At 40.8% G+C, this 72,089-nt stretch overlaps 2 protein-coding genes across 3 annotated transcripts; one reads left to right on the forward strand and one right to left on the reverse strand.

The window, feature by feature from the left end:
- Positions 1 to 15,385: 15,385 nt before the first annotated feature.
- Positions 15,386 to 16,908, forward strand: lbx2 (ladybird homeobox 2; the record flags this gene model as incomplete). Its single annotated transcript, XM_083980632.1, has 2 exons — positions 15,386 to 15,725; positions 16,436 to 16,908. The coding sequence occupies 2 exons, from the start codon at positions 15,386 to 15,388 to the stop codon at positions 16,906 to 16,908; spliced, it is 813 nt and encodes a 270-aa protein (XP_083836758.1).
- Positions 16,909 to 22,873: 5,965 nt separating this feature from the next.
- pcgf1 (polycomb group ring finger 1) lies at positions 22,874 to 32,056 on the reverse strand. Of its 2 annotated transcripts, none has more exons than XM_083980474.1 (9): positions 31,967 to 32,056; positions 30,165 to 30,270; positions 29,885 to 30,037; positions 29,716 to 29,787; positions 29,160 to 29,265; positions 28,994 to 29,036; positions 24,889 to 24,975; positions 23,263 to 23,343; positions 22,874 to 23,000 (listed from the first exon to the last, which is right to left on the reverse strand). In XM_083980474.1, exons 1-9 carry the CDS (start codon positions 32,051 to 32,053, stop codon positions 22,950 to 22,952), a joined length of 786 nt encoding a protein of 261 aa, XP_083836600.1. In that variant the 5' UTR covers positions 32,054 to 32,056; the 3' UTR covers positions 22,874 to 22,949. The 2 variants fall into 2 exon arrangements, with proteins under 2 accessions (XP_083836600.1, XP_083836599.1); XM_083980473.1 differs by lacking the exon at positions 31,967 to 32,056 and adding an exon at positions 31,603 to 31,773.
- Positions 32,057 to 72,089: the final 40,033 nt, after the last annotated feature.

Raw genomic sequence — 72,089 nt, forward strand, 5'->3', positions numbered from 1 at the left:
ACTGCACAGGCTCAGACTGCAGAGGAGACGTCTTCGGCGGACAGGGCATTAATGGTGATGAGACATGTAAACATCAACAATAAGTAGCAATGAACCAGTTAATATTGAATTTGTTAATTCGTTACTATGATTTCCCTGATCTTGGATCAGCTCAGCAGGCGAAATAATGAACTCATCTGGACGACTAAAATAGGTTGCATATGTGCACAGATATAGAAAATGAGATCATGACTCCTTTTAGTGCATGTCGCCCTAATTTAGCAGTAATTTCTACATATACAAGCATAGCAACAGAAAGGACTCACTCCTTCTAGCTAGCATATAATCATTGAGTCTCATGTTTAATGCATATCCACAAATTGAATTGAAGACATTGAATGAAACAGTGTCGTTCTCTAAAAAAAAAAGTTAATTGTCTACACAATTGCCAGCAGCTACGCAACATCACATTTCATCATATGGACTTATCACAATATTATAAACCAACAGTGAAAATGATCTTAAAATAAAAAATGAAAACACTTCTGGAAGAACTAAAGCTCATTATGTCCTATGGTTATGAAGTCACTTTCCTCCTCATGACACGTTAGCATCTATTTGACATAGGCTACTTCACTCAACATTCACTCAAAAGTTTGTGTCGCATTTCAGATATCCCTTCACGAAAAAGTATTATATAATGTTCCCTCTGTCCATTCATGTACAAATATCTTCTGAAAATACATAGGCTACTTATATACAAATACACACAATTGAAAATGTGTTAAACTCTTTAGAACATTTATAATATCACTCACGTATTAAAGCAGAAGTAAGCGGAATGTTTGTGTTAATATAAGTCTTAAATAGTTGTATCTTCCGACAGCAATCACTTATATAGAGTGTTTGGTCCGAAACACGGGTCTGTCAGTCACTCTGCTCTGCTGTAAGCCGAGGAGAAAACTTTCCTTGTATCCTACAACTTTTATCCAATGAGGAGAGAGAACGGCATAAAGGGGCGGTCCTCTCTGTGTGTGCAGCCAAGGGATGTGCGTGAATGTGGTGACGTAGGGACGAGGGCGGGGACTGCTAACTCCATCGGCTGACAGGAAGTTAGCCAAAACGACCGGATCACTTACTTCTGCTTTAAGTGATGTAATTTCTGAGGAGCCAAACCTGCCCTGAAAATTACAATAAGAAGAGTTAATTTGCAAAAGCAGATAACTCCGTTTTTAAAAAATTCTAGAATCTTCATTTTTTATTTACATAAGGTTATATCAGTCAAACCAAAGTTGAGTGACTTTGAGATGTAACAAAACAGACATATTTCAAAAAAATTAAGTTTTATTGAAAGCAACACTATTCAAAGAATAATTACAAAGCCTCAGCTCATTTTTTTCAAAATGGCACTTATCTGCTTTTGCAAATGAACTCTTCATATATATATATTGTATGTATAGTCTATGAAGAATCAGTTGATGGCTAATCTGGATGCTTAGGATTTCCTGTTGTATTTTTTAGTCAAAATGCAACACAAGCGTCCCTTCAGATTTAAGCCCGGGCCACACTGTGGTGACATTCAGGATAAAATACAATCAGAATCAAAAGCCTGTGCACACCACTGAAAATAAAAGGTCAACTTGACAAACTGTGCAGCTTAGAGACTCCATAATTGGCTTCATAGTTCTTTGGCTCGAGGTTCGACACTGTGACCTCCAGCTGTGACCCCCACCCATTAAGATCTAGCTCAGGTGATATCATTAGTTCCTTTCCTGCTCCGATAATCGTCTCTGATGTGAAATAACAGATTCAACCGCCCCACGGGACCTGATGCTGCCTTCAGAGCAACAAAGCCCATCCCGTCTCCGAGATGAAACGATTCCCAGGTTTATTAGCTTCTGGAAATTGGCTTCATTGGAAGGCAGGAGAGGGGGGAAAAAAAACAAATCATTTGAATACATACCCGGGGTGTCCTAATGTTCATTTCAATGCTGTCACTTAGAAGAGGGGGAGGGAGGAGGGACGGATCGAGCGCATTGTGCCGCTGACAGGATTGGCTTTGTGTGTGATGAATGGGGCTGTCACAGACGGTGACAGGTTTGTGTTCAATACATGTGGATGTACAATACGCTCTGCATCCCGTGACAAGCTGGGAGGCTTTTTGTCCTGATAATCTCCATATCGTTTCATCTCTGGCTGCTTATGGCGGATGTGGTCACTGAGGGGGTGTGCCACGGCCGACGCACACCGACTGTCGATCCAGTGGAGGCACACACACACACACACACACACCCAAAAGAAAAAATGGACACAAAGTTAACTGATTTGTTCAAGTGTTGCAGTTTTTTTTCTTGTTGTTTCCAAAGTCACAGCGAGTCTGAGGAAAATGCAAATTGAAGTTTCCTGTTCACACTTGACACTAAAAATGTACCTGAGGTGACCGGGATCACCCGGGTTTGAATGCACCTGGAGCACTAAATCTACCTTTTAAGGCTGCATACAGTGGAATACAATGGATAATAAATCTTTAAATACACATTAAATAGCTCAAATATAAATCTGCACTCAGTCACCTCACATAACAGTAAAGAAAAGAAAAAAATGCATCCTGAAAAGTAGCTGCAAGAGTGTTTACCAGCAAATATCCAGGGCCCTTTATATTTCCATTGTGTTGTATTTATTTTGTATTCAGAGGGTTGTTGTTAATGTGGACTCTGTGTCAGGGGGAAAATCTTTCGTAACCTCGTCTGCCAGCCATCCCTAAATTTTCTGCAGTTGCGTGTTTGTAACGCACATTAAAGTGTTCACTTGAGACACATGTGTCCACATCTGGATTAACATGTTGGTATAAGACGTAAAAGTGCACAGCAGGTAGAAATGGCTTCATCATTGTAAACTGTGTTGTTGTTGGTCTTGTTGAACACTAAATTAACACATAAAAGCTAACCTGGCAACAGACAGAGGAATAAATAACAGACATAAAGCATTAATTAATTAATTGTATTTATTTAGTGTGAGAAGGTGAACAACAAACTCCAGTCAGATTTAAATATGACAATAAAGACTCTTAATCTCTTAATATTACTGGAGCTGAAATATTATTTTGTGGTGTTTTGAGCCCCAATGCTTTTTAATAATTGGGAAAAACTTCAGCTTTATTTTAGTTGAAGTTTGTTGAGTTTGTATTTATTTGTTTGGTTAGCTTCATATTATCACTTATGAAAGAGAGAAATAACAGTCAATTCAAATTCAAACTTTATTTATAAAGCACATTTCATGCACAAGGCAGACTCAATGTGCTTCACAACAGATAATTATAATACAATTATAACAAACACTACAGATGATAGTAAATGTACAAATATCATGTCAATCACATATACTAAATAGCTAATAAGAACAAGTTGTTTAAAAATAACCTTCTTTTTTTTAATTATTTGAAACATTTCACAATAAAACAACCACAAAGTTAAAACTTTAGGCAGGAGTCCAGGTGCCAATGGCATCAATAGGGAAAATATGGTACAAATATAATAACATAAGTAAAGTGAAACAGGGGAAATTGGGAAATTTATTAAAGTGCTTTTGCTGCAGGAAATAAACTCATGGAGGAAGTGACTGGGAGGGTGAATACATGTGTGTCTGTCTCCCTGCAGTTTGTATTTATGCAGCAGTGGCAGCGTTTAAAAGGGAGCAGGGAGGAGCGGGAAAACGTTAGTGGAAAAAAAGTTAAAAGTGCATCAGTTGATCATAAATCCATTTCAAAATGCTTATATCATTTGGAAATTGACAGCTGACTGTTAAAAGTCAGATACGGATCAGTGTAACTGTGCAGGAGAAAGATAAACAGACTGGATGAAGTTTCCTTCTTCAGCTGCTAAATGCAAAGGAAAACAGTTTGTCTGTTGGTGGTTGGAGTCAAACGCTGGTTTGGAAAAGGAAAATAAATAAAACACAAAAAGGCACAAAAAGCTTTGACAGTCAAAAAAAGGACGCAGGAGTTTTTCTCCACGGATTCATTGCTCACAGTTTGCGATGGAGTGTGAGCCTATTCTTAATATTTATGAACTACAGTGACAGACTAAGTTATGGACACAGATCAGGGCCAAGACCTTGCTTAGTGTTTTCACTCCCTTAATATTTATGCTTCCTGACATTTTTTTTTCCTATTTCTATTTTTCCTGTTTTCCTCTCCATTAAAATACCTCGAGCTGAGAAATGAAGGAGGACAGGGCAGAAGAACTTCAGCTGAGAGAGGTGCCTTCTGGGAAAAGTTGTAAAAGTTTTAAAGCAAAAAAAAAAAGTGAATGACTCATTAAATATCATTGTTTTTTACTGTGATAAAGTCTGTCACATCTTTTTGCTTTTGGGGGGTTTGCAACAGTATGGCCTGTGACGTCAGTAAGCCTAATGGTTTGAACGTCCTGCACGTTATCATGATTTGAATGCTTCAGGACAAAAAAGAAAAAAGAAAAAGAAAGAAAGAAAAACGAGAGGAACGTCCTCCAAGAGAAGCAACTTCAATTTAAATCTTGTGTGAAAAATAGAAGGCAATAATAATGATTTAACAGCTGGCTGCAAAACATCCACCCAGGCTCCAGTCTAACTGCTGCTGCGCTGCACCTCGGCTGAAACTGCACTCAGCACTTTAACGGCTTATATTTCACCTGTGTTTGAACGCACCTCCATCACTCCACCGGCACAATTAAAGGCCAAACAGCATCATTAACCTGTTTGCCAATATAACTCAGAGTGTTTGTTCTACCCCGCTGAGGTGTGAAGAGGTTTCTGCCTCCATCCAGGCGATTCACACCTTCACATTAGAAGATGTGTCATAAATACATTGACTCTTATTCCCTCAGCCTGGAATGATGAATAAATCTCACCGAGCTGTTTTAACTTTTACCTCAGCCTCTATTTATAGCATCGCACACACACACTGCACTGAATGCTGTGTTCAAAAGCATCAGAAAAGGTGTGTTTTCTAAAGCCCAGATATGTTCAGCAGTGTAAGTGTAACGAAGCAGGAGGCACATGATACTTTATAAGTAATAAACACTTAATAAACTATTAATAACAGACGGTTACAGTGCGGTTGTAAGGAGATATAAAGATATGTAAATGTTTATGTTTGTGTGTATTTGCCAAAAACTGACACATGAGCAACTCCTCCTGTGAGGAATTAATGACTGATTAATCCAATATTCACAAGAATATGAAATATTAAATACTTATTTATCTTATGTTTAAACTTATTTTGTTACATTTTGCAGGAATTAAAGGATAAATATAAATAACCACAATTCACTGGGCAATAAAATGTGGTTGGCGGAAGAAATCTAGTAAGTGAAATTAGATTTTTATTAGCATTAATATTGATATTTAGGATCATTGTACAGCTCACTGCCCCATATACAGAGGCTGTAGTCCTCTCTGCAGTAGCCCCGGTTCGATTCCCCCGGCTACCCTTTGCTGCCTGCATTTCATTCCCCCTTTCCATCTCCCCATTTCCTGTCTCTCTCTCCGACTGTCCTGTCAATTAAAGGTGTAGAAGCCTCCCACAAAATACTTTAAAAACAAACAAAAAATATATAGAGGTATATTAATATTTAGTATTTGAAATTGCAAGTTCAACATGTATTTATTGCGATGCACAACTTCTTTAAAACCGACTGTGTATTGTGTTTTATAAAGACTGTCCGGACTCATTTATGCGTTGAATCATATATTATAACATGCGATTGTCTGAAAATATGAAAATATTACACATTGGTTACGTTACCTTGAGAAAAGCAGGCAGATCATCAGAGGAAATGATTGGTATCAGCTTTATTTACTGTGAAACACTACAATCCTTTAAATACCTTTCAAAAAAGCCTTAAAAACTGCTACAATCCCAACTAAATAAATGGTGTTGATCCATCTTCTGATTCACTCTTCACTGACAAAATGTTAAAGGTCAGTTCACCAGCAACCCAACAAGTCCAGTCTGAGACCGAGAGATAAACTCTCATCATTTAATCTTTTAAATTCTGGACGTTTCCCACCATGGTTCCTCGTCTCCAGGTAAATTATACACCGAGCTTTCACCTTTAGCCTCGACTTTAATAGAGGATAATAGACGACAAACTCAATCAGCTCGTGTCCTCGTGGGGATTAACTCAACTTTCATCACAATCACATCTATAATGTTCCCTGGACATGAGCTCATATCCGGATTAAAAGGCCAAATAAGATCATTGTGCATCTTTATTATTATATTAGCTCATAGGGACACCACATGGAGCATTACTGGGCCCGTACAGGAAGTGATGGGTTTGTGTTCAAAAGCTGCTCTTATCCACAGTTTGATGCTTTTTGATGATTTATTCAGTGTTTTTAAATTGCACAAAGTTAAGATATTCATACTGCATTGATAACGGGGCTTTTTTTCCCCCCAACGAGCTCCTCTGACACGGTGTTGTGGTTGGAGCAGTCGACAAACAGAAACCTCTGCTCCCAATGACATCACATTATTGATGGGACTTTAAGTAAAAGCACTCCTTGTGTTCTTCGTTTGACCCAATTAAGCATCATAAGTCTTCGCTGTGTATGTGTTGTTGCCTCTGCTGTGTATGCGTGTGTGTGTGTGTGTCTGTGTGTGCGTGTTTCACCTTTTTGAGGATTTGCTGAACTTGCCAAAGCGTGACGTTCAGGAACACGAGACCCCGAAGAAGAAAAAAAAACGTACGCCTCTGCAAAGTTCTGCCTCTCAGCCCTGGATATGTACTTATCCTAAATATTGTTTGACCTTCCCAGTGCCCGGCTATTACTCTCCTGTGAGCCCCCGCCCCCCACCCCACCTCTCCCTCTCCTCCCCCTCATGTCACCCCTCCTCCTCCTCCTCCTCCTCCTCCTCCTCCCTCCTCTCCTTCTTTTTCCACAGATGGATTTTTTGTTGCATTAATCCCACAGATCAGGTGGGTTTTGTCAACGTGTTAAACTTTAATACTTTGGGTCATTTATCTTTACGGGCCGAACCCGGGGTCTGTCAGCGACCAGACGAGCTATTTCCTCATTTTGGTTTGGGAGCAAAGTGGCGCAGGAGAGAGCAAAGTAGGAGGAGGAGGAGGAGGAGGGAGGTGGTGGTGGTGGTGGTGATGGAGTGGAGTGAATTGGAGTGGTTGAGGTGGAGAGGAGGAAGGGGAGAGGAGGGGGAGAGGAGGGGAGGGGGTGTTTCTGCTGCTCACCACTTAATGAAATCCTGATGTGAGGAGGGAGAGGAAGACTTGGTGGAGGGAGAGGAGAAGGAGGAGGAGGAGAGGGGGGGGGGGGGGGGGTAGATCCTGGAGGTCAAGGCGCCACACCATCCCCAGGAAAAGGATGGTTCTCCAGAGAGGTGTCTTCACTCACTCACTCGTTTCTTTTCTTTCACTTTTCTTTTTTCTCTCCTCGCTGCTCAGGCTTGGACGCCGCTGTTGCCATCATCATCATCGTCGTGGTCGATGCGTTGCGGCCTCTTCCTCATTAAACCCTCGGACAGTCGGTCTACGCTGCATCGGGGACTCACCGGGCGCCCAAGTGGACAGAGGATAGAATTGCAAGTGATTAATTTGTCCAGAGCTCCACGGGAAACGTGCTGCGCTCACACAGGCATTTGTCTTCATTTGCCAAGATATGTAGAGGCCTGCAGTCAGTGACATGAGAAGATAGGCCCCTAGGAGCCCACAGTGGAGGCCATGTTTTATTTTTATTTTTTCACTCTAATCTTGGAGGACAGTTCAAAAAAAAAGAAAAGAAAAAGAAAATCTGAGTCGCTTGTGTTCACACAACTGTTCTGGGTTCATTTAACAGCATTTAACAGCTGAATCTGTGTCATAATGTGCAGAGGAGAGTGGAAACCCATTGGTCTAATTGCAACATATAGATACAAGTGTAGACAATTAAAATGTTTATTACAGTAATTAAGGTTTAATTTGACCATTAATGTTCTGTATGTGCAGGTATCACCAGGAACAACATGTAGCAGCAGCAGTGAAGCTGGAGAAGAACAAACTAAGATTTATCTGCATGTTGTGAAGAAGTAACATGTGAGTTTAAACACATCATGACACCTTGAATATATTTGTTTTGTAGCAGATTTGAGGCTAAATGAAAATGTCTCTGATATTAACTGGAAACCGTTGATCGACAAATATAGATTCATGTTCAGGATGTGCAAAAATTTCTTTGCTGGATCTTATCTACAACATGAAAACACTATGAAAGTAGATCGATCAATCAGAACTGTTTTTTTTTTTTTTTTTTTACCTTCTTGATTATTATCAGCTGTACTGACTCTTTGCTCTCCGCTCTGTCCCATCGAGTCCTCGTGTTGTGGTCGTTCCTGATCACAGAGCAGCTCAGCAGCAGCCTCCATCATCACATATAAATAGATCTGTGTGTGTGTGTGTGTGTGTGTGTGTGTGTGTGTGTGTGTGTGTGTGTGTGTGTGTGTGTGTGTGTGTGTGTGTGTGTGTGTGTGTGTGTGTGTGTGTGTGTGTGTGTGTGTGTGTGTGTGTGTTTTGACAAAATGCTGAATAGTCAAAAAGGCTGCTCTGTGACTTATTATCTTACTTTGAATTTCAAAACCTCCTAAAAAAAATAGATGGTAAACAACAACAAGAGTCGCCTGTCAGTCTTTGATTATTTAAATTTGTGTATCAACTGACTTAAAATAAAATGATAACAAAAAATGAACCTCTTTACTGATGTTTGCAATGTTGTATAACTCAATCCTTCATTTACCTTTTACACACACACACACACACACACACACACGAAAACAGGATGTTAAAGCAAATCCACAGATTTAATCATTTTTCAGTATTAATGTAATGTTTTGTATCTATTACAGCCAATAATAATATAATTAGTGTTGTGTCATTGGTCATTTTAATTGCTTTTTTTGGAGGGGGCTGGACTTTTTGGCTTTGGGCTACACACACACACACACACACACACACACACACACAGACCAACAGTATAGCTCTACTGTCTGGTATCAGATTCCACTCAATGGACTAATTACATAATAATGAGGCTAATCAAGAGTCAAGCAGCAGAAACATTGAGTCTCTGTGCTGTAATCCGGCTTTAAGCCTCCACCTCTCCTTCTTTATGGACTTAAATAGGCCCCAGTGGGCCATTAGAGAGGATCGAGGACGACCACAGTCCACTCTCAGGAGACGGAGAGAGGAGGGGGTGTGTGTGTGGTGCATGCGGTGTGTATGTGTGTGTGATCTCCGGCCATGGAACAAAAAAAAATGAAGCCGCAGAGGTCTGCAGCCTGCAGGAGCTCTGGAAAAGACTTGGAAAGACTTTCGCCGTTATTTATTTGGGGAGATCTCTGCAGAGACCTGCTGCTGCTGCTGCTGTGAGGCCGTACGGTTCAGTGTGTGTTAAACAGAGGAGACACGTTCAGTGGGTGGTGGTGGTAGATCAACACGCTGCAGAAACTCATCCACTTTCATCCGCTCATCCATACATGAGGGAAACAGTTGTGAAGTTCACGGTGCACAGAGAGAGAGAGGAAGAGGGGAAGAGGGGGAGACTCTGATCTATTTATCAAATGTCGTCTGTGCTGCTGTTGTTTAGACGCCGGTGGAGACGAGAGGTGACAGTTGTAGTAGCAGGACACATGTCAGTCAAACTGTGGGAGGCTGGAGACAACTTTAAAATCTAGATATTACTCCTATTTCTGTCTGAGCTGCTGATGAGCATCTGTTCATTTTGCAGCTGTGAGTGTGGACACTGCTTCTGTTGTGTGTTTCCTGTGCGCCATATAGTTACTATATGTGCAGTGTGAGTCTTCTGTGGCCTATTTACAGCCACAGTCAGAATGAGAGTATATTGGGCGTCCATTACAGCAACAGATTATTATCCACAACCTCTCTTATAGTGGAATAATCGTTTCAGTTCCAAGGTGAATTTGTTACCCGTCTCTTCTCATTAAAGCTTCAGTGAAAATCTTCCTGTTGTAACTGCTTTAAAATTGACACGTTCACTGTTTGCAGATATTTTATTGACTCGCTGAATGATGACTGATTTGCAAGGAAAATAAAGGGAGTAATGAAAATAATAGCTGCAGCTCTGGTGTCAGATTTTTTAAATATACACACACATTTTTTTTTTTAATATAAAAGCAGAAGGAGCCAGAGCTGCTGCAGCTTCAGGATCAGTCTGGTGGATTTAATGTCTCATACTAATCACAGAAAAACACATCTTCATCTCCTCAGGAATCCAGTCCCCGCCAGCTGATGATGATGATGATGGTGGTGCTGGTGGTGGTGATGATGTCATGGGAAGCCTCAGCCAATGAGAGCTCGCTGCGTGGTGGCGGAGGAACCGCGTCACCTCCACGCAGAGTGAAGCGGCTCGGAGGATGAACACCTGTGCGTCTGAGGTCGAAGCAGCGACGGTGCGTTCGAGGACAACTCGGAAAAGAAACAGATCTCCGAGTGACAACACCGACTGCTCCGGTGCTTTGACATCCGGCTGGTAACGCGCTAAGACGGACACACACACACACACACACACACACGCACACATGGTGGGATGAGTGGGATGGAGCACGTTGTGCCAAGGCCTCACCATTACGCACGAAAAAAAGAGACAAATATCAAATATATATTTAATTATTATTTATTTTTCTAAGTGTAACACATATAATTTTATTTTTTATATATTGTTGCTTATAGTAATCTCTCACTAGAAATAATATTTATTATTTTCTCCATTAACATCAGGCCTGCATACTCAGAGAGGAGGCCCATGCAGGTTAAATTGGGATCAGTCGTGCTCGTGCTGTTCATCAACACACACAAACACACGTATATACACACACACGCGCACACACACACCTTGATCAGTGGCAGTGTGTGTGTTTTACAGTGGAAACAGGCCGGTTCAGAGTGGAAACCAACACACCCACAGCGCCCTGCAGCAGCAGCAGCAGCAGCAGCAGCAGCAGCCTCCTCTCCTCCTGTATCATGTTCTACTGAGAGGCGTTTACAGCTGTTTTGTTTCATAATACAGGACGACACGCTGCGCGCGGAGAGCTGCCACTTCACAAAACACAGCACGCACGAGCCCAAATGATATTTAGTAAATCTTTTATTTTGAAGGGACAAAAAAAACACCCCATCGTATTATAACTAAAACATCCGTAAACGAACCAGAGAGGCTCAAAATATCTATATTTAACATCGACCTTGTCTTTATTATTTTGTTATATTTATGTTATTTTTTATATCACAAATAAAATGTTATTTCTGCTGTATACATCCTGCTTATTAATATTCTCCCTCGGTCTTTAGTGACGTAATGGTGACCTTAGAGGAGGTTCTATCATAATTTAATGTTATATATTTATGAAACTGTGGTGGAATATTTGAATTTAAATTATATTTAACCCTCTATGGTACGCACTATGATGCCAGTGGGGGAAAAAATGTTTGGAGTGTTTTTATGTCTCAAAATAGACTAAATAAACATAATCTAAAGACATTTTTAAAAATTATTTATTTTTGGAAGTTTTTGGGGTTTGTTGCTTGTAGGCAACATTGTACCATTACGGTTCGTCATATACTGTATTAGAAACACCAGTCTCTGTAGACTTTCACCTTCACTGGCCTCATCCTCATCCCAATTCTCATTCTCATCTTCCTCATCATCATCATAATAGCCTGATGTTTACTTTACTGCATTCAAAATAAAATTTATTATGAATAAAAAACTAAATTATGATGAATTATATGTTTTTGAACATTATATTTACACCTAAACACACACTACCATAGTCTCATAATGCAATATTGATTCCATAATGGTCCACTGTTGCCTCAAGGCAACACTGCAATTTTCTATAATGGTACGTTGTTGCTTTCGGGAAACAGGTACATTTTAACAAGTTTCCATTATTTAACAAGTAAATAAATTGCATGGAACTATTAAAAATTAAACTTTACTAATCTATTAGTGTAAATATATTTTTTTTCCAGATGAAAAAGGGCCAGGAAGTTATGTTTTCAGACCGTTTTAGTGGAGCAAATGGCAAACCTGTTTCCTTTGAAACAGTCTGCAAAAAAGGGTTTCAGTATGGCTTCTTGAAAGTCATGTGTTAAATTAAAGCATTGTTATTGGTTCTCTAAGGTCTCCTCTCTTTTTTAAAGTATTACAGCATTAAATGGGATGAATTGTGGAGATGTGACAAGCCAAAAAGTGGTATGTTGCCTGAGGGCAACATGGTACCATAGAGGGTTAACGATGCTTTTATTTTATGTTATATTGACGTGGAGCTTTAACTGTTTTTACTCCATAAACCAAACGAAATCGAAAAAAAAAGGTTTAAAACAAGCTTTATGTTTTGTTTTTTTTCTTTAGCAGCAGCAGTAACGCGTTACATCTCTGTAACTAATTACAGCCTCAGGATTAAAATTGCAGTTGTTGCATTATTCGAGGTTTCCTTGTCTGTGACTGAAACTCTGTGATTTTTTTTTTCTCTGTGAATTAATTTGTTGATTAATGACAGAAAGTCTGACCTTTACCAGGTGGGCCGGTTATTTATCTATTTATTTATTTCCATCGATTCCGGCCTCGTTCCTGATTATTGACGGAGAAGCAGTGGGGTTTAAATGTGAGAGAGTGAAGCTGGAGAAAACGCGTCTGATCCTCTAAAAGAAAAATAAAACTATAAAAAAAGAGAGAGGGAGAGAGGGATCTTCTCTTCTGTCATCGTGCAGCTTGGTGGTGACTTTAGGAGCTCAGATCTCGGTGCTGATTGGAGGTAAAAGCGAAGCGAATCCTCCAATTAAATCCCTCAAGAGCTGATGATTGATGATGTCAGCTGCTCTGCTTCTAATTATCGTTTGAATTAAGAAGAAAAGAAAAGGAAAATCAAAACACTCTCGGACCAGCTCCAGTTCAGCCCAGTGGGCCGCTGCTGACCCGCAGGCTTCAACTACACATTGAGGGTTAATAATCTACAGCAGCGCGCGCGCCGCGGTGGTGGTGGAGGAGGAGGAGGTTTGTAGGAGTCAGTGCAGTTGATCAAATCTATAAAATCTATAAAATTCCCAGAGACATTAAAAGCAGCATAAGTATTTCCTCTTTCATAACTATATTTATTCCTGAACTATTACTGTAAAATAACATTTTTATTTTTTTGTTTTTACTTTTTTCCTAAAATAAATATCTGCAAAAATGAGAAGTTAATAATAATAGAAAAATCACAATATGCTCTAGTGTGCACTTGGCTTTTGAATGTAAAAGCCTGGAGCCGTCAGAGTGAATGAGGATCAGTGTGATATTAATAACTCAGCTCAGCTCAGACCGGGTCCTCGGCTACCTGCTCCGTGGTTCTGTCCCAAACCCCCCAAACCCAATCTACTCCCACAAACTCCTGCTCGTTATGGAGAAATATATATTCAAAGCAGCCACAGAGGTTGGACCTCCAAGGCAGCTAATAGAATTTCCTGCTGTTTTATAACTCTGTCCCTAAACCAATGTCACCATATGCTCCTGTTGGCACAAGAAGCGGCTCCGCAGTGGCTTCCTGGGCGGCAGCAGGCAGCAGCACCTCTCCATCCAAATGGCTCAGAATAATCTCATTGTTGTTGTTTAAAAAAAAAAGAAAAGAAAATGCTGTTTTTTTTTTCTTCTCCCACCACTGTTTGTTTTATTCAACCTCTGGCAGCAGCAGCAGCTGGCGCGTGGATTGTAATTCAGATGCTGGAATATCTCAGACAGCACGAGGAGTTTCTTTTTACGCACATAAATGTCTGGTGATATATTTTTAATCCAGACATTTAACACCGTGGTTTTTTCCGTTCAACAAAATATTTCACACCTTCCTTTTTTTTTTTTTAATTTCTAATAGATCCAAACTGCATATTTCGTTCCTGTCTAATCTCTGACTGTGAGGTGTTAAAACGAAATAAAGAGCCCGAGTGGCGACAGCAGCCAAACGTGTTAAATCTCACAAGTCTTAAATTAAAACAAGTTGTTTCCTCTAAACAAAACGTACCTGCTGCTCTGCTCCGCGTCCAGCTCGTCCCCGTGCTCTCTCTCTCTCTTTCTCCCTCCCTCCCTCTCTCTCTCTCTTTCTCTCTCTCAGTAAAATTCACACTCAGTCTCTGAGCCGCAGCTCGGCGTCACCTTTGTTAAGACGCCTGTTTCACGCTCCCGCATTAAATTACACCGTAACTCGTGGGCTTCACCTGCAGGGACAGGGTCACACTGACACACACAGGGGAAGAGGAGAGAAGGACGCACTGGAACAAAACTCAACAAATAAATTCAATTCTGCAAATTTCTGCATTCAAAATCTGGAAAAAAATATATTGCTTTAGTTTCATAAATCAACTTTCCAATCTTTCCTCTACACCTATGATAAAGTTGTATATAATTAGCCTGAATAAACGTGTGTATATGGTCATAAATCACCACCTGTCGTGTGTTTAATTGTAAGAAAATATGTTAAATAATCTTCAGACTCAGCTCCGTAAATGTCTAAATGTGTCTGTTTTTAAGTGTTAAAACACTGTGTCTAATGCGCACAACATTACGCACAACGCTGGATGCGTAATTACGCACCAAAAAATGGGGGGGGGGGGATCACGGCTAGAGAGGAGAGAGACCATTGTTGGCCCTGGTGCTCTGCCTCACAACTTTCCCATAATGCAAAGATGCTGGTGGCAGTATTTTAATGGCCATCAACTCTCCCTTTCTAGAAGCAGAGGAGACCAGCAGAGGGAAACAGATGCATAAACAGTTCAGGAGGCATCTCTCTCTCTCTCTCTCTCTCTCTCTCTCTCTCTCTCTCTCTCTCTCTCTCTTTCTTTTTTTCTCTCTTTCTCCTCGGGCAGCAACAGACTCCTCCTATTCCTCACGTCCAATTAGTTATTATGGTCCGGCCCTTTAAGACGCAGCAGCGGGTCAGCAAGTAGTGTAGTGTTTCTCTAATTGAACTTCGCCCAATCAACAATAACTCGTTAGCAGTCGCTTTCTGTTTCTTGCTGCTTGAGACGGGCTTTTTTCTCCCCTTGCAGGGATTCACCCCCCTCCAGTCTGTTACTTCCTAAAGATCTACATGGAGCTTGGCAGGGGAACTGCGAGTCTCTGAGGGGAATACAGTCCGGCTTGCCTTTTGCAACAACGCCCGAAGCATGGTTATTTTGGAGGAAAGCTCTCAGGCGAACTAAAGTTGCGACATTCGGGCTTTAAAGTGTCCAAATCTAAGAGGAGAGGACTCCGAGACACGCCGAGCACCGGAGGAGACAGCGTGGACCATTTACACGAGCATTTGAATGAAATAATCAACTTTTTTTTCCACCTTTTTTTTTTTTCTTTACTTGTGGGAAGCAGCGATCGATTCTTCGGGACTGCGATGACCTCCAGTAAAGACATGAAGGCAGGTTCTGTGTTGCAGTCCGGCGGCGGCGGCGGCGGCGAGGAGAGGAGACGGGCTCCCCTGGACCAGCTGCCGCCGCCGGCCAACTCCAACAAGCCTTTAACGCCGTTCAGCATTGAGGATATCCTAAACAAACCGTCCGTGAAGAAGACGGTGGCCAGTACTATCTGTCCGCCGAGAGCGCTGGAGAAAGTCACGGGCTCTAACTCGGCGAGGAACGGGATCACCACTCCCTCCTCGCCGCTGTGCGCGCTGGAGGAGTTGGCCAGCAAAACGTTTAAGGGTCTGGAAGTCAGCGTTATCCAGGCAGCGGAAGGTAAACACTGACATTCTGTGTGTTTTGGTTTTTTTAAAGGTTCATCAGACAGAGTGACTTTAAAAACAAGAGTGAGAGTGAGCAGAGCAGAGGCAGCTGGGTTTGTTGTGACTTTTAGGGTGGACATGGAGGGACAGCTCTGTGGGAATGTGGACCAGATACTAAACCAAAATACAAATGTGATATTTACGCATTAAAACGTTCATGCAAATGATCTATAAAGCTCCACATGTGGCTGATAACACCGGCTACTCCAGCAGCCTTACATGCTGTCAAAAGTCAATCAGCCATTATGGCCAAGTAAGTGCCTGCAGTGCCGTGCTCAGTATAAACACACACGTGGAGTCTGATCTGCTGCATAATAATCAACTTAACTATCAAAATATTTGAGTTTAATTCAACTCTGGTTCATAATAATAAGCCTGGGAATGTGTCAGGGGGGTGAATTATTATTATTATTAAGCTCAGCTGGATCCAACAGGAGCTTCTGCTGCTGCTGCTGCTGCTGGTCTTCAAGGTTCCTGTTTAAATCAAGTGAATTAAATAGCTATAATGTTTAGAGAAGTGAGCCGAGGACAGGCCCGCTGTGTTCTGCACTGCCCTCTGTTGCTGCTCTGCTGCTGAGGGGGCAGAGAGAAGAAGTAGAAGTGGCCCCCTTTCCGCCTAAGCCTTTGCCTTGTTTCATGTGTTTTGTTTCCTATTCTTCCAAGGTCGCGAGCATGTAAACGCCTTCGGCCAGAGGCAGACGTCCAAGAAGAGGAGAAAGTCGCGGACGGCCTTCACGAACCACCAGATCTACGAGCTGGAGAAGCGGTTCCTGTACCAGAAGTACCTCTCCCCGGCCGACAGAGACCAGATCGCGCAGCAGCTGGGTCTCTCCAACGCGCAGGTCATCACCTGGTTCCAGAACCGCAGGGCCAAGCTCAAGCGGGACCTGGAGGAGATGAAAGCGGACGTGGAGTCGCTCAAGAAAATCACGCCACAGACCCTGCAGAAGCTCGTCACCATGGAGAACATTGACGAGGGCGCGGGGCCCGAGGCCAGGTCGCCCAGTGTCTCCCCGACCTCGCACGAAGGAGGAGGAGGAGGACACCGGGCCTTCCCACAGTCCCCCTCCTCATCCAGAGACCAAACCACGGATGAGTTCTCGGAGGACGACGAGGAGATCGAGGTGGACGATTGACAGTCAGTCAGGGAGGGGAGGGGGTGTGATTTTCATAAGAATGACACAAGAATATAAAAAAAAAGAAAAAACAAGGGGGCATTTTTTTCTTCCCAAACTTTTTTGCACGGATATTGACAAAAAGGAGAATATACACATATATAAACATTTCAGGAACGTTTTTTTTTCTCCTCATCCTCTTTTTTTTCTCTCTCTTTCATTTTAATTTATTAATCGGACTTGTGAAGCCTTCCAGCTCCGTCACTGCGCTCCTTCCTCTCAGACAGACCCACCTGACTGTTGTGGTACAGGGGAGACTTGAACATCAATGTAAACATTTTTAATATCTCACCTTCTTTTATTTTGGAGGGTGTGTGTGTGGAAAGTTGTGCAATGATTCTTCTTCTTATTATTATTATTATTATTTCTGTTTGCAATTTATTCTCTTTGCCAAATATTTAAATTACCCCCCTCCCTCCTCATCCACCCTTTTGTTTTTTTCTTCCATGCACATGTCCATCCCACCTCAAGATGTAATACTATTTTTTTTTTTTTTTTTTTTGGTCCTGAGCGAGTCGTGTTTGTCTCTGCAGGGCCTGCATACTGTGCGCGGCGCGAGGGACGCCGCGTCCCTTGCAAACTTCTCCACGCGCTGAGTTTCTGTATATAGATCAAACAAACGAACAAACAAACATCCTATGGGATAATTTTATTGTAACATTCTATTTAATCAGCATCTATGTAAATAAAGGTTATATGATATTTCAAGATTTGTGATTTATGTCTATAAATTAGAAATTATAAAAGAAAAAGATGGCGCCTCATGTATAAATATTAGGATTATTTATAATGGAGTATTATAAGAGGTGTATAGGAATGCAGAGCCACATTAGGATTATTATAAGGAGATAATAACTTATAGATTTGTCCTTGGAGATTCAGGAAATACTTAAAATCTTAACTCAACCTGCTCTGCCTGGTTAAGAAGAAAAAAAAAGCTTTTGAATAATTGACCTGCAGCTTTCAGGCGTGAAGTGCCATGACTTCAATTAGCAGCCGTCCACCGCCTTTATTCCCATTCAGCTCTCCGGGCTTTGAATAGCAGAGCTCTAAAACATCTTGTCACAAGAAGGTCCCGGTCTGGCTGCGGTGTTAAGAGAAGCTGCCTCCCGCCCCCTGCGCCCTGCGCCGCCATATGTTTCCCTGCTCCTTTTCTATGCATCGTCTTTTTTAACACAACTAGTCGACATGATTGATTAGGTTAACCCGCCTTTGCCTTAACATAAAACAGCTTCCACTGAGCACCGTGGGCAATAATGGCACGCATCTGCCACTCCTGACTCCTGACTACTCGGGTTTGTTTGGAAAGAGAGAGAGAGAGAGAGAGAAAGAAAGAGAGAGCGAGAGAGATCTGCCATGAATAGCAAATGGGTTCGTGTGAGGAGCCTAATGAATAAACCTCAATGGGAGGCAGTGGAAATGCGACGTGCTGCTGCTGTTGGTTGACCATTTGCAACAGTTTTGTAACGGGATCAAGAGCTTGGTGTGTGTGGTATGTGTGTGTGTCTGTCTGTGTGTGTGTGTGTGTGTGTGTGTGTGTGTGTGTGTGTGTGTGTGTGTGTGTGTGTGTGTGTGTGTGTGTGTGTGTGTGTGTAAGCAAATGTGTGTGTGAGGGGAGGACTGTGTTGTAATTATTTAGGGATAAAATGTTAGACTATTTATCCCCCCAAATCTCTATATCTCCATAGTGTTTAATTGATCCACTTTTGTGAAGTGTAAAATCTACAGCCTGAGCTCATTTTATTCTGTTTCTGTACGTGGACACACAGACTTTTATTCTCTTGGATATTTATTATTTTAAATAACTCATTCATAAACTGAAGCTGCTGTGAGTACTTATAGATAATATTTTAAATTTTAATTATTCCCACATTTTCAGTTTCTAGAAATTAAAATGTATTTTTAAAAATACACCTCAATACTAGCATATAGATAACAATGATAATAATAATAATGGTATTATATAAATAAGTATAATAATATTTAGATGGCGGATGGGACCTTTTTGAAATAATTGTCTTGACACGTGTTGCTCTAAAGTAATAAAACACAATGGAAACAGATGAATGACGTTATCATTGAAATTAATAATAGTAATAGTAATAATAATATTAATAAAGTCGAAATATAAATCTGAAATGTGCGCGAGCTCCGGATCTCGTTAGGCCTGTTCTGGTTCTTGTTGGTCTTTTGTTCCGGGGCCACAGAGTCGCAGCAGACTGACGCTCACAATAGAAGTAATCGGCCGGAATCACGAGGGTTGAAAAGTCAAACAGCCTTTTTATTACGGAGCCTCCGCGAAGTGGCAGCGGGAACAACAACAACACAGAGGATGGAGCTTTAAATAAAAGTCAGTGGACAGACGGCTTAAAGGAAAAAAAGAAGAAAAAGATTAAACTGTTACCACGTCTTTAGAACAACAGGATCAATCACTTTATAACTAACATACTAACATAGAGGTTTTTATAATCATTTGCTTCTTTTAGCTTCTGTTATTTTCTGTTATTTTGAATTTTTAAATTGGAGTATATTATATGGTATATCGATCAATTAACTTTACTTTGAAAATTCGATGTATAAGTGAGATAATTTTTATATTTTCCATTATGAAATTTCTTGATCAATAATAGCAATATTAGATTAAATAACTAAAAGCTCAGCGAAATCACAGCTGCTTCTGTCTGAATCCACATTCAGATTCATGTTTTCATTATTTATTATAGTGAGATAAATTAAATCCCAGAGGTTTTGAAATAGACTAAAAATAATATAACAACTCAACAACCTTCATTCTGGCCTAAAGGTCACAGCTTTGGGTGGTTTTTATGTCATCATTTTCAAAATAAAAGTGCCCTGGAGGGACATGCTCAGGCTTTTATAAAGGTGACTGGGGAATAAGCATGCATCTGTGTGTGTGTGTGTGTGTGTGTGTGTGTGTGTGTGTGTGTTGCTGCCTCTGTGAGGGAGGTTATTTTATTCTTCATTTTAAAAGCAGTGGCCACAGGAGTCTAATTTAAAAACAGCCAACGTTTCATATTAACTTCTATAAAATATTACTCGGGTTATTATAGAACAGGCTTTTAATTTGCCAACAAACACCTTCCTTTTTGTTTAAAGCATCTCAACCTCACTGGTTTTATTGCACTAAAATGTCAAATTGTATAGTGACTTTAATGAAGGCGAGGAATCTGAAGTCTAAAAAAAACATCTTAACCTTTGACCTTTAAAAATCCACATCAACACTCAACATGGAGGTTTGTTTTCATTTAGCAGTCCATAAGATGTTTCCTAAATCACATTGATGAAGCAGATTTATTGTGTTATTATTAATGCGTGTTGCTACGGGGAACAGGCAGCTGGGCTCAGTGCTGCTGTGGCCTCTGCAGCTCAGTCCACTTAGAGAGAGGCAGAGACAGAATAAGATACAGCGCTTGTGTACATTATCAGCCGCTGTCAGGTTATCAGAGTCTTTCCTTACACTCTGGACAAGATCACACACATCAAAAGCTTCAGCCTCCATGTGTCCCTGAAATGTCTGAGGAGCAGCAAGTCTGCCACCTAGTGTCCAGGAGGAGGAAGGAAGGAAGGGAAGGAAGGAAAGAAGGCAGGAAGGACTGTCTTTGTGTGATCAGTGCTATAAAACAAGAGCCTGGTACAGTCGAACAGTGGCCTGTGAAATCCTGCAGAGATAAAGAGGTGGTCATAAGATGTTAGTTTTTTTTTTTTTTTTTACAAAAAGAAAAGTCTCAAATCCAGTTTCTCTTGCAAAGCTTCTAAAACGTGCAATAAACTATCAGCTCAGTTAGTGTGTCACATAAACATGTAGGAGACGAGGAGGAATGCCAGTTGGCTTAAGCTGCTTTTTTCATTTTGCAATGGCAACTATGCTGCTTACAGGGCCGCGACTACTCAAGTGATTTTACACACGGAGCTCTGTTTACACATCATAGGGCAGCAGGACTTACACTTACACACACACACACAGAGCAGGAGAGCAGTTGTATGTTGTCTTTCTTGTCTTGTCTTGGCTCTGGAGGAGGGATCTTTCGAAAGTCGAGAGAAAACTCTTCTTCTTGACCATGCAGGGCTGATCTCCAACTGGGCTCGCAGTGCCATAAATCTGTGACAGAAAGCCCGGCCTTACACAACTGGGAGCACCGAGTTTGAAAGATGTGGGCATTTAATCTGGCAGCCAACGGGTCTGAGGAGAGATGCTGCCGAGCTTTTCTAGCATTTTTTTTGGAGCTCGGGCTCAAACGAAGGCAAAAGGCCGGAGTTTAAAAAACAAAATCCATCTCTTGCCAGTTTCTGAACTTCACACAAACACACCAGCAATCAAAAGTCATGTCATTTGACCTCCTGCTAGTGTTTTAATTAATCTAAAAATAACCACAGAAGGCCTTTGAGAGGAGCTTTTACTACCTACTGTCCATAGACTATGTAGGTCAAGACAGATCAAGTGATACACAAGTGCCTATAAAAAGTGGAGACAGCTATTGATAGACCCTGCTGTGGTCAAACTGTGTTGTCACCTATGGAAAGTATTCAACCGACCACCACTGAGGTTTGTTTCCATTATTTTACTACACTGAATAAAAGTCCATTAAAGAGCGTTTTTGACAGAAATAGGCCTCTGTAATATCAGAGTCAGCGATAAAACACAAAATACTGACACACAAACCTCACAGAGGAAAGTAGTGCCTGTATCTTTGCAGTCTTTGCTTTGACGTACAGTCTTTTTTAAATCACAGAAGTTACTGCACACATATAGCCTCACACCAGATCTGTGATGCGTTCACTGAAAACTAGAATTCAAGAGACTGAATATATAAGATCACATATAAAAAAGTGAAGGAGAAGGATGTGGCTCAGCTGCAGGCCGAGGGTCTGTCACTGATAGAGGTCACCAAGAGATCTACATGGACACAGGAGGAGCTGCATGCAGATAGGAGACAGACAAACCTGCTGTTTTTACTGGTTATATTAAAAACCCACCACCAGAGAGACACAGAGTGAAAGAAGCCTGGAGGTGGCAGCGTCCCAAACTGACCTGAGGACAGTGGAGATGAAATCAGCGCAGAAACATCCAGCAGCAGCAGCAGCAGTACGGCAAGTGCTGGGGAGCAGGGAGAAGATTTATTCCAACAAGACAACAACAACACGAAGCCAGGACAGACATGGCTTCAGAACAACAGCGAGCGGCCAAGTTAAGAGTCCAGACTTCAGAATGACTCCTCACTTAGTCCCAGAGCAGCCTGAAGCCTGACGGAGCCTCAGCTCAGCTCAGCAGCTCCGCACTGAAAAGTTGAAATAAATCGCAGCGTCCAGATGTGTGAAGCTGAAACAGACAAACCATACAGATGCACGGCCAGAGGTGGCTCTTCTACAGATTCACTATTACAGAATATATTTTAGTAATTCATCTCTGTACTTTATTCTTTATTATTCCTTTCCCCTTCTAAATTTACATTTTTCTTTAGTTCCTGGTAGGAAAATGTCTCAATAAAGGTTTAAATCATTAAATAATAACATGATAAACAAAAGGGTCACTGCATTTAAGTATTACTATATTAAGAAGTAAATGTTACTGAAGATTGACTTTCTGCTTGAGTGTAAACATTTAAAGAGAATTTTCTTAACTGTGTATTTGACACTAAAGCAGCAGCAGGCATGTTTCCAATCACAGTAACTCCAGGTATATAGGAGCCGTGGCATCATTAATAAAACTACATGACATAAAAAAGGTCAAACTGCTCCATTTAAAGGTGCAGTAAACTACTATTACCATTTGGTTCAGGTTAAAAGGGTCAAACACTCCTCCACCCCCCTCATGCAACACACATTTTCGCAAGCAAGCCATACACACTGGATTATTTTTCCCATTTAAAATTTATTTTCAAAAATACAAAAACAAGGAAAATAAGTATATGTACACAAACACTATTAAAATAGAATATGTATTGTACAAAATATGTACAGCTGTAGTCGACTGAGAGCAAATCCTATCTGGTCCTTTTGTCCTTGATGGTGTAGTGAAGGACTAACGGTTGAGCCTGGGGGAGAGAGAGAGAGAAAGTGCACATCAATACATCAATAAATAAAATATCACTTCTGCACGCATCACATTTAAAAGGTTTAGTGTTTCATTTCAAGAGCTGTGAGGTTTAGCGATGGAGAATGTGCCGTCACACAGCAGCAGTAACAGGGAACTCTGTCCTGATTTTTCAAAAATGAACTAGTAAAAAAGAAAATGTGTTCAAGTGTGAAGGAATGTATGACATTTGTTGGCACCGGCCGACACTGGCTGTACTGTACCTTGCCAAACCAGTGTGAGAGCCATAGTCGTTTCATGGTCATGTGATCGGGCAGAGACTCGTTATTGAACAACATCTGGACCTATAGGGAGGACCACACAAACAGATGTGAGAGGGGCGAATCTGAAAGGAACAGCTGGGATGATTTTTTTTTATTTTATGTGTGAAACGTTTGTAAAAAAAAAAAAAAAAAAGTGACAAAGATGCAGGAAGTCAGTTTTCCTTTAAATAATAAACCTACTTAGTCGTTGACACTGAACATAAGCTTTTTTTAATAATGATATTGGAAACTCTTGTGTCCTTTAATTGAAGGTTTAACTCGGTACTAACTCAGGAAATCCATTAATTCCCCTCAACGCAACGGGAAACACGACTCAGACCAACAAGCGTGTTCGTAAAGAGGACGAGGACGAGCTCTTGGATTCCTCAACTAGTCGTAACTTTGGTTTAATTAAAAGACAAAGTGAATTAAAATCTCATTAACAGTAGGATTTACTCATTCTTTACTGCCTCAGGGTGAGTAGTCATGTTGTTATAGATTATATGTAATGCTGCTATGGTGACTCACAGGTTAACACACAGCATCTCTGCACTGATATGAGAGCTAGGGATGTCATGCGGTATTAAACGCCAATCAATTGTTCATAAAGATTCCTAAATACCGTCCTTTTCTAAGTAAGATCATGTTGGAGCCATGCAGGCAGATCGTCTAAGTTTGTTTTCGTTCAGTGTGAGTTGCAAACAGAGCCGTGCCCGACTGCTAAAGTTTGGCAAAAGGAAGACTTGTTCCCTCCAAACAAACATTTAAAGTCAACGGCGGCTCGATGGCCTGTATAACACGCCGCAAAAAAGTAGCAGCCAAAGGAGGAAATACGTCTAAGGTCTATCACCACCTGCGGGACACCCAACCGGCTTAGTACGCCAAATGCACAGATACAGTAACGTTGAGTGGGTAGGAAATGTTAGTGTGTCATTTGTAATAATATATATATATTTTTTAAATCGATTAAAAATGAATTTCTTGAATATTTCAAACATTTCCCCTGGGGGATTAATAATTGGTCAGATATTAACAGAGACTTAACATATTTTGTGTATATAACTAGTATGTAACTATATTTTGACTAGATTTTACACATTCATAGTGTTAGGAAATTAATAAACCCATAATAATCGTTATAATCGTAACACCATGATTATTTCTCTGACAATAATTGTACCAAGAAGGAAAATCTATAATGGTGACATCCCTAACGAGAGCATGTCCTAATATGTGACTTTACATTGTTACTTGTTTCACATGAATCTCTATTAATTAGTCAAATCAGAGCCGACAATGTTGAATCAATGTCAAAGGGTGTTTCTCATTTTGAAAGGTTAAAGGTCAAGGACAACACACTATTTAAAAGTCGATGATGATTTAGCAAAGTTACCCACTGATGATTATTTAGGGGAAATGTGATGTTTTTCCTTCTATAACGCAGCAATAACACAAAAGATGGAGCTCATCTTTCCAACAGAACATGAAAAACATATCCTCGTTAGCATGAGCAGAATAAATGTTGACTAATCTTTAACATAAAATCATGTGTTTTGCAACGTCTGTGGTGTGTTCGGACCAACTGACCTGGTGTTTTTCGACGTTTAGCCGGTGACAGAGAACTTTCCGTAGGTGTCTCACCTCGGCTCGGACAGAACAGCGAACAAACTTCTGCTGCAGAGACAAGGTCAAATAAACGCACGTTAATCTGCAGGCAGAGCCGAAGCAATAAAACCATTCAAAAAAATAAAAAAACACAATAATTCAATCAAGTCTTTACTGCCTCCAACACTTTGTGGTCACCAGGGAGCTCATTAGGCAGATGTCTCATTTCCTTGTTCACACTGCGGGTTCAGACGTCTGTTTACTGAACCGTGGAGAAACATCACCAACATCATCATTTTTCCAACAAGAGTCGACCCGTGCAGATTTTACTTTATGCCCGGCGTTGACCTACATTTCTGCTCTCGCTGCTCAGTTACAGTACGAAGCCTCGACAGTCATAAATGTCTCTTTACATTTGCTTGTAACACTTGAAGCTCTGGCTGCTGTTTTACTTTTTTTTTTTTTTTTAGCATTTTTATAAATATGTTTTGTCCAACGACTGAACACGTTTCCAAGCATGTTGCAAGAAAAGCAAACTAATAATGAGTATGTATGAGGGCGTGGGGCGCGCTCCTGTTACAATTTAAATTTACTGCTGATAAAATCCCAGGTTACCGCTGGACGCTTTCCACTCTCAGCTGACTTATTACACGCTCTCCAGCCAAAGAGCCGAGTTTCCTCCCCCTCCCCTCCACACGCGGTCAAGGACAGTATTTCTTTAAAAAGCAGAGGCAGAAATTTCATTTACCAAATTTCCACCTCCATAAAAACAGATGAGGATGAATGGACGCGCTGCACGTCCAATCAGCGTCAAGGTTACGAGTACAACGACAAAAGCTCTCCTCTGGAAAACGGATCCAACTTTAGACTCCAGAGCACGTTAACGCGTTTGTTTTTTTTAACGTTTTAATAAGAAGAAATCTATTTCCACACAGAGGTGAGAGAGTGTAGCACACGTGCCAGGAATGGAACAAATGAAGCTGCGTGTTCCCATTACTATTATTATAATGTAACATTAGATACAACAATAAACACATTTAAGTGGCGAAAGAGGTCAAGAGTGTGTAGTGATGCTCTGGTGTCTGCAGCAGCGAGTGTTTAAATGACAAAAGGCATCTCACATTCGAACTGACAATCTTTTAAATAGTGTAATAAATAGTGGAAATGTGTTTTAACTACATGTGAAATTCAGATTTGAGCCTAAAACTGGACTTGAGTCAATCAGCAGCAGCATAAAGGCGTTTTGTTATACGAGGTCGCCCTCTGCTGGTTGAACAAAGCCTCTGCGCTCGGCCTGAAAGTGATGGTTCAGCAGACGGGAAGAAGAAATTTTAAAAAAAGGCAAAGAGTTGGAGTGCTGCCTGGAAACAAGATAGTGCTCTTTAGTTATGGGCTAGATCAGTGCAAAAAACAGAAAAAAGTAACCAAGGCACTCATCTTGATGTAAACATTAAAATGCCTTTAATAAGTTATGGGCAGAACACAGTTAAAAACGAGCACATTGGTGCGTTCCGGCTGGAAGCCTTCGTCAGGGAGAAATAAATAAACACGATGGATTATGAGTTTTAGTTAAACTGCTCCCTCTCTGATCATTAACCCAAAGTCTGGGTTCAGTGCAGTTCCACCGTCAGAGCTCGATACACAGAGAGAGAGAGAGGTGCTAGCGAGAGTCCGACGACATGAAGAAACGTCCAGAAAAGGGTGATGAGGTCTGCACTTTTTTCACTTTAGTGGGTTTGGAACTGAAGAGTAAGCGAGTGCTTCAAACACCTTTACATTTAAATGACTGGGGTGTAGAGTCATGAGGAAAAACTATGTGAATAAATATATAACGCATGATGCTCCAACAGGCAAACAGCAAAATAATATGCACCTGTTCTCTATCTCCTGTTTCTGGTCTGTAAACACACATTATATGCACAAACAGCAAAGAGCCTGAGTCTGCAGCAGGTGTACTGGACTGATTTTTTCTCTCAGATTGAAATTAAATAGAAATCTTGTGAAAGATTTTTTAAAAATCTAAAAAAAATCTCATGTGTAATGGTGAACGCAACCATGCCAGGTCTCAGCTTTGTTCTTTCTTATTTATTTTATTAATATGGACGACAGAGCTCAGGTTGTGAGTTTCATGACAGAGAAACAGCCAATCCAGGAACATCTTCACATTGATAGTGACATGTCCTGACTGATTCTTCACAAATCTATGCCCCATGTTTCTAGATCTGCTTTAGAAACACAATTAACTCAACAATAACTGCTGTGTGATATTTGGCAACTGGTTTTTAAATCCTACATCCTAGAAGTCAGGACAGAAAAATGAACATTACTCATCGGCCAGACTTCAAGGTGCAGGACCAGGTTGAAACTCCAAGACACTTACTCAAGTAAATAAATTATTAAAGATAAAAGCAGTGTTGTGCCGATGGACGACATCTGTGATCAACAATAATAAAATGATCATGGACGGCTCACACCTTTACAGATACCAAGATGATATTTGACTTGTTTATCTACAAATTCAATTCATTAAAAGGGACAACGAGGAGTTTCTCCATCGGCAGACCGAAAAATTCAGCGACAATAAAAAAGTCTCATATTAATGTGGATGAATCTACATTACCCACACTTGTTAATGGGTCCACTTTCGATAAATATATAATTTTGTCTCTATCATCTTTTTGTTATTATTAGTGGTGGTGGAAATGCTGGGCGAGCCGACCAGTGTTACTTACTTACTTTCGGTTTTGCGGACGCTGCCCGGCGAGTCATGGGAATAACGCAGCCGAATCGCCGTTTATGGTCGGAACTACGACGGTATCTGATCGTCTTCGAACCTTGACTTTCATTCTTGATGAATGAAAACATTCTTGGCAAGACATCCGTCTTGCGCCGGTCCAAGAATTTCACAGTGCGCGCGGAGGCTCATGGTAAATGTAGTGTGAAGACACTCGCTTTCCAAAACTCCTCGTTGTCCTTTTTAAAGCAGAAGTGAGTGATATATTTGTGTTAATATAAGTCTTAAATAGTTATATCTTCCGACAGCAATCACTTACATAGAGTGTTTGAACCAAAACACGAGTCTCTCAGTCCCTCTGCTCTGCTCTGAGTCGAGGAGAAAACATTTATCGTATCCTACAGTTTTTATCCAATGAGGAGAGAGAACGGCATGCAGGGCTGTGTGTGCAGCCAAGGGACGCCGTGAATGTGGCGACGTAGGGACGACGACTGTTATGGTGCGTTCAGGGAAACTCGTAACTCCTGTTTTTCCGACCTGTGAAGTTGTACCAGTTTGATCTGGTACGAGTTCACAGGTCGGAAGTTACGAGTGGCCGTTATAGTGACTTTTCACAGGTAAAACAGGTCGGAAAAACATGAGTGGGTTGCCTGAAACGCTACAAAGTCGTAAGTTGTGACTTGAAGCTGTAATTTACGATTTCAAAAGCCTGCCTGGAACGCAGCATTAGCGAAAACCACCGGATCACTCACTTCTGCTTTAACTAATTATTTGCAGTATGAAACTAATATTAAATACAATTTGTGCCGCCACAGTTTTACATATATAATCACTAGGGCTGACCCGATTATCATATTTTGGTAATCAAAGCTTTGCGGACATAAAATCGATTTCAATTGAAGCTTCGGCGGCCGGCGGGGTGCGCGATTGTAACGTTGGGGGGGCGGAAATAATGTAAGTAATGGCAAACAAACACTGCATATCCCCAAAATCAGGCATGTTTCCAGGATGCCAAGTAGCCTTCTCATTTTAATGTAACAATTGCCGATGAGAACGGGTGTCAAAAAGAGAAAAAGGAGGGAAAAAAAAAACAATCACGGACTTTCATGATCGATTACCATGGCAACGACACATTCTCCAGTCAGCTGAGGGTAATGAAGCTGTTTGTTGTGTGTCTGTGCTGCACGTACGATTGATTAGACACAGACAGGTCAAACATGTCTGTTCATTCTCTTTTCCTGCTGCTTTTCATCGTTGTAAATAAATAAACGTTCTGAACAGTGAACACATCACCACCACCACCAGCTCTACAGATTCAGATGAATAGATCCACGTTTATCACAGACGACTCACCTGAAGAGTAAGTTTCGTCTTATCTTTTCCAGCCAGTGATGAACTGTGAAGACAGAACAAAAGGGATAGGACTGAAAAATATTTGTAAAAAAAAAAACTTGTCTTCAAAATCACATTTATATCATATCAAACGTGATTACTTGGAGATAAACACATCAGATCTTACCTTAGCCTTTCTAAACACAGTGACACCTGCTCGTCGTATCTGTAGAAATGAGCTTTTGAATGGTCAAAGCTTGTATAAGGTAAACCTGTGGCATCGGGTACTGCATCTGTACAAACCAGACAACACATCATCACCACTTGCCTTGCCTTGCCTTACAAGTAAGGAAGTAAAAAATAATATATATGAAGAAGTAAAAAATAAAATACACTGTCATTAATATAGTGGCATGTGACTTTCTGGGAAAGTCTATACTGGTATTTCAATTTTACCAGCACCTGATCATTTCAACTACAATGTTAGAGACTTTCTTTCTGTTCATAAGTGCAAAATGTGTTTTTTTTTTTTTTTTACAATGAGGCAGAGAAAAGATCACCACCAACAAAAACCAACTCAGCTTCAACAGAAAAATCAGAAGGTGACAGATCACAGAACAGCTCGGCTGCTCCTCGGTCATATAGCCGACAGGAAGCGAAGCACATGACGACTTCAACACCACAAACGTTACAGAAATTCTGATCTAAAATGTAATCACAGACGTGGCTGCGTGAGGACTTACCGTCTCCAGCAGGTTGGATGACTCTCTCTAACCCACGCGACTGATAAAACTCCTTTATTCGTTTGTCTTCACCTGTTCAAACAGAAAACACATGATGAACCTCGTCACACAAACATCACAGGAAGTAAAACAAATACATATTTAAAACACTCTCTCATACTGTACATACTTTCTTGAAGTCCAGGCACCAGTTTGTAGACAATGTCTTGCATCACTCGATCCAGTTTGAGGTTGAGTAAAGGCTGCGTCTCGTGGATTTTGATGTTGCACATTGGACAATACTTGCTTGTTTGAAGGTATTTCACAATACAACTTTTACAGACTGTGGAGCAACAGGAGATAAAAGAGACATTTCACTCTCATTATTCTGAAGACATCCTACTTAAAAAAATATTCTGGTGAAATATCAGGAATAATAACAATAAAAAAAAAGGTCTGTTAAAACTCACAGGTGTGCAAACACTCTGTAATTGTTGTGGCGTCTATGAAGTAACCCGCACAAAGGTAGCACACGATGTGTTCGTTCAGGTCCTTGATCTTCAACTTGACCTCTTCCTGTTGAGACAAACACGAAGGTGGAACAGGTTTAGTAAAAGAAACTCCACTGAAGAGCTTTAAACTCAAGACAAACTTCTAATATGAGAGCAAAAGGTGCGTTCAAATCCACTTTAAAACAACATGCAGGTGCTCCGATGTGCATCACAGCTGGTTCTATTTCCATCCACACCAACCTTTGAGAGATTCCCTATTGGCATGTTTCAAATGCAAAATACTGGAGATAAAAATCCACCATCAAGAGGTACGGTAAATAAACCCTGTTACAATGCGCATAAGGAAATGTGAGCACTGTTTTAAGAATTGGCAAACAGACTTGAAAAAGTGTAAAGTCATCCTTTTTAAAAAACAAACAACTGAATCAGTGACTCTGCACAAACTCTCTAATTTGATCCAAGCAAACACCTTAACCTTGTAATACGTTTTCAAGTGACTGAGCAGCAACTCTGGTACGATACAAACTCTTTTGAATTATTATAAAATAAAAACAGAAAGATCATACTGCCCTAAGAGAACAAACTGTAATATCAAGGCTTGAAATATCATTGGCCATTTTATTAGGTAGGCTACATGCAAACAAACAGTGTTTTTTGCAAGGCGCCTGCTCTGTGTGCAAAGCTGAAAACTCTGGTCTTCCACTGTCCAACAACATAATAGATATGTTTTAATTAAAGGTGGATGTCTGTGTGTGTGGTTGTGAAGAGTTAAAACAACCTTCAGTCACCTTTAACTTCCATGGTGTCAATTCATTTTACATTCAAATACACCACAAAGCTGCTGCCGTTATCTCATATTCATGCTGGTCTTAATTAGTTTTATTCACTGATGGTTAACAGTGAGTAGCCTATTCAGGGGTCGTGGTTAAATAGATAAATTGCCTATACAACACTCTATTTATGTTGGTTTTGTTAAAAGACCTGAACACAGAATAATAACAGCGTCAGTCTCAGTCCAGACCAGATGTTGGCTGCTGTGCACGAGCACGAGGTGTTGTTTAGTGACCTCTGTATAAACGTAGACCGTTAAACCCAACGGGGCAGTTTGATCATAAACAAAAACAAGGCCAAACGTGAACGTGCAAAGCGCGCGATATTAAACAGAGGAAGAAAAAACTGGGTCGGAGGTCAAATCCTGTTTTCAGGAGAAAGAGAAGCGGTGAACAAAATACAAATGCACAACTACACCACCGAGTAAAACTAACACAACTGCAGCCGGTTTATTGTTTGCTGTTCTCCGTTAAACACAAACAAACCACCGTTACTTCGTTACACAACCAGCGGAGAGAGAGAGAGAGAGTAACGTTAACTTAGAGCCGCCGTCACCGTAACGTACCTGTACCTGTCCGCTCATGTAGCGCGTGGGGCGAAAAACAACAACACGTGCAACAGAAAAGGTGAAATATTAGTGAGTTAACGTGGACTGAGCACGTTGCGCTAGAACAACACGGTGGGTGAACAACTCACCCCCCAACACACACATACACACACCACCACCCCGCCTCCGAACCACGCATGCGCAGACTCTGCTCTCTTCAGCATCGCTCTCTCCCTCTCGCTCCGTCTCTCTCTCCATCAGCGCCGCGGAGAGGACAACGATCTCCCCGCAAATGCGCGCGTTTATCTCGGCTTTGCCCGCGTCTGACTCCCCGCACGTTTCCGCCCCGGTGCCGACGAGCTCTAACCACGCGGCCGCTCACCTCGTTCCTCAGCGGGTCCAGTTTGTAGACGGACTGGAGCTGATTTCGTAGCCGCATCGCTATGGCCATCGGACCTTGCTCCGCCATCTTTGGGAATTATGCTTACTTCCGGGTAAACCGGATGTGGTATTTTGTACGCGAAACGGAGAAGGCGGGTAACTCTGGGACAGATATAAACAAATAATAATAATAATAAATAAATAAAATCGATATGTTTATAAAAAATAACAAGCGTAACTTTACCACCTTACACTAAACAAAAGAAACATAAATAAAATAAATAAATAAAATTGACTTTTCAACGACGTCATTGTAAGCAGGCCTACACTGTTCTGAACTTTTTTTTTTTTTTTTTTTTGCAAAATAAATCAATAACTAAACAACATAATACTTTAATAAGGATGCTGCACTTTCTATATGTGCTTAGGCCTAACATGCAAACTTAAATATAACAATATAGATGTTTATAAAGAAAATGTCTTACTCCAAAAAAGATTAATTTCAAGGTGTTTAAACCACCTCTGGGTTATTAGGCAAAATTAAGTATATTACTGTATATAGTGGCCCAATAACACATTTTTGTCCTGCAGCCTACAGCAGATTTATGCAGATATGGTTACATATTCTATTTTTAGTATATTATATATAACATTGGATGTATATAGTGCATATTTTCTTTGACTTAGATATAAGTTATATCCTCTATATTCAAATTTTATGTCCTTGCTGCTACAGGATGCTTACATTTCCCTAGTCTAAATCCACATACAGTGACAGGCTCTACATCAGACACATAGGAAAAAAATAATAATAAAATAAAAAGAAAATGAATAAACCTCACAAATGTATCTTATTCCCTGTTTCAAGTTAATTACTTTTGCCTGTCTCAGTTAATTCATTTCATTACAGTTCAGTGTGTTTACATAAAAAAGACTGCAGGGAAATGTATGCCTATATCTCTAATCATATCAAATTACATTAAATAGTTTAAACTATTAAATGAAGGCTGTCTCTATAGAGACATAATGTGGGTGGACCGTAAACATATTATGGGAAAGCTATTCCATACTCTTAGTGCATTAAGTGGCCTTCTACATGCCGTCTCATCAGTTTTAAGACTTTTTTTATGCCTTAAGAGGTCTGCTGGGTTTGTAAATTGAAACCACAGTATTGATATGTACTGTAGAGCCTGGCCATTAAAAGCTTTATATACCAGGAATAAGATAAATTGTTTCTTTTTAAAAGCAACACAGTTCAGTGTTCACCCATTTGTTAGTCTCCAGTGTGGGCAATAGAGGGCAGTGTAGGCATATGGTTCAGTCAGTCCTTTGCAGCCTTTGTCATCTGCTGATACCTATTTAAGATCACATAAAGAAATGTCACTCAGTCATTTATATACTCAGAGGTTTATTACAGTCGTTGAAAGGAAGAAAGACATTAACCTATATGGATTAACTCAAGTCAGGCCTTTGTGTTGTCTTTAGACATCTACAAACTCGGCCTTAAAGTCTTAAATCAGTTAGAATTATATTCATATATTTATTGTGTAACCTTTTTTCATGTTCATTTGATTAAACACAGTTCAACAGAACTTATTTGCATGTTAGAAGTGTGCTGATAAGGTCCAGAAATGGATCTGGCACTGACCCAGGTTACAGTAACATGGGTAGAGTGTGCTATAAGATAGCGCCATACTCATAGGTGTTCCAGGATAAAGGCTAAAGTGTGGGAAAAACACTTAACCACAGTCCTCAGCAACACAGAGTATGTGGTGGGTCCTGTAACCTGAGTCCTATGACATCCTGAGACCTACAGTACTACAGCAGGCAGGCAGGCTGTCTGCAATCCCATTAGATCTGCTAAATTATGTTAGGCACTTTGTTATTAATCCCATTAATGTATAATCAGAAACACAGAATCAAAAGGCCGAATTACAAGGCGATGAAATAGTAACTGTATCACACAAAACAGCTGCGAATCCAAATGAATGGAAACATGATGTGATTTCTTTACACTATACAAAAAGTAAAATGTAGTTGTGCAAATGGAAATGTGTCATGCTCATACTATGCAAATATTGGCGTGATTTAATTTAACAATGTACACTGAGGAATAATATAAGTTAAATTTGTTTTTAAACTGAGTTTAATTGGCGTTACAGGTCTAATCTTTGCAGCGGTAACCCTTTTCAATTCGAGGACAGCTTGAGACTGTTGTGTGTGAACCCCCAGACTGTTTGAGAGGTGGTGGTGGTGGTGGTGGTGGGCAGAGGAGGTTGAAGGAGTACTTCTCTCCCCACCCTCAACAACAACCATCAAGGGGCTCTTGAGAAAAGCCCTGAACCACTGGCTCGGTGGCCAGCAGGAGAGGACTGTGGTCGTCCTGGGCAGCTCCCAGACCTAAATATGTTTAAATATGTGTGAATATGAAGCAGCGTGTTGAAATAAAGAGTGTGGACTCAGCAAACATTTCTTTTAGATAATCATGTGGCTTGTGTATTTGGGGACACGATTATTTAAATCAACAGTTTGCATTGTGTTGCGCTGTATTTTTGGTATTTATTTAAGCTTTCTCACCAGTGAAGCGTCTTGTGTTTTCTCTACATATAATGCACGTGGGTGTTTTTTTGTTTTTTTTCACTCAGACGTGGGCAAGAACCAGTTTGTTTTTCCAAAAACGTACTTGTAATTATTTAATTATGGGAAGAATGAAAAGTAATAGCTTTGCGGAAAAATTAATGGCGGAATAATAAAACATATGCTCGGTTGTGGATGAGTTGTGCGTCTGAATTAACGTCGCCTGCCCTGTTTCAACAGGTCGTCGTATTGGTATTATATGCGGAGGTCCTCCTTGATCCCTCCCAGAGGGCTTCCAACCTGCGGACCACCCAAAAGCTGCCATGCTAAACAAAGACTCGCCCTTCATTCATCCTTTTGTAATTCCCCAGTGTAACGGAATGACTGGCAAGTTTGTCTTATTCCTACCACCTCAGTGAGTCTGCAGCAAGCAGAATGTGCAAGCCGTTTATTGAGACTGTTAAATATGGCATGAATGCTTTGTTTTTGGGTGTCTATCAGTGATAATTAAAGACTCATAATTGATGCAGACTTTAACTGTAACTATACTGGCTTACCAAGAACATGCACAATACTAATTTCTACAAAGCATCATTCATTCTTCTTTCATTTTCCATCCATACCTATGAGAGAAAAACTTGTAACACCTTGCACACCGGGGGTTTTCTTTTCTTCTTTTTTTTTCTTCAGATGAAAAGACAAGCCCTTGCCAGCGACGTCTAAATCGGACTCTTGTCAATAGAAATTTGGAGATACAAGCAATATATTTTTCGTTCTTGGCAGCCCTTTTTCAGTTTGAAGAGCCGTTGTGATCAGTCTCGCTTCACCGAACCTTCATAGTCGGGCCTTGTGTCCCCCCCGCTGTCTGCCGCTTCCTCTTGCCATGTAACGTCTTATCTGCTGGGTCTGCGAGGTCACTGCTTATCTGATTGACAGGGCTTTGACTTCACGCAATATCCAAATAACCTGAGGGCCTGGAGGCGCAGGAGGACCACAGCATGGTAAAATCCACCTGGTTGGGAGAGCAAGAGAGAGAAAGCGAAGAGGCAAAGGAGTCAGCGAGGAGAGAGAGGATGAAGACAGATCCAAGCCTTTCATTTATTGTCATTACTTCACGTCAAAATCACGGACAATAGATCTCCTATTTTCTTGGAGTGTGTGCAGATCTGCCAGTTCATTCTCTCTCCCGTCCTTCACTTTGATTGGAAATGATTTGTTTATCTGATGAGATCAAACACCTGCCAGCACTACAAAGAAACTTTTTATTATGAAGAATCTGAGGATTATTTTTCATTCAGTAAAAGTGACAGAAATTTAAATGAATTACATACACACACACAGTCTCTGTGTTTGTCCCTAAGTTGGATGTTAACTGTTACTCCGCCTAATCAAATCATGCATGAGGAAACTCCTTCAAACTGTCGGTGCTGTGAATCATCTGGAAACTCACAAGAACTGATAGAGAGACCCCATTTACCTCTGTCCTGCACGTCCTGTGCCAAAACAACCAAAAAACCACCCTGCTACTAGAATCTATGTACCACCATGCCAAAAAGGAGGCCCCCATCCTCTCTCTCTCTCTCATTCTCTCTCACTCACTCTCTCTCCCTCTCCCTCTCAGAGCAATCAGAGCATGCAGGGGTGGACTGCAGCTTTTGTCTCCTTTGCTCCAGCAATTGGCCGCCAAGTGGCAAGCTAATGACGAGAGCCCTCTTGGAATGACTCCAGAGCAGTACAGCTTGTGCTATTTGATGGGCAAGGGCATAATGAATGATGTAGGGCAAGCCCTTAGGCCTCCCCCTGGCACAAAACCCAAACTCCCAATATCGCAATCTGAATCACTTCAAATGCTGCAATAAGAAGAAGAAAGAAAAGAAAAAAAACGCATCCATAGGAATTTGCCTTTGAGAAAAGACATGCTGACAGTTAGAGAGACATACAGAAACATACAGTGCAATGAAAGACGGAGAAACACACAGTGTAAAAACAAAATAACAGTGACAGACATGGAGGTTTTTCATATGGTCGTTGCACTGGAACAAAAATTACTAGAAACTGGATTCATTTGATCTTATTATGTAATTAATCAGTTTATTAAACAAGGACAATGTACATAGATCAACACCATCATCATCTGTCCCTGGTTAGATGTTTAAAAAAAAGTTACTGGAGCTGTTATTCAGATTTAACATTTATAAAGCAGCACAGAGTCAAACAGTAGTAAACATGTAACAGTGGCGTGGAGTATTACCATGCCAACACATGCACAAAAACAATGGACTGGAGTGGAGGACAATCATAAAAAAAATATGTCTCTAGAAAAAATGCCTTTGAATAATAATAGTAATACTAAAAATGTGAAAGGTGCAAACATTTAAAACACAAATACACAGGTGCACATCATGCAACAGTGGCTGTTTGTTGCAGTTCAGATTAAAGAAGGGTGAACTTAAAAAAAACTCTGAAGGAAATGAGCAGAGATAGACAACAGAAACAGGTGTTGGGTCTTTGTATAACAAAATAAACAGGGCTTTTCAGTTGGTGTGTTAACTATCCTACTTATTCGTAGAGTCTGAGAAACTTTAGATATTGGCTGTAATTGTATTGCATGTCATTATTGCACTGAAGTAAATAAAGAATAATTAAAATAGCTAATGCACTCTCGTAATAAAATAATGTACAAACTAAATGCATTTGATTTCACTTTTACAATATACCGTAACTGTAACTTTCACACTTTCCTACCTGTGGGAGCCGGGATGCCTTACAACACTGTAGTCCTCAGTTTAGATAAGCTAGAGGCCAAATAATGAATGACACTGTTGGAAGATGCTGAGATAAGACGAGTTTGCCAATAAGAACAAGTTGGCCTGCCACAGTGTCAGAGCAGAAAGAAATCTCCGTATTAAATCTTATTAATGTGGCACAATAGAGCTTTGTCTGTCATCTATTGAATTTTCATCACTCACGTGTGCGTGCGTGTGTGTGTGTGTGAAGCTTTGTGCAGAGTCTATCTGTGTGCTCAGACCTGCATGGCATGTGTGTGAGTGCACGCAAAAAGCACACACACAAAACGCAGTGAGCCGTGATGACTCTCAAGCTTCTCAGCTATTTCGGGATTATTAAAAGACTTTTTTTTCCTCAACAAGGGATGTAAAACAAAAACACGAACCTTTACAATGTAAAATAATGGAAACAGACTGTAAAGTAAAAAATAAAGTGTCTGTGTCTCAGTTTGTTTATGTCCACATTTACACATGCTGTTTCGATTGGAGGAATGCATTCACATTAACAACTAAGGCAACATGCAGTGAGCTCGAATTATCCAGAAGCTGCAATTAAAATTTTTGTTTTGTTGGTCGCTATCTTGGCTTTGTAGCAGAAGAGGGGGATTGAACTTGTGAAAAATGCAAGCAATGAAGGTCCATAAACATTTAAAGGGACAACGAGGAGTTTGTATTTGGTTATAAAGAAGTCTCATATTAATGTGGATGAATCTATGTTATCCACACTTGTTAATGGCTCCATTTTCTATAAATATATCGTTTTGTCTCTATCGTTACGTTGTTATTATTATTTAGTGCTCGGCTCGCCCAGCATTTCCTACTTTCGGTTTTGCGGACGCTGCCCGGCGGGTCATGGGAATAACGCCACCGAATCGCCGTTTATGGTCGGAACTACGACGATATCTGATCGTCTTCTAACCTCCGACTTTCATTCTTGATCAATGAAAACATTCTTGGCAAATGTTTTCGCTTTCGTCCGTCTTGCGCCGGTCCAAGAATTTCACCGTGCGCGCGGAGGCTCATGGGAAATGTAGTGTGAAAACACTTTGCTTTCCAAAACTCCGCGTTGTCCCTTTAAAGGGAGAGTAGGGGATCCTGGGAAAACAGTTCCGGAGGGAGCGTTGTTGCGTTGTTGTTGGGTACCAATTCTGCTGCTGCAACTGTCTCGTTGAATTTAGCAAGATAGCGTAAGCTCTGACTCTGCTGTTGTCTTCTCCGTATCATAAATCGTTGAAGACTCTGAGAATACACACGATTAGTGCACAAAGAAGGGTACGTGCAGAGGGGGGGCAGGGGGGACAGATGGCAGTTTGATAGACGCATCACGATCCAATGAATTCCTTTGTAGCATTCAAAATGATTGGATGGTGTTTTTACAGGATTGTCCGTTTCCACAGGTAACTGACATGTTTCATTTTTTGTATAAAAAAAAAAGAATGTTTTTAATTGGTTGCAGTCGGGGTGTGAAAAGGATTTCAAGCAATACAATAAAAAATGCTGCAGAAAAATAAGATCTCCTCCCCTACCTTTAAGTGCACTAACAGAAGTATCTACAATGAGTCATACTGGCAATTCCCAACCATAAGAGCTACTATTCAGACACTTACTGCCTTAAGTGCCCTAAAGCAAAGCACAAAACCCTGAATTGTTCTACTACATACATACTACAATACTTGTTCTACATCCTGGTACTGAGTAATTCCCTCAGCCTCCCTAGGAATTTGATGATTTTAGATTTGCATGCTCTCTCTCTCTTACACACACACACACACACACACACACACACACACACACACACACACACACACACACACACACACACACACACACACACACACACACACACACACACACACACACACACACACACACACTGTCATGCTAAGATAAGGTCAATTGTGGCATGTACTCAAAACCTACCCACTCATATCCCGGAGCAATTCATTCATGGAGATACAGATTTCAATAAACCGTCTCCTTCTGATTCTCATGATTGTTCATCTCTCACGTGATGCGACTGAAATGTCACAGGGATCGCTGAGTCCATTCATGAAAGATCCCCGACTCGTCCGGCCCACACTGATCCCTCTTTGAAATTTAAGACCCACAAAGAGCCAAGGCACACTTTGCTCCTCTTGTCATCCGCTATATCTTCTCTGTGCAGGGAGGTGCACGCTCACTTATCGCACAGCCATCTTATCTTCATGGGCATTTAAGAGAATAAGGGCAAAGGGATAACAAACTCAGCCGAGAGGAAGCGTCGCCTAAATCTCAGAAGAGCATGCAGGCAAGGGGAGTGCTTCTGTTAAAGGCTGTCTACACCGTGGTTAGGCTGATATATATTGTTTTTTTTGTCTTTTTTCAACTCCAAATAAATCTGACAAACTCCAACTGGTGGTGGGAACAGTGATGCACCTGTAGTATAGGTGGAAAAAACTACAGTAGGTTTGGTGTGGATCAGTTTCCCCTGAGTTGCTAGACATTAACTTATAAATAGCAATTCTCTGTTGATATGATATTTCACAAAAATCAGTATGTATCTTTATTTAACTTAGTGTAACTCGGGCGACGGTCCAAAACATGGTGGCCCAGTAATTCCAGCTCGCAACTTCCAGATAAATGCACATCAAAGCATTACGTTACTCCATCAAGCCCCTGAGGATGCTGTGAGTTTGTGTGGATGTGTGTGAGATAATGGCAATCCTTTGATGCCCAAGAGTGATTTGGGCCAAGCTTTGTTGCGCATTATTTCCCTTTTGGCCTCCTGGAAAGAACTTTGATGAGGACCCAGAAGAGAAGACCCTTATTGCCTGCACTCACTGTGTCAATAATGGAATTGTTTTGGAGACTCCCCCCCACATCTCATCTTCTTCTCTTCCAGCCTCACATGCAGGCAGCCTTTCATCTATCTTTGCCATCTTCTTCCCTAGCATGCAACTGCTGAGAGCGCCAAGCCACTGCGCCGCCGCCGCCGCCTCTCGCTGCTGGAGGAAGTCGTCTATCTGCTCGAGTCGTCTCAATGGCGCTCAGCGTTCACTCTCACTGATACTCACAGGATGAGATGATGAGTGTTGTGTTTACACAACACATTCATAACACGCACACGATATGATTCAAAGGTACTCATGAGTGAACAGACAGAAGTTCCGCTCTTTGTTACTCATCCGGATGACATTGAGCAACACGCTACAGGTTCCTGTTGTACGTCCAAATGTACATTTAACAGCCAATGCTTTCAAGTGTTACATTTGTATGAGGTGTCATTCAAATTATTCTGGTGACATAACTTTTGTGTGTAGTAAAATCAGGTTTAATCTGGCTTGTGCCACCAATTTGCCATACAAGTAATTGCTGCAACATAGCCAATGTTATAGTCTACTTGCCAACAATGAGTACCCGGAAATGTTGAGTACCCCAAAGTTTTATGTTAGAAATAGATAGTATGGGTCCCCAGTATTCAGAAACTGCCGGATGTATATATATTGGACAATTAGCATAATTTACATACTAATTAGCGTAAATTATCATAATTGCCTATATGGGCAATATTTCAACAAAATTGACTTGGCTGATCTGGGCAATATTGGAGTGGTTTTAGGGGTTATTGATGATGCTGAATCAATTTCTGACATTTTCAAAATTCAAAATGGCTGTCTAAACCGGAAGTGACCAGATTTTAACTGCCAGTGGGCCGGTTTTGATGGATTTTAAGCCAAATCTTAAATTTTAGAGGATGCTGGTTGGACATATAACTCATGTATTTTAAGTAATAGTATGGGTCCCCAGCATTCAGAAACTGCCAGATGCTAACTTGTATATAGTGAACAATTAGCATAATTGACATGAATGGTGGGGACACAGAGACAATGCCCACCTGTAATATGGCTGCCATGCTGTGGCTCTGAGAACCTGGCTCTCGTGAATCTAAATGAGATCCAATCTTCACAAGTTTTTTAACTTACTGCCAATTGCAGAACTTACTTGTCCGTGAACAGTTTTTTCCCCGGTTATGGTGGACTATGTCCAATTCATTTCCAAGTTTTGGGGCAATTGTCTAAGTGGGAGTTTTCAGGCCTGTGGAGGCCCAAGCTCCAGTAGTGGCAATTAACCACCAGGCCCCGGCTCCAGCTTCAGCCATCAGCCACCAGGCCCAGGCCCAGGCCCAGGCCCAGGCCCAGGCTTCAGCTCCAGCCATCGACCATCAGGCCCAGGCCCAGGCTTCAGCTCCAGCCATCGACCATCAGGCCTCGGCTCCAGCTCCAGCCATCAGCCACCAGGCCCAGGCTTTAGTTGCAGCCTTCTACCTCCAAACCTCAACACCAGATTTCTTGGCCAGTGAGGCTTGAAATAACAGCTAAGTAATTATTGGCAGTTACATTTTTTATATCTGACATAACAAGATGGCGGCAGGCGTTCTTGACATTTTGATAGCCCTTTTAATTTATGGTTTTACATTAAAACTTTTTGATACTGGCCATGTTCTTAATCACAACAGTTCTGAGCAGAGTGACTTCAATACACAGGCTCATTCTGTAAATCGTAACATTAAATTTGAAAGCTCTAAAGTTAGCAAACATTTTGGATATGGAAATAAGATACTGCTGGACACATTTATCCAATCTTATTGTGACAACAGAATAAAAAAACGGACAATGACAACACCAAAAAGCCAGCAAAGTGAGAATCTTGTCATCATACTTTGTCTGCTACTCTCGGGGGACATTCACCAGTGCCCTGGCCCTAATATTAACATCACAAGCAGTCTGTCTGCTGGGGTTGGTGAATGCTGTTTCACTACACGACAGTTTACCTCCACCGATCGCTGTCCACCACAAATTACTGGTAACGCAATCAATTTGAACAACCCTGTTAGTGGTAGGCAAGCATTAGTGGTGCCAGTCAATCAAAATATTGAGATGAGTCAACAGCTAACCAAAATGAAGTATAGATCCATAAACCCTGCAATTATTAAACACAGGAGGCGGGACTTCTTTCAAACCGTCAATCAAGCAAAAATACTTTGGGATCCAAGAGCAAAACCTAAGGGACTACTTGGAGGTCATATAAACATTCGTAGTATCACTGGGAAATGCGAACAAATCCAACATCTCATTGCAGACTCTAATCTGGATTATTTATTTCTATCAGAGACTTGGCTACATAAAAACTCTCCAAGTGCAGCACTAAGCATCCCTGGATACAACATCTGTAGGAGGGACAGATCTGAAGGAAGGGGAGGGGGGGTGATGTGTTACATCAGAGACACTATCAGCTGCACTCAAATCGAGTGGCAGTGTGATAATAAACTTGAATGCATTGGACTGAATATTACACTATCTCCTCAAATGTCTTTTACTGTTCTTGGCTTGTACAGACCACCATCGTCTAAGATTTCCTTTTTCGAGCAATTGAACCATCTATTAAAAGAGTGTGATTTTGACAAAGAGGTAATACTATGGGTGACTTAAATTGCAATTGGGAAGACAAACGCAGCAAAAGTGCTCTTAAACAAATAACTAAAACCTTTGACCTGACACAGTTAGTTAAAGGGCCGACAAGAATAACCTAGTCCTCTAAAACATTGATAGACTTAATATTCACAAATAAACCAGAGAGAGTTGTTAAGCCTTCCAACATGATCACTGGGTTATCTGACCATAATCTAACTCTTATTGTTAGGAAACTGTCTAAAAAACGTTTTAGTCCTGGGGCAAAAAAATCAAGTCAATTTAGAATACCTAAGGGGGAACAAAATAATTTTGAAAATACAATTAAAGGGATAGAATCGAATAATATTCTGTCATATTCTGATGCAAACTCTGACTGTCAGGCCCTTTTGTCCACCATCAAACATGTAATGAATACTTTCATGAGGAAAATAACACCCAGCCATAGACAAAAAAACACCCTTCCATGGATAGGAGGTGATTTACTTAAAATGATGAGGGAGCGTGATGCAACATTGAAGGCAGCTATAAAATCAAAACTGACTACTGATAAATTAAAGTTTGTGGGGCTACGAAATAAGGTTACAAGAGAAATAAGGAAAGCAAAGGCCAATTTTTTTGTTAATATTATTGACCAAGCAAAGAGCAATTACAAATTAATCTGGGAGAATATGAATAAACTGACTGGGAAACATAGTGGGGGGGAAAAGTGTCTCGGAATTCTTGTGAAAGGTAATATTACACAAGATGGGACTCAACTTGCAGAAAGCTTTAATTCCTATTTTGTGGAGTCAGTACAGACTCTGCAACAGAGCTTCCCTACCAATCTGGATCACAATCAGCCTGTTTTTGAGCTGTGTGATATCACTGAAACAAAGGTGACAACAATTATAAATTCCTTGAAGAACTCAAAAGCTAAGGATGTGTATGGCCTAGACACAATGTTTCTAAAAACTTTCAATGGGTGCTTGTCTGGACCAATATCAACTATTATTAACAGATCCTATAGTGAAGATGTATTTCCAGAAGCATGGAAGGAAGCTATAATAACCCCTATATACAAGGCAGGTACATTCTCTGAAGTATCAAATTATAGACCAATTAGTATACTTCCCGTCTTGTCGAAAATAGCAGAAAATCATATAGCAGAACAACTGATAAATCACCTTAACACCAGCCCCTTTGGATTGCACCCCATGCAGTTTGGTTTTAGATCAAACCATTCAACAGAGACTGCAATATGCTTTCTCTTGGAGAATATTAGATCTAAGCTTGATAAGGGGGGAGTTGTTGCAGCCGCATTTTTAGATCTAAAGAAAGCCTTCGACACTGTGCATCACGGTGTCCTTCTCACTAAGCTTTCTCGGTACAACTTCTCCCCTAATACCATCAGATACATGAAGTCTTATCTTGAAGGTAGAACTCAGAGAGTTAGGGCAAATGGTGAGTTATCCTCTGTCCTTGGTTGCAGTTTTGGTGTCCCCCAAGGTTCCATATTGGGACCACTGTTGTTTAGTCTTTACATAAATGATCTTCCATCTGTATGCAATGAGTCTGACATTCAGATGTATGCAGATGATACGGCCATTTATGTTCATGCAGCAACCAAGCAGCAAGCTGCAAATAAGTTAACGGCAGCGATGACCCCAGTTGTTGAATGGCTGAATAATCCATGTCTGCATCTGAACACCAAGAAAACGGTATGCATGATTTTTACTAAAAGTTCGATGAATACCGTATTACCCGATGTCTATGTTACCAGGGAAAAGTTGACAGTTGTGTCTGAATATAAATATCTTGGAATAAAAATTGATTCAAATCTTACATTCAAAAAACAAATTAAATCAGTAGTAAAAACAGCAAAGTTTCATTTATCAAATTTCCGCCACATCAGAAACTCACTGTCAACAAAAGCAGCGGTATTGTATTTTAATGCTATCATTATGTCACACCTGTCATACTGTTTGACCAGCTGGGCACAAGCCTCTTGTACAACATTAAAATCTGTACAAGTAGTTTACCATCATCAGGCTGTGAAAGTACTGGACAAGAAGTAAAATACTTATCATCATTGTCACAGCATTTCAAATTACAATCTACTGAGCTGGGACAACTTTGTTAAATTCAAAGATGCCTGTCTCACTTATAAGATCCTGCATGGCTTGGCTCCTCCCCCCCTTGGTACTTTCATTACACAGAAAACATCCACTGACAGACATACTAGGTCTGTCAGCAGGGGACTGTGTAGTTCCAAAAAGAAGGACTGCTTTTGGTCAGGCAGCCTTCTCGGTGAGAGCTACTCACACCTGGAATACTCTTCCAGAATCCAGTGCAGCTCAGGGAGTATGACACTTATCTTTCTTTTAAAAGAAATTTAAAGCTATGGTTGAGAGACGGTCAAGTATGTGACCATCTGTTCTGAAACTGTAATGAAGGTATTTTATTGTATGCACTGTAATATATTGTATTGTATACGGTACTTTATAATTAGGCATAGTACTGTTTTGTGTTTGTTTATTTTTTAATGCATTTTTAATTATTGTAGTGCTCAAGTCACCTGCCCCAGAGACTACGGTTGAAAATTAGCCAACTTGGCTAAACCGGCATGTTTACAGAAATGTTTATTAATGTGCATTGTCTCTATATTTAACCAATAAATTCAAAATTCAAATTCTAAATTAGCCGACATTAGCATAATTGCTATGGGCAATATTTCAACAGCTGCTTGGCTGATCTGGGCAATATTAGTGTGGTTTTAGGGGTTATTGATGATGCTGAATCCATTTCTGACATTTTCAAAATTCAAAATGGCTGTCTAAACTGGAAGTGACCAGATTTTGAAATGTTGAATTTCTAGAATTTAGACTTTTTCTTACTATAATCATTAGGAATTAAACCATTTCATCTTGTGAGCAAAGTAATATCTTTGAGTCAAGCAAACTCTGTAGGCTAGTTTAAAGGAGCTATTTTTCTATTGCTACATAAAGAGAATTAGCACAGCTAGTCGTGAAAGAAGAAACAAAGTCAAGAAGAAACATTCAACCAACTAAGAGCAGTCGCCAGTGCTGGAAACCAACCTCTAGTTTTGCTTTTATATCTGTATCTTCTTTTGTTCCATAGACAAGCATGCTAACTATCTAACAGCCAGTTGGACTTTCCTATCACTGTCCGATACTGAGTTACACTGAAGTTCAGCAAGTAGCATTGTTCAGAGGATGTAACTTGTAACTTGTATAAAGGCAACAATGATCAAAGCTCTTGGCAAGACCGATAAGAAAACAGCTGCTAATGCTAATGTTGGCTATGTAGCAATATCAAAACTTACAATTAGTTCCTTTATCTCTTATCATGTATCTATAGTTTAAAAGCACCTTGGAAATGTGGTATCTAAAGTTAATTATTCTCCTGAGAATATTAATCCATTGGTTGCAGCACTTTTCAACTAAAAATTAGCAGTAAAAAATCGTTCAGTTCAATCAGGTGGTTGTATATTCTTCTTTTCTAACCTCAGTGAAGCCAAAAAAAAAGCTGCACATTAAGGTGAAAAGTCTTTGTTGGTTCATCGCTATGACCTGTTTCCCATTGTCACATTGTTTTACAGTAACATTGGCATCTGATACACTACTAATTAAAATAAAATCCTATCTTTTGCATGACATGTTACCTCAGCTCTTAGTCACACAAACCAGAGCTCAGTTCCCCGATTCCTCACAAAATTAAGAAATTGTTAAAGGCCATACATCATTTTGCAAGGCCGTGCCGAAGAAAGCGGCTGTTTCTAGTAATTACAGGGAATCAAAGACTAAGTGGTGCAAGATCAAAGGAAAGCATTCTTCTGTAATCCTGGGGTGTTGCAAATCTTTTGTAATCTGGTCGCTGCGTTCCACCACTGTTTGACATCTATTTACTGTATAAAAGGGAACGGTGCCATCAATTATGGGCCTGCCTAGTGCTATTGTTTACTTATGCCAAACCCTGAGTGCTGAGGCCCGCTTTGTGAAATATAGATCTCCCCTCTCCCCTGTTTGCTCTGCGTGGTCGAAGGTGTGCTCTCTTGCTTGCCCTTGGCTTTGGGTTGGGGGTTGTCTGACTGCTTCCTCGTCTGTGATGTAGGTTCAGAGATTAAAGGGGATCAGAGTTTTGGCGGCTCTCAGGTTTGTATGTTTGTTCAGCGCTCAGATGTAGAAACTGACATGTCCCTGTCTATCAACCAGATGCAGTGTTGCAGTAAGTCAGGTAATCTCATCTTTCTATTTTTATTATTATTTCATATTTCGGTAAGCATTGAAAACCAAAACCCATTCACTATGACTCCGCATGCAAGAATCTGTGGTATGTTCTCATGAATAAAGTTCTCTGATTAAACACGAAAGTGAGTGGCATCTATACTTTCCATTTTAAATGACACCTAAACCACAGTATTAAAAACCATAGCATTGCCCACACTGATAAAGGTGGTCTGTGGAAAGGACAGCAACCTAATGAAATAGTACTAATAAAATCAAAACCCTATCTTTACCATTGTAATTTAGTAAGTTATACTACTTCATATGGATTTTATATTGAAATACATCTTACTATATTTTACATCACAGTTTCTGGCTTGTGATGTGTGGAGTTATATCCATGAATCTAACTTCTACTATTCAGCATCAGCATAGACATCTGTTTACTTACCTGTCTAGAGGAAGTGCTAACTGTGGTGCTTTCTCCTGAATCTAGCATGCTAACCATCTAGCCACCTTCTCACCATATCCTCCAATCAGGCCTGAGGACAAAGCACTGCTGAGATAATCTTGTTTTGTTTGTTTGGTGACAAAGAGACGCTATAAACAGATACTTTAAATATATATTTTCTGTTTCCCCTTTTCTGTTAATTGTCTCAACTACATCACTTTTAAGATATTTCGATGTAGGCCAATTGGATAAAATCCAAGTCCTTCTCCAAAAGCTGGTGTGGTACATTTACTTTACTGTGAGTAAGTGACTCACAGTGTAACTGAGATGAGCATGCAGGTGGAAAGCCGGACTGGTGATTAGATTGCTGTGTCACGGAAGTCACAATCAGCAGTTTTGTGGAAGTGTCTTTGAGCCCCGGGGGGATATGGATCTTTGTCACATATCATCTCCATCTCTTATCTGTCTCTATGGGCAGAGGTTCCATAAAAATGATCTTAAAAAGAATGCATTTGGCTCTGTTGGCTGAAATGCAATCATATAATCACAACATCCTGTGTTCGGATCTGGCCTCTGATCCTCGTTGCATGTCATCTGTGTCTCTTTAAATGATCAAATAAAGTCTTTCCTTTATTTGATATAAAACTGTGTTTGTTAAAAAGGAAGATACAGAGATCAAAAGATGCCAGATTTCGAAGCCAGCCTCTGACCTGGAGTCAGACTGGGTGTACCTATTGTCTGGTCGTATTCCTCTGCTGCGAGGCTCGGCCACAGCTGGTAAATGTGGAGGTTTGGCGAGGACAACCAGTCCAGTGCACACATTTCCCGACTAATGGAGAAGTTGTGAGGGAAAGCCTTTAATTTTCCGATAGGTGGGTGGATCAAAGATTTGATATGATTAAAGGAGAACTAAAGCACGCTGTTCCATGTGAAGTGAGTGGACAAGGGATTCTTTCAGGAGCTTACATTACATGTTTTGTTGTATTTAGTCACCCCCTTTGAGGACAGAGTCAAATTGAAACAAGTGGTTTTATAGCTAAATATGCGTTTTCTCTCTGAATACAGCCATGAACTCCTCTGCTGTTGCTAATAGAGCTAAAAATACACCACTAGTTAAGGGACTCCTTTGTATGGACTTCTGTGAGGATTGACGGGATCATTACTTAACCCTGTGTTCAAGCCACTGGCAACTATAATAATGCTATTTAATGACTAGTAATTACTTCCTCTAGTGTCAGTTTTGTTATGCAAATCAACTGTTCTTTGCTGCAAGCCGATGAAATGAGGCAAGACTGAGCACCAAATGGCATTTAAAGAAAATGCAATTTTAAAGGAAGAATTTGAAAATGAAAATGTTTTTCGTAAATGTGAAGCAATCCATTTAAATCAGTGGACATTATCCAGATTAAGTGAGTTAAGTATAAGTAGACCACAGACGAACATTCCTCGTTGATTTTTTCTGCCTTGTTTTAATTCATTAAGGGTTTTTTTTCCAGGCATAATGGTCTAATAATATCATTATGATCACATATTACTAAAGCTATCAGACCCAGAGGTCTCCAGCCTCTTTATAGTGTGATAAAACTAAACCCTAATCATTGAATGTCTAATTGTGACTGCATATGGTCCTAGTTTGAAGGAGTGGTTGCACAGTTCAACCAAGGAATGACCGTAATTTCTCAGAATGTGTAATCTGAATAATACTCAGGATTCCCCAGCCTCGGTCACTTTCGGACACCACAGATGGTAACTGTTTTAGTTTATGCTGCGTTTGGAGGCTACGTGTCATTTACATATGTATTTTACGCACGTGTACAGTAGATACTCCTATATTTCTGCAACACACTCATTCTTCTTTTCCCCAAAGGCTGGGAAATTTCCCTCCAACAGACTAAAGATGAATTCTGCAGGTGGTGGACCTCTGTTCAAACTCAGTGCCCGTGTTTTCCTTTTCACACAGTGGCCGTGTGCAAATTGGTAACTACATTGCCTTACATGCTCATCAATATGGAAATTGCATATACAATTGCAACAGCATACAGAAAATTATCTTATTACCCATAGATTTATTCTGAGACCCCCTCCCCCCCCTTGAGTTTGAGACCACTGCCTCAAGAGCTAACGTCTCTATTTCATCACATCTTGTGCATTGTTCCCAATCTATCAGTGACCACTGGGTGTCTCGCTATCACATCTGGATCTGCTTGTTAAAGGGTCGAGCAGAGCATCTTGTTAAGCCTCATCTTGTAGATTCTCCTCATTTACATTTCTCCTGACATCACAGCTATAAGTTATATTTTCCACTCCTCTCTGATTTCGACCTTGGTGTAGGAGCTGGTCGTATTTCAAACTGCTGGTCGTTACAGACAATAAAAATGATATGTGCATTAACTCATACTTAATTAACTAAACTTAAATCAAGCAACATTCCTGTTTTCCAAAGATCCCTAATCAGCGCTGCTGCTGTGAGAACTTTGATAAGATGGAGGAGCCGACCTCCTGAAACCTGAGTAAATCTTCTTGACTGGGCACTGAATCATCTGTAGGTGGTCTAATCATCTCGGCTCCTCACCCGGACTCATCTTCACAAGCATTTTTTTTTCTTCATAGTGACTTCACTTGGGTCTGTGACACACACACACTTAAAGACACACACACATAAACACACATCTCACATATGTGGTGCTGCTGACCCAAGAAGACAAATCAGAAAAGCCTCGGGCCTCGGCCTGCCCGACCAAAGAGATGAGGTCATCCGACAGAACCTCATTTTCCCTCAAATTGCACCTCTGATCAGCGCAGTGTTTCCTGCAACAATTACACTGACCCCAAGTCCTCATTAGCAAATAGTGTGGAGGAGGAAAAAAAAAAACGGACAAAGACCACTTGGTTTGTGAAGAGCAGGATGTTTAGTTCAGGGAGGGTTGAAGTGTTTTTCTATCCCTTCTCTTTATCTCCCATCATGTCTTGAGGCTTCTTCTCAACATCACCTTTTGATTAGTGAAACCTGGGCTCTGCATCGTATGCTGGAAATCTGAAGATGAGAGCGCTCGCAGTAATGCAGAGGTCAAGGTACCACGTCCCTCACAAGAAGCCAGTTTGAGGTTTTGACAAACAGACTCATTCCTAAAGGAGATTTCTGCCGTTTACAAGAACTCCCACCACTACGAACTGATTTGCAGGGATGAAAGCAAAGAATTTCTTTTCAAAGTAGTAAATTTTGATTATTGACTATTTTTGGTCGACTTTAATTACAACTGCTGAATAATCTACAGCATATTTCTTGCTGCTTGCTTATTTCTGCTTCTTGAACTGTGAACTCATGTTGCAGTGAAGTTTCGACTTTCTACAAATGTTTTGCATCCAATTAGGACTCTCATATTTCTTCTTAAAATGTTAAACACACACGCAAAGACAAAGATACACAAGCAGACTTTTATAAAAGACAATGTGCACCTGGCGTGTTTGAGGTCAGATACAGGACGACTACACTACTATTTGTTGTGTAGCTATGCTAGTGACATTGCTCCATGTATGTTCAAAGATGAAAAATACTGTGATCCCTGACTCTTAGTGTCACCATTAGGTTGACATTATATTTTTTTAGTGACAAGTCTCAACATCTATTAGGCCAGCTGACTGACATTTGGTGCAGATATTCATGGTGCCCAGGGGATGAATCCTAATGACTCTAGTCATCTTATCTTCAGATACACTAAAGAGCTGAACTGACTGCCATGAAATTTGGTATAAAACTTTCAAAAGCCATAAAATATATTTAAACGGGGAATTATTTACTCTTATCTCAGGCAAAATGTCTGTAAGTACCTACTTCTTGTTTTGCATGAATATATGATTTTAGGGCTGCACAGCACAAGGTGATTTGTTAAGATGGACAGTTTGGCGACGTAGGAACTTGATTCATCCCCAAAACATGGGGGCCCTCCAAGTAAGAGCTGGAAAGTGTTATAATTCATTCATGTTGCTCCAGGCCAAACAGCTCCCACTTGAGTCAGTATGATCTACGAGTGTCCATGAGCCCCAGACACATGTAAATGTACACCAAACTAATTGGTGCAGCAACAGTCAGGGGTTTTAAATCAGCAGTTATATCACCTGTTCTTTCAAACCAGAGGGAGGGAGAGAAGAGAAACACCTTTAGAGATTACTTTATGATTTGTTTCATTTTCCCAGTTTCATATCTATTTGACTGTGTGCCCAGTTTGATTGTTGCTCTCTGTATTACCACAGTTACAGATGCATTTTAGGTCAATAACTTGGCTTTCAAAGATCTGCAACAAGGAAAGACAATCATGAACTGACCCCAAAATAGAAACACTATTGAATGTGTAAGTCCAAACATATGTTTATGCAATTTTTCCTCAAACTTTATAGCAGTCACGGTGCGAACAGTATAGAGCGTGAAAGGAAACAAAGCCTGAAATAGCAAATTACAAAAGCATTGCCTGGAAATATTTTGTTGTTGGCCATAAAAAAAAGCAGACTTCCTATGACAAAGTCCAACCCAGACATTATTAAGATATGACAAGAAGGTGTTAGCATGAAAGCAGGAAACAAACTCCAAGGGAAATCAACACAAGACAACATAACTTGTTAGGTGACACTTTGGACAAACCAGATGCAGACAGAGACATGTGAAGAATTAAATTAGCTGCATATGCTGTGCAGTAAAAAGCCAAAAAGCTAAGCTGTGATGTCTTTTTTCCCCCTGAAGAAGTGTCTTTGGTGGCACATGGGCAGCACAAGGCCAAACATATCCAAACAAAGCTGCCAGGAACGGAGGTTCTTTTTGGGTAAAGGCCAAAGTTGATGCCAAAAACATGCAATCATTACAAAAGAAAATTGAAAATATATTTTTTCTGACTACAGGTAGTTGCAAGGGAAGAGAAAGATGGGGGACGATATGCAACGGTCACAATTTTCACAATTAGGACTCAAGGTTTGCGCCTTAAAGAAGCTTAGAGCTAAGGTTTGCTATCACCAGCGTTAGCATTAACAACTGTTAATCAACAACAACTTAATTCCTTTACTAACCAAGAGCTGTCTGCAGCAAAAAAAGAAACCCTTTTAATTTGCATGTAGTTCTATTTTCTTCTTTTGTACTGAAGTTAGCGAACTACCTAGCCCCAGTCCAGTTAATCCTTTCTGTCACTTTCCGATACCGAGTCAGCGTAGCGTCCTGTCTGCTCAATAGCTGTGTAGCAATCGCACAACTTTTAACCCCAGGCTAACAAGGCCTCTCTGATGACGTCCAATGAAAGTGAAACACCCGTACCACTCTTTCCTTTTTGTGGCACTCATTCCAGCTGACAGTAAATCCCCATCCTCACCTCAAACGTCTGAATCATTCATTAGTGCAGCCCGCCATCCAGCACTGATAAAACAGCTCTGACATTCAAAATATTTTCACCTTCTCATTACTGCCTCATTGTTCGTCCCATACAGCGTCACTACATCAAGACTGTCCTCTGACAGAATTTGACCCAGAAAGTAAAAGACTGTCAAACATAGCATGCTTTCATTTATCTTTACAATGCAAACCTGACACCATACCTCAACTGTCATATAAAAAGCGGGTGGGGATAGATTAAATATTTGACCTGTGCTAAACAAAATATTAACATATTTCTGTAGTGATCTTGCGCTGGCTGCCACGCTTGTCAATGAAAAATAGAAACTCTCACAGTTTGTTTGGATGACACTAAATCCAATGTCCTCGCTGCTCTCTTTGATGTCCACAGTTTGTGTTAGCTTGCAGAAACAGCTAATGCAGCCCATACCTAAACTCTACCTGAATCACAAAACATGTTGGAGGAGCTGCCCAGACTGAAATGATCATAAAGAACGTTATAGAAGACAGACACAGGGTTGTGCTGAACATTTTGACACTCCCTCGGTCCGTTTAGCTGTTGGAGCAAAGGCCTGTGGACCGTGTGAGCACTGCGCACCACTGAACTCTGCAGGTCATAGATGATAAACGCAGTAAACCTCCAATACTCCATGCCACCGTGGTTTAGACAAGCCTGGAAATCAGACCAATCAGTGAGCTCATGGTTATTTACTTTGTTTATTTGCAGATGGTTCAGATAGACCACCAAGAACCGGTCGGACCAATCACCCCTTTTATCTATACCGGCGCTCTTTTTTGGTACAATGACGGCTGCTGAAGCATTTTCAGAGATAACCAAGATGGCGGCTGCTGGATGTTGAATCTACTTTAGAGATTAAAAATCATAGGTCCTTGAGGGGGTTTGTCGCCTGCACCACATCCAGAAAAGATCTTCCTTTGGAGTAAAGCAGATTGTCTGCGCTGCAGTCGGCAAGTTGCAGAAAATACAACCAATGGGGAATAGCAAAGGCAAAATATCTGATTTAACTGCACAACATCTTCAGTAAATCACAAAATCATATCCTGTTTGAAATGTGGTGCTTGCTAGTGAACCTTTAGAAGAACAATTGCACATGCAGATGCTGTTGTGTGTTGTGTGACATGTCACCATGTCTCAATTTTACTTTTTTTGTCTTTTAGATTTAAAATATTTGTGCATTCATTTCAGTAGGGTAAAAAAATGGAAAATAAAAGTCTTGAAATGCAGTTTTGTTAAGATTATAATATTAAACAAAAGTTAATTTGTTAACTGTGTCAGAAAGAAAATCAACCCCTCCGCCATATGTAATTTCAACTGTTGACACTCACTTCTCTGCAAACTGCCCAGGCATACAGCCTCATGTCCACCCTGAAGACACGTCCCTCATCGTCTTTGTCCTCCATCTTGCAGGGATCATGGAAAAGGTGTGTTTCCCTCCCTGGAGTTATGCCAGTGACCTTTCTTCAGACCAAGTCTCTAAAAAAGTTCCTTCTCAGTTACTTCTACAGTCTGAATTTCATGCAGGAGCACATCGAAGTAAGGATTATAAGATAGACAAAGTGTTTATAGTTTATTATGTCTGAGGCCCTGAACTCGTCTGTTCCTCGCTCTGTTTTTGTAAGCACTTCTCCTCGGTGAGACATACCTGGCTCCTACCAAACACACGCTGGCAAATGTTTGACAACTCTCTGCAAGTCTCCTCTCCCTGCATTGCTTTTTGACAGGACAAATGGTCTCGGAGACGAACAATACAAATGTCCAAATGAGTTGTCATAGTCAAATGTATATGCCATGTTTCAGTCAGTCATCTTGTCTAACGTGTAACCTTAGTCCTACGTGGCAAGCTGACACCGCTTTTTTTGTTTTCTCTTTAAATTGTTTTTATCCTTTTCTGTACAACTGACACATCAGTTGACTGGTACGCTGATCAGGTGCCTTGCACATGCTCCTGCTTGCTCCCTGACACACGCTGGAGCCGAGTTTCCAGCAAAGACAGCGGCGCTGTCACTGCAGACACCTGAATAAAAAATGTTGCAAATAGTTTGCGAGCAGATATGTGCTGGCTCGTTTGGCAGAGTCGAGGGGCTTTTGTGGTTCAACAAGAGGGAACTGAATCCAGAGAGAGAGAGAGAGAGAGAGAGAGTGGAGACAGAGGGAGAGTGAAATGCTCCCATTCAAAGATAAACAGAGAAATGCATGCATGCACATACACAGAGCAGAGCATATATAACTGCATGTGTGTGTGTGTGTGTGTGTGTGTGTGTGTGTGTGTGTGTGTGTGTGTGTGTGTGTGTGTGTGTGTGTGTGTGTGTGTGTGTGTGTGTGTCTGAGGCATCTCGGGGATTTTCAACATAGGAAATATTTTCTGAATTTTATAACCTGGTTTGATTGTGCAATCAAGTTATTTATCTGTGAGGTCATTGCTTGTTGGGTATAAATCTTCCTTAGATTTACTGTGCACATAGATTTAGTTCCTGGTGCTTATTATTACAGCTCATGTTAACTACTATTTGTGTGTCAAAGGTGACAACTTCGAGGCCTCCACACCTACACACTAGGATCCTCATATTCAATACTTGTAGAAAACAGAAAACAAGACTTGGCTCCACGACTGTGCAGCTCCTAAAAGCTGAGCTCACACACCCTCCATAATAAATGATACCGGTGGCTACCAAGCAGTTTTGGAAGCACTTCTCCCCCTGTACTGGTGGAGGTTAGCCTTCACCACCTCCAGGATTGATAGCACATCACAAACTTGTTTATCCGCCTACTGTGCTGAGACAAATTTAATATCAACCCTCTATCAAACTCTAACTTTTGAAAGAATTCCAGTTTCCTTTATTCCTCCAAACTCCACTGAAAAATCCAAACATGAATTAATCCACTCATTAATTCAGGTAATTGATTCATTTGTGGAAGTTTACTTATCTATGTTCAGCCTGTTTACAAATTAAAGAGCCGTCCCTACTGTAAAATGAGATGATGAGATTACAGCTGTCCTGTAATTAAATGCTACATGACAATGAAGAGCTGTTTCCCAGCTCTGTTGTGACTACGGCCGCCCTGTTGTTCTCCACTCAGATGGGAAAAGGACCAAGCTGTCTGTTTCAGGGGAATCACACTGCTGCAACCTGGCAAGAGCCGAACGCGGGGTAACGCTCGAACATCTACGTCCACGTTCCAGAGAACAAACATTCACAGGACGCTGGGGAAGATGATATCCAATGCCACCCAAGGACCGTAACAAATGACTCAATATTTCTGAGCATCAAAGCCACAGTGTGCAATGTGGCGTCTGACCTGCGAGGTCGCTGGACTCCATGACATCAGACCCAGTATCACGTCATGGTCAACCTCAGCCCCTGAGTTGCTAATTAACACCAGACAGAGGGATCATGGACAAAGCTCAGGGCATTCCCATTCATCACTGAGCAGCTTAGTTTGTTAATTTGCAGATGTAGAAGAGAGAATAATAACAGATTGTGCAAATTAGAGGAAAGAAAAACCCAGGGGATGTATGAATTAACAAATAAAAAGGTGGGTGAACTTAGCGTAGGAGGTTTCACCGTCTGCTTCATCCCAGCATCTCTGCAGTCACACTGCTGATTACAGCGCAGCGCCGCACTCCAGGCCCTTCTCTCTTGTGACCCAGCAGCCCGTGAAGTGTCATCAACCTTTATGAGATGGAAGGGCCCAGAACAGAGGCCTAAAAGCCTGGTACATGAAAGAGACAATGTTTGCTTTGCTGCCTTTTAAATAGACCCAGCAAAGAGCAGCAGCAGCAGCAGCATGCAGAGGGGGGCTCGAAGAGAGAGAAAGGCTGAAAATACATACAACTGATTCTCTGAAGCTCTTTCTCTAAACAGTTAGCAACAAGTCCTCCCAGAGCTTTTAAACATGAATTAATGTAGATTCCAGGCGTATTTCAAGTCGGTCTGTGACGCCTCGACTCACAGGTGTGGTGGAATTTCGTAGGGGTGCGAGGATCTTTGCTGTAATGGGCATTCCAGCGCGGCAACATTACCACCGTTTCCCAGCAATCAATCATGGTCATGGCGTGCTTCAAGGAGGAAGGATAAAAAAAGAAGCTGCAGGAGTTTGTCTGTTTTTGTGCAAGAGTGTGTGCAAGTGTGCAATGTAATCTAGGTAGCAGGTCGGCCTGAGAGGTGTATGCATGGATGAATACATAGCTTTACGCCAGATAACCTGTCTCACAGGAGCTAAGGTAGATCCTCTTACCCTGAGAAATTAAGACTAGACGACTAAGAGAGTTAGGGGTTTGACTCCTTCTGGGGAGGCCCATTTTAAAACAATTCATGCAATAATGGTAAAACAGCATGCTCTTGATCAAAGCAACTCCATGATTAACCATTTTCCTGTTTCTTAGTCATTCACACTACAATACTACATCTTGATATTGAAACATTTCTGTTTTTCTGTGTCTAAACGTGGTGTCTTCACGACTTCAGAGTTTCCCAGCCTCTAAATCTAAATCTTTTGGAAAAGCTGGTGACCCTGGTTTGAGTTGGAAAACTCTGGGGCTGCGTTCGCTGGCTAAACACCAGACGATTTTTGGGCCTGTAAATATCAAACATGTTTGATATTTACGATTCCAGATTGGGCTGCCTCCAATGGAAACACAGAGGACGTTGCTCATCCTCCATATTTGTTTTTCCTCTGAAGTCACGTTTGATTATGTGAGTTTCTGTGACATCTCGTGCCTCGAGCCGTTGTGTGGAGTTAAATTCTGCATTTTAATGCCACGACTGCATTTGTTGATTCTCACACAAAGTATTTCAACTAACAAGCTGCAGAGTAGACAGTTTACTTTACACTGGCACATGCATGCTAATGTGAATAGTCATGATTAATGTTTTCAGGGTTTGAGTTAGTATGGATGGGGATCATTTCTGATATGGATCATTTTTGTTTTTTAAGCTGTTGTGTGGACGTAGCCTAAGTAGGAGGGTGCTGGTTCTTCTCAAAACAAAGTCTGCTCTGTGCTGAAGCGATGGCCCCGCAACTAAAAGATGAAATATACTGGAAGCTGTTTTAGCAAAGAGACAAACAAAAAAAACATGAAAGGTCACAACAATCATCACACAACGCAACTGTAGCGATTGAAAAGCCTTAAAAGGAAACCACAGAGCAGCCGAATCATCCCTGCATGCGTTATTATGCACGGTAATACACGACCTGCTCTCGCTGGCTCGCTGACTCATCGCTTTGATCTCAAGGTGACTTCACTGTTTGTGTCATGCAGAAAACATCCTGAACCGTCTGACCTGTTGATATTCCTCTAATTTCTACTGGACACCGACAAAGGACAATAAAAGTTTATTTGTGCCCCTTCGATGGCCGCCACCCATTTAATTAGACACACACACATGTGTGCACACCCTCCTGTTGTATATCAGAAAAATTATTTCATGTAACAATGTTTTTTTTCCCATGCTCAGTTAAGTATGTAGCAACTGAGTGGTGTCATCTGTTTATGTTATCTCTCCTGCTCATCATCAGGGCTGCTTTACCGCATAAGAGGAAAGAAGCCAGACAACTACTAATGCACAAGTTCCTTTCTTTTGCTGTAAATTAAGTACACATAACATGATACAACTGGAGCGTTGTGTGTATTCAAAATCTGTAGAGCGTTCATATGCAAATCAGAAAACCGTGAATATTTCCAGATTTTCAGCTCATGTTGACTTGACAGTTAAAACAAAGACGTGGCTTTATCGCCAACAAGTCCTCTTGGGTGCAATGACCTGATTTCATCATTAATAATCATCTTATCTATGATTACTTCATCTTAATGATCTTACTTCATCAAAATCATGCGTTTCTCTTTCATTTTCAAACATTCTTTTTGTTTTTATCTACTCTCCTGCACTCACTCTAAAGGTCATTTGTTATGTAAGAAGCATCAGTGAGGGTGCACGAACCTCTGATCACCGAGGCTGCACCGTGATCCTTTGCCTAAAGAGGTGGCTCCTCTCTTTCATGTTTGCTTACAGCAGCTGCTCACATGTGACCTGTATTGTTTTCTCCAGTCAGGCACAGTGTGATATCACTCTCTGGCAGACTCCCTCTGCTAAAACAGGTAATCGCATGCGAAGATTTGGAAACGACTTCCACGGTATGACTGCGTTTCGAGGGGCGGCTGCAGAGTTGAAGCACCGACACACTGGGCAGTGTCCGCCTCGCTTGACAGTGACACTGCACATACGCACTTTCTGACACCGCTGACGGCCGGCACATGTGTTCAGCTCGCCGTCAGATCACGTTCACCCCCAAAGCCAGGAGGGAGGCGAGACTGTGTTGTGAGGCAAAACAAGAGGGCGTTCACCGCCGCCGTGTTCCACACATTCTCAGCTAATCAGGAACTGCCCTGCTTGGAGACACACAGTCCACTGAATAACAGCATGCACTGATAAGGTCACCAAATTAACTAAAGCTGGAATCAAGAATCCGAAGCTCTTTCTAATCCGTGACCGACAAGATTAGAGGGTTTCCACTCAACATATGAGTCACTGAAGGAATCACTCATGGACCTGAGCAGAGCTGGACACAGTGAGGTGCCTGAACTCTGGAAGCTCGGCTCCGAAATTAAACATCTTCCTTAAAATGGAAGCAATTTACTATTCAAATAATCACAGGGTTTGTGCTTATTGCATATGAACTGCGGACATCCTTGCCCTTTCACATACATCGCAGTGTCTCCATGTTCATTGGCGTCTTTGTGTAAATGTCCCTTCATTTTCCTCACCCTTTGATTTTTATATTCCTCTGTTTTTGCGCCAGTCGTTTATTAGAAACATCATCAACACACCATCACTGTGACTCCTCTACTCAGTCGGACATTACACAGACTTTGAACAAAGGAGCTGTGAGGTTAAAGTCTGTTTAATGTTCGATAGAACTGATTTGAACGTTTGCATTTTCACACACAGTTGCAGCGAAAGCAGCTAAAAACTGTGTCTGTAACAACATATTATACCTATTGAAAGAGCTGTTTGATGTGTTATAAGTGGGTTTAGAGTAGGGATGAACTGATTATTGGCATGACGGCTGATAATATTGGCCGATATTTGTCATTTTTAAGATAATCACAGCTTTTTCACCGATAACCGATAAAATAAATCTATTGTAAAATGCACTCCTTTGTGTTATTCTACAAAAATGTAAGGTCTTTTTTATCAGATTTTCACAGTGTACAAAAAACTAACAATTTACTGTAGTCAGTCTAATCCCAGGTGTTTTGACACCAAAATTTCACCAAAAATATTTTTACTGCAAATGAATATTGGTTGTAGATATCAGTTATTAGATTCTTTGATTACTAATAATCGGTATCAGCATTGGCCCTGAAAAAACCATATCGTTGATCCCTAGTTTGGAGGTAAATTGTGTCTAAGACACTATACTGTTTTAGTCAGTGATAAAGATCTTAAGCGTACGTCAAAAAGTGTGACTACATTTGTAACTAAACTATGTAAACTACACTGAATGAAAAATTGCATATCAATTTATCATTTTAAAATTAATACAATTATCTGTTATATTAATGAAGTATGAGTGAGACGTCTAGTAAGTGGATGTTTAGTTTAACTTAGGAACCTTAAAGCTCATCATGTCTTCCTACCTCATGTCTATCAACAGTTCAACAGGAAGTGCTTGCGTGTGTAATCATCTCTATGTTTCCTCTCAGTCCTTCTCTGTTTGTTCTGTCGTTTGCGTCTAAAAACCATGAGTAAAAAAGTTGTGATTCTTTGGATTTCACAATGGATGGATGAAAAAAGAGAGAAAAAAAAGCTGCTCACAAGACTGACTTTAAGTTGCGCTGATATCAAAGTTAGATCTAAAGATCTAAAAACGTCGAGTGTCCCGTGTGCAGCGGGACACGAAGAGACAGCAAGAGGAATTTGGCAGAAGTCGGACAATATGCAAAACAAGTGTCTGTGTCTTTTTCCCCAAAGCGAAGGCAGCCTTGTCTCTGAAAAGGTTCCATACATGAGGTAGCGAGGAGAATGCCACACAGGCTAAAAAAGACGAACTGGGGAGAGGAGAGAATACACTTTCTCCCTCCCTCTCCTTGCTCAGTGATCCAGCACAGTGAACACAAAAGCTACTGTTTGCCACTGGGCCGAGGAATCCGACCAGTTACCTCGATGAGAAAAAAGCCCCAGAAGTGCTTCTCATAGAAAACACAATGCAAAGGATCAGAAATCAGAAAGACACGTCTCAGTGGAAAGTGAGATGTGTTATTTGAAGTGGAAAAAAAAATGGCTGGCATTTACTCACTAAAATAATAATCAATGTAGCTAATGATTTACTAACATAAAAACCTATTTATGAGACCATAAGAAGAATGAAGATACTACAGTACTATTTTACATATTTTAACATAACGGTGAATTACATAAAGCTGTTTATAAAGGCAATTTCACACAAAAAATTAAATATATATATACAGTATATATAGGAAATAGTTTTGATTTGATTTTGACGTTTTGGAAACATCACTGTTGAGACTCTGCTACCACTACAACTCCATAAGTACTGTCTTAATTACTCTTGATACACCTCACTGAAAACAGGTTTCATTTATAAAAAGTTATAAAAACTATTCTCAGTAACTTCTGGCAGTTGTGAATTTGACACATTGAGTGAAATGTCTACTGTGTCAAAGCATTCACTTAAAAACTGAGCAAGTACTAATATAGATATTTTCTCTGTTTGTTAACGTACATGGTTTTCCCAGATCATGTGTTCTGATACCTGAATCATCATGTTGTTGTTCAACCAAGTCTCAGCTATTGACATTAAGGCCCCATCCACACGAATACGCGGCTTCACTGAATCCGATCTTTTTCTTAATCGTTTTGAAATAAATCTCTGTAAACACGGCATCGTTTCCAGAAATATCTGCGTCCACACGGATCCACTATAAACGACCCAAAACGCTGTAGTACATACTCCAGGCATAAACACTTAAGACAGAGAAGAAAACGCTGAAATTCAAGAGAAGAAGAAGTCCCCCGCTGTATTCAAACTCAAACATGGGATTAAATGTTGACAGGGAGTCGTGTCAGAGTAAATATGACGATCAGTGATGATTAAACAGGCGCGATTCAGCCGCAGCGTCTGAGCGACCCGACGGTAGTTGGCCGTTGTTGTTGTTACGTCCATAGACTGTGTAGCAGCTGTAGCGGTGTGTTTCTCAGGTTACAGGTAGAGCGGTGAGGGGTATGACATCATTGTTTCAGAAAAAAAAATCTGTTTTAGTCATCCAGACGGATACGCTGGGGCGGCGTTTTCAAATTTTCCCACTCTGGGACCCGTTTTCAAAAAAAACCGTTTCCACCCCCCCAAAAAAATGCCGTATCCGTGTGGACACGAGGCCGATCCGATAAAGTATTTATCCGGATTCGAAAAAAACGGATTCGTGTGGACGGGGCCTAAGCTAACATTAGCATTAACAGCTGTTTCCTGTGTCCTAAACTTCATTCCTTTACTCACCAACAGTTATTTCTTGTCCACATGCTACCACTGCTTTTCTATCTCTTCTTTTCTTCTACTGCAGTTGGTAACTACTACTGACAGCAACTCCTTGTCAATCTGTCTTGTCACTATCCACCACTGTGTCACTCTAGCTTTCTGCCCTGTGTAAGTAAACTGCTCAGAGTTCATATTACAACCGGAGGCCGAAATTACTTACTATATGTACATTCAGATATGCTCAAAATGCCCCGCTCCCCCCCCCCCACCCCAATATATAGCTAGCTGATTAAAAAATCCCATGTGTTAGCGAATTTATATATAGATAGAGAGAGATTTGGTCCCCCCAATGTTGACTCCATGGTTACGGCCTTGTTATAACCTCTTGTCTAATAAATACAAAAATGACTGAAAGCCCCTTGTGAGCGAGAAACTCTGTGGCAGAGATAATTAACATATAGCGCCTTTAATAAATAGACATACATTCATGACAATAAATAAGAGAATTAACCTTCGTCTTGTGTTGACTTTCTGCTACCATCTATGGCAGTGATTCTTAACCATAGGGCCGCGGCCCACGGTTGGGCCGCCAGCACCCCCCAGAGGGCCGCAAAAAACTTTCAGTTTTGCACCTGTGGGCCGCTAGGGCCGCGGACTGCGTAGATCAGGCATGTCCAAAGTCGGCCCGCGTCTCTGGCCTCAAACAGGCTGAATGACAAGAGGGAGTGAAGCCTCTTGTCAGTCATCCAGGATCTTTGTCTCTGTGGGGGGAGGCGGGGCCGCTACCACACACACACAGTGCAGCATGTGAACCTGTGAGGAGCAACGCTAGGTAACGTCAGTGTTGCCAATTTGGCGACTTTCCAAACCCTCTTAACGAATTTCTTTTAGTCAAAAGCCACTAGCGACAAATCTAGCGACTTTTCCGGTGCTGTAAACGTTTCTGGTTTGGAGACTCGGACGTGAAAGCACGTCATCACTGCTGTTTTCAACGGTGCTGCCGTGAGCCCCCCGCCCCCGTCCCTACAGCACTCGCCGGCGGTGTCACGGAGCTGTCCCCGCTGCAGAGACCCACTCCATGCCGCTGACACCCCCATTACACAGAGCGACATAAACAGCCTCAGCTCAGTCACTACTCACCTCATCTACTGTGATGACACACGGTCAATATCTATTGAAGTGCTATTTTGTTGAGACTTAATAAGAACATTTTTTGATTTTTAAAGAAAAAAAAAAAAAAATTTCAGACAGTGTGATTTTGGTAAAAACTTGTTTAGATTTGTTTATCTGTGAAGAAATGAAAAGAATGCCATTTGCAATAAAAAGTATTAAGTATTAAATAGTTAATTTTATATATATATATATATATATATATATATATATATATATATATATATATATATATATATATATATATATATATATATATATATATATATATATATATATATATATAATGGGCCAGTTTGTACTATAAAAATTGGGCCTCAAGGTCAAAAAGGTTAAGAACCCCTGATCTATGGTGTTCGGTCAGTTTTGACCCGTGTTTTAAATCAGCTGTAAAATACACTAAAAACATTTTTTTTTCATCAAATTTGTTTTTCTTCTCTTGGTTACATTGTTAGGCTTCCTATCCATGAAAATATTTTTGGTGTGGGCCCCTGGGCCTTTTTTGTCAGTATACCCCTTGGATTCAATTGAACCTTCCTCTTGTCAGCTTTCCACTATCATCTATGGTGTTAGGGTCAGTTTTGACCCGAGTCTTAAATCAGCTGGAAAACACACTAAAACAATTATTTATCATCCCATTTGTTTCTCATCTCTTGTGTAACTGTCTGTGAGACAGATTTAACTGTGTAAATTTATGTTTCACATGTTACAAAGATACAAAATAGATTTAAGTTCATGAAGTATTTAAAAAGGTTAATTTGTGCCTCATCTAGTTTTAGTACCTTTATATTTTAATATTTTATACTTTATACCGCTAAATGTGTACTGATGAGTGAGGACGATCTGTTCTATGTCTATTTCACTATTTGTAGATGGAACTGTGTATATGTTAGTACCTGGATGTTGCATATGGTGTATTTAATATATACAATGACAATAAAAGCATTCTGATCTGTTCTATCTTGGTCAGACTAACTTTTAGCATCAGTGAAACATAATCGTGATTAAAATGTTGAAATATGTACCTGCAAACAGCCAGATCTGTCCTCCTGATATGTAATAAACCAAAAAAAACTAAATATAGACGGCTCAGGATGTTAGATAAACTATTCATATTACACCTTGTTGCAAAAACATTTGACGTGTTTAAATTTCTTCACTGTTCTGAAATAAAAAATCTGCTCAGTAAACAGTGTTTCATTCAGTGAGTAATTGCCGTCAGTCTGGTCCAGATTTCTTCCAAAAGATTTCTTCATCTTTGTGCCTGTGGAGAACCGAGCGCATCCATGATAAATCCTCGGTGCTTTATGCTGCTTTTAGAGGAGCATAATTCTTGCGGGCTGGTGTTTTTATCACCCCAGTGTTTATCCTGGGAAACACATGCTCAGCAGACAGATTTCACATAGTGACTAGAGGAGGACATCCATCTCAGTCGGAGGGAGAGATCTCTCTGCAGATTTGGCGCCTTTTAACAGTACTAGTACTTACCTGAACATTTCAAACCTGTGGAGAAAAAGAAGCACTCAGAGGAGACGAGCATCAAATTATCAGCCAGATAAGACCTGATGATGTGGTTTACAAGTGCCGCCACATTCATAACGTTCTTTTCCATCAACACAGTGTCGTGTTGCAGCAAACTCCCCCCACCAACGCACCCACCCACCCCTGTCAAGGCGTGATGGGTGAGATTACAGGGTTTTACTGTGAGATTTGGTTCGCTATGTTACAAAGCGCGTATTTCAACGGGGAGGAAAAATTAAGAGATGAACGCATCAGTCCTCAATTCTCAAAACAACGTCCATGGATTTGGCATAATTCAGAGATTATGAATGATGAAATTCGGGTAATGATATTTCACTTTACAAAAATAGATGCGTGGCATTTCAGCGAAGCGCTTTGGTTTATTTTATTTTTCACCTGTAGCAACTGTCTCTCCTGTGTTTTATTTAGAGCAGCATTCCAACTGGACCACATTTAGAGGAAGGTTTATCATACCTGTCATACTTTCAGAGCCATTTCCCTCCCTTATGAAGCCTAATATGCTCCGTCGCATTCTCAGGATGAGACCACACAGCCTCTTATACAACAACACATAGCTGAAGCCAAGACACCTGATTGGTGGAGGAGGCGTTCCAGCCGTGCCGTAATCCCACAACGCATCGGCTGGAGGTTATGAGAAATGGAAATGGTTTTTGATACTAACTCTTGGTAACTAGGGAGCTCGGAGACAAATCTGTCTTGTTTTCCTCACTGTGTCGGTCTCATATTTGTAATTCATTCACACCAACAGTTTTTTTTAAGAAACGGTACGAAGCCTCGTTGCTGCTGTTCACAAAATCATGTTAAGAGAATCCTCTCCTGGATTTTATGGCTGTAATAAAGCATATATGTGCCGAGATTTCATTGGAGACCACCTGCAAATTTTAACTGTGTTCAAATGTGGTCGACTGTTCTGTTGAACGATGTACATGAACAATGTATTTTATCGTTCTGGTTCAGTGAAATCTTGATATAAATCATAAAATACAAATTCTGGATTCACTTACAGAGGAACAAGTACTATAACGTTGCTATTAGCTCTTTAAAACTGTGGTTTAAAGTCCATTTCCCTAAGCAGGAGTGCGTTCTGCATAGGACTAGGTGGAGAAATCCCTCATCTGATGCGCCTACGACGAGGGGATGATCCCATACTCAAAGAAGATGGAGGAGTCGTGGTGGTGGGAATTGTTTCCTATGGGCTCTTTGCACAGCTCCACTACTTCCTGGACTTAATGCTGCTCCTTTGTTTCCTGTCTTACATTATTGGACAACCTGATTAATCCAGGTGTGTCTGAGTAGTCACAATGGTCAGACACACCTGGATTAATCAGGTTGTCCAATAATGTAAGAGGAATTATATGATTTTATGTCTCGGGTTGTCCGGAAGTGATGCAGCATGTGCCCACCAAAGTCTAATCAGGTCATCATACTGGTGAACATTTGGTGAACAGGTTTCACTGAGGTGTGCATTCACAGGGCCAAAATAGATTTACTGAGGTCACAACACCTTTGACCCCAAACCTCGTATCAGTCCATCCCTTGAATCCAGAGGTTACATCAATGGCGTTACTGAGATGTTGGATCCACAAGAATGGGATGAACGTACTGACGGATGTGCGGAAAACCTGAGAAACAACATGCAACTCTGGCTGTTGTCAACACAGAGGCCTGAAAACATTATGAACACACACTACCTCAGACAGCTTTGTAAAATTATGAGATGACATGATGCTGAATTACAGGATAAAAGGGAATTTATGAGGAGCACAAGCGCAAATGTTCACGTTGATTTAACAATAAGGAAAAACTTTTTACAGGATCACTGCTCTGAGACCAGTGAAAAACTAAAAGAAAAAACAAACACACAACCAAAAACTCCCCAATACACACTGCTGTTGTTTACAGTAGCTGCTTGTGCTGTTGCTATGACAACGTGTGGATGCTCTCAGGGCACCGTATTATAAAAATGGAACCATAAAAACAAAGGTTGATCGGGGGCCACGCTGTGCCAAACCATATTCACACTCTACGCTAATAGAGAAAAGCTGGCCTGCAGTTTTATAATTATGACCCAATCAACAAACAGTCTGAGTCGTCACTGTCAGTTAAATCCACACATCCGCACATGGATGCAATGTAATGATTATGTCATTCAGACGGGCCAAAGTGAAAACCGTTCACATACCGATCCAGCAACAGAAGGCTGAAGACCCAGCCCGACAATATGGCGTTAATTTTGGATCAGAGCGTTCGGCTTATCAAAATATTTTTGCCCCGCCTTTCATCAAAATACCTCAGTAACCTTGGAATCTGTCAAAACAGCAGCTCGGGTGCATCGGGTTTACCTGCAGCGTCCGACTCCATCAGGATAGACGTCTGAGATACTCCCGACGACGTCACAGATTTAGCGGCTGTTTTGTTAAACAAAGGTGGGTTTGATTGTGAGCAGAGCTCGGCACTCCACCTCCCAGGCGTTACATAAAGCGTGAGCCTCGACTTGGCATCGTCCGCCTGCAAAACAACGCTCAATGAGAACATGACTGAGCAATGCTAAACCCATGACCCCACTTATGCTGCTCGTACCCCACATCACCCTGCCCGCCGCCACCCCCGCGACAGCTCATTCTCTCCGTTTCAGTCTCCTCCCTCCCTCTCTCCCTCGCTTTTTCCTCTCAGTGGATCTGAAGATGTTTGCAACATTATTATGGAAAAATGCAATAATATATTCATTATTATGAGTAGTTAGTAGTACAAGTGGTATTTGCTGTTGTTAGGATGCTTTAACTGTAGCAAAAGCAGTAACTGAAGGTCAACACTAGCAGAAAAAAAAGTAGTAACTGGAAGTGATAATAAACATTAACAATTAGTAGTAGTACCTGTAGTGGTAAAATGTGTCAATAAAAGCTAAAGCTTTAAGTTCAAATAGTATATTATATCTCTAACACACATGTAACTCCAACAGTTCTCATTTTCATCCAATCACAAGCTGACACACTGATCTTCAGCCAATCACATGGAAGCTGTTGTAACACATGTGTCTTGTATTTAATGCATATGCCTAACAGAAAAACCCTACAATATAGAATTTAATTTGGTCTGATATTTTAACAGAATGCTTTTAGGGTTTAATATTTGTAGCATTTTAATAACTTTATATTTCATGCTACAGTAGCTATGGCAACAGTGTGGTTATAAAGACCATCAGTGGGGGAAGTCACACTGGGTTGATTAGTAGCCTAAAGGAGGTTTCCTTTGATTTTCTTTAATACTGAATAGTTGTTACTGAGACCAGGCTTGTCTCCTCCAGATCCTCAAGTGCTTCTGAGTTTGTTTGTTTTCTTTGTCTCTCTGTATCATTCAGGTGTCATTTCAACACCATGGAGATTTGGCAACCTGCACCCTTGCACCACATCACCTGTGACTTCCTGATCCTCTCCAAACAGCACTTTTCTTTTGGTATTACTTTGGTATTACGTAGCTACAGGTCAGCTGAGTTAATCAGAGAGGACTCAATTTCACTTTGTTTTGGTGAAAAGATAAAATCTAATAAATTAAGCCCATGAAGACAACTCATGGCCTGTTGCTGCATGTCATCCCTGTCTCTCTCTCCCCTGATTTCCGGTCTCTCACACCGTCCTATCATAATAAATGCATTACAATCCAAAAATACACAAAGATGAGAAGAGATTAAAGGGATAGTTCACCCTAGAATGATATTTCGCTCATTATCTACTCACCCTCATGTTGACTAAGGGCTGGAAGAATTATCAGAGTCCACCGTCCCTTCTCTTAGTTACAGGGGGTCTCGGCGTAGCAGTGCATTTCAATGCAACGGTTGCAAAGGGACACCGGAGCTCTTCGTAAAAAAACACACACAAAAAAACATCCAAATACCTCCATGATGCTCGTATGTAATGTCCGTCTTGTGCTGAAGCCCCAAATTGCGTAATTGTCCCGAAAAAAATTAAATAAGTCTATATTTTAAGCTTGTTTGTAGCGGAAGCTTCTCGTCTTCTTCTTCTTCTCCTCTTCCTGGTCCGTCCAAATATCGCGTGATTCGCAGTAACCGCACTGACGCCGGCGCAAATCACGCGATATTTGGACGGACCAGGAAGAGGAGAAGAAGAAGAAGACGAGAAGCTTCCGCTACAAACAAGCTTAAAATATAGACTTATTTAATTTTTTTCGGGACAATTACGCAATTTGGGGCTTCAGCACAAGATGGACATTACATACGAGCATCATGGAGGTATTTGGATGTTTTTTTGTGTGTGTTTTTTTACGAAGAGCTCCGGTGTCCCTTTGCAACCGTTGCATTGAAATTCACTGCTACGCCGAGACCCCCTGTAACTAAGAGAAGGGAGGGTGGACTCTGATAATTCTTCCAGCCCTTAGTCAACATGAGGGTGAGTAGATAATGAGCGAAATATCATTCTAGGGTGAACTATCCCTTTAAGCACATATTTGAATAACTTTTTTTTTTCTTTCAGTGTCTAAAACTTTTTTTTACTCCTGATCCTGTGCACAGTAACACATCACTGTCTCTGTACTGGTGCTTCCAGTCACCTCCTGTAAAGCAGTTCCCTGATCCATATCTACTACTGCATGTAACACACTGACTGTGGGTGAGTAGCCTACCTCACCCAGCTCCACCTCAAACAGCCCACACGAACAAACCACACAAATATTTTATAAACAGAGAGCCAAACACTGGCAGAAGAAAAGGTTTCTTTGTCAACATATTTAGAGGTAGGCCACTTAACCCTATTCTAGTCAGGATAGAGTTTTAATAACGATAATATTTTACACTTTTAAAGTCTTCCTTCTCCCGAATGAAATTGGGCTTGGGCCTCTTTCATTCAATATGAATAAACACAAAACTCTGATTAGTTTAAAAGTTTAGGAATATGATATTCATCATGTATTTTTTTTAAATAATAAAATAAAAAAACTAAAATGGAATTGAATTGGATCAAAGTGGATTAGATCATTTCAGGTGTCACAGTTTTCTGTTCAGGAAACACACCTACCCACCCAAATTTGCAGTCCCAGGGCCCCACACTCAATTTACACACACACCTTAGCCACATATAAGTCATTATATACCACAAACAACAAAAATCTATGTTGATCTGATGCGGTGCAAGCCCAAAACTTACGGCTGGTTCATTCAAATAAGAAAAACTAAAAGTGGTACTACCTTATTCATGAGTTCAGATTCAGAAGAGGAGCAGGATGGAGGCAGGTGAAGATGCAGCTGTGGTCTCTCTGCAGCCCGGACCCTGGTGAGGAGCAGCGGGACAGGGTGCATGGTGGAGGACAGCTTAGACCAGGAAGGTCCAAACTATCCCACGAAGGCTGCTGGTTTTTGTTCCACCAAGAGCAACACAGTTTGACCAATCAACTCCCTGAAGACTGAGATCAGTTGGTTAAATGAGTCAAGTCTGGTGTTGTGCTGCTGCTTGGTTGGGGAAAAAAAAAAAAAAAAACCTGCAGCCACGTTTGTTGTGCGGCATGCAGATCTCGGCAAGCAGGCATTTCTCGGCATAACACCGGCCCTAAGTGGAATAGTTTGGACATGCCTGGCTTAGACATCCAGTGTGGTCCAGGAAACACTGAGTAATGTCTTTATGGTTGTCGTGTTAGCTCACAATAGTTTCTAAACTTCAGCCTCTGGCGTTAGCTGCTTTGGCTTGCCTATGGCTAAGCTAATGAGACATGCTAATGCACCGGCAACACACATTGAATAAAAGTACCTGTAGTTGCTCACAAAATAAGTGTAGCGTATATATCTTACAGACTATGGAGTAGTGAATCTAAATACACACTAACTTTACGTTTTCTTCCTCTGGTCGCGACTTTAAACGCCTGTCAAGCTAGCTCACGTTAGCTCAGGAAACCACTTCCTGAACGGACAAATACCACTTCCGGCTAACCGCTCTTTCAAAATAAAGCTACTTTATAAATGATGTTTTACCTTTTTACTCTGTTATGAAAAAACATTTTAAATCAACGTTATGATAAATATTTTAACCTTTAATATATGTATATTTCTAATTGTTAATCAGGTCACATCATTTTAAACAATAGCCTATGATCATTTTTCAACTTGGTTACAAAACAAACAAAGACAGCTGCTCATAGAGAGTAGCAGGATATGAGTAATAGTGACAGCAGTGATTTTAGTTGTAGGTCTATAACAATTTTTTTTTTAAATCATGATTGTTGTTGTTTCTGTGTCTGGCTTCATCTGCGTGCTGCCTGCTAAGACTTGCAGTACTGCAGGTCCAGCCAGTACACTTTGTACCATAACATAATCTGCGATACCGCCGCTTCAAATCTTTCTCATCCTATTTGTTTTGTGTCTGACGCTGCCACGCTCGTCCTCACATCTTTTATGTCATTTATTTAATCACACATCAAAGGCCGCTCTGTTTGATCACAGCAAATCAAATCATATCAAAATATCATCGCTGTCACCCGCTCTGTTGTTATAAAGACAGATGACGCTCTTGTCCGCACACTTTGCATATTTTTTAGTGGTGCATAGCCAAGCAAAGTAGCTGCAGTGACATCAGCTAATACTGATTTCAGTCATCCGAACGCTGACTGTCACTCTAGATATGTAAAATAGGAAGCCCAGAGCAGAGATGCAATTTTATAGATTGAGAGAGATAGTGGACAGAGAAAGTATTTCATATTTAAACTAATCAAACACACACACAGTTACCCAGAATTCACCTGTCTTAACACAGAAGTACCCATCAAGCCTTACTACTATTACAGCTTGTCTTTTGTCCCTCATAATTTCAATACAAAGCCTCAGATAAATATATTTGTATATGATATGGTTATAATCTGCAGTGAATGAATGGCTCAAAGAAATAAATACAGATAGGCTATTTGCAGTATATATTGTGACTGCCTGGCTCAATAGCTGTTTCCTTTACAATAATTTGCATTTGGTCACAATTGCAGCTTCTCCTCCATGCGACTGTCTCTCTGTTTCATACTACGAATGACGCACAGTAAGCCCAGTT

The sequence above is a fragment of the Trachurus trachurus genome (genome assembly GCF_905171665.1).
Source record: "Trachurus trachurus genome assembly, chromosome: 10".
Lineage (NCBI taxonomy): Eukaryota > Metazoa > Chordata > Actinopteri > Carangiformes > Carangidae > Trachurus > Trachurus trachurus.

What these genes read in the sequence shown, in the direction of transcription:
- pcgf1 (XM_083980474.1), bottom strand. Translation starts at nt 32,053, where the DNA reads ATGGCGGAGCAAGGTCCGATGGCCATAGCGATGCGGCTACGAAATCAG. An exon ending in TACAGAGTGTTTGCACACCT is followed by an intron (nt 30,038 to 30,164) that starts GTGAGTTTTAAC and finishes GTTGCTCCACAG; the next exon opens with TCTGTAAAAGTTGTATTGTG. An exon ending in TAAACGTCGAAAAACACCAG is followed by an intron (nt 23,344 to 24,888) that starts GTCAGTTGGTCC and finishes TCCTCCCTATAG; the next exon opens with GTCCAGATGTTGTTCAATAA.